The 53953-nt window shown below is 57.9% G+C and overlaps 6 protein-coding genes across 6 annotated transcripts in view; 4 read left to right on the forward strand and 2 right to left on the reverse strand.

The window, feature by feature from the left end:
- Positions 1–972, forward strand: part of VOLCADRAFT_92031 (uncharacterized protein) — a gene marked incomplete at both ends in the record, with an annotated part of 3799 nt that extends 2827 nt beyond the window's left edge. Inside the window, 2 exons of the mRNA XM_002951435.1 lie at positions 380–608; positions 933–972. Of these exons, the coding sequence (XP_002951481.1) occupies positions 380–608; positions 933–972 (269 nt within the window). The remainder of the gene's footprint in view (positions 1–379; positions 609–932) is intronic.
- Positions 973–3591: 2619 nt separating this feature from the next.
- On the forward strand, positions 3592–14926 carry VOLCADRAFT_92032 (uncharacterized protein; the record flags this gene model as incomplete). Its single annotated transcript, XM_002951436.1, has 10 exons — positions 3592–3729; positions 4133–4320; positions 4651–4726; positions 5414–6079; positions 6754–8877; positions 9216–10000; positions 10415–10599; positions 12321–12358; positions 12862–12915; positions 14897–14926. The coding sequence occupies 10 exons, from the start codon at positions 3592–3594 to the stop codon at positions 14924–14926; spliced, it is 4284 nt and encodes a 1427-aa protein (XP_002951482.1).
- A 983-nt stretch (positions 14927–15909) lies between these two features.
- Positions 15910–20231, reverse strand: dal1 (allantoinase; the record flags this gene model as incomplete). Its single annotated transcript, XM_002951534.1, has 8 exons — positions 15910–16101; positions 16513–16794; positions 17144–17317; positions 17873–18049; positions 18331–18585; positions 18828–18955; positions 19524–19682; positions 20114–20231. 8 exons carry the CDS (start codon positions 20229–20231, stop codon positions 15910–15912), a joined length of 1485 nt encoding a protein of 494 aa, XP_002951580.1.
- A 4221-nt stretch (positions 20232–24452) lies between these two features.
- On the forward strand, positions 24453–27166 carry VOLCADRAFT_31717 (uncharacterized protein; the record flags this gene model as incomplete). The annotated part of the gene is made up of 6 exons (XM_002951437.1): positions 24453–24599; positions 24854–25093; positions 25687–25802; positions 26269–26284; positions 26327–26446; positions 27029–27166. Coding segments are annotated over 6 exons (777 nt in total), but the record flags the coding sequence as incomplete, so codon positions are not given.
- A 7539-nt stretch (positions 27167–34705) lies between these two features.
- On the forward strand, positions 34706–46167 carry cyc9 (guanylyl and adenylyl cyclase family member; the record flags this gene model as incomplete). Its single annotated transcript, XM_002951438.1, has 17 exons — positions 34706–35009; positions 35141–35289; positions 35960–36078; positions 36312–36386; positions 36679–36792; positions 37247–37429; positions 38162–38335; positions 38914–39115; positions 39586–39732; positions 40373–40813; positions 41147–41276; positions 41944–42056; positions 42462–42477; positions 42756–43072; positions 43869–43949; positions 45661–45735; positions 46000–46167. 17 exons carry the CDS (start codon positions 34706–34708, stop codon positions 46165–46167), a joined length of 2808 nt encoding a protein of 935 aa, XP_002951484.1.
- Positions 46168–50605: 4438 nt separating this feature from the next.
- Positions 50606–53953, reverse strand: part of VOLCADRAFT_61514 (uncharacterized protein) — a gene marked incomplete at both ends in the record, with an annotated part of 12915 nt that continues 9567 nt past the window's right edge. Inside the window, 5 exons of the mRNA XM_002951535.1 lie at positions 50606–50818; positions 51268–51339; positions 51499–51552; positions 52262–52567; positions 52709–52940. Of these exons, the coding sequence (XP_002951581.1) occupies positions 50606–50818; positions 51268–51339; positions 51499–51552; positions 52262–52567; positions 52709–52940 (877 nt within the window). The remainder of the gene's footprint in view (positions 50819–51267; positions 51340–51498; positions 51553–52261; positions 52568–52708; positions 52941–53953) is intronic.

Below are 53953 nucleotides of genomic sequence, written 5' to 3' on the forward strand. Positions count from 1 at the left end.
TGGGAGGTGTCAGGTGGGGGGTGGCAGGTTGTGGGGGTGAGTTGGGGGGTGGGCCGGCGCAGTAGGCAATGGGACGGACGGGGGGGCGGGCGCGGGTTGTCTGAGCATACTAAGCTAAAGCTTAGGCTTGTGCCGGTGGCATGTGTACGCGGCGGTGTAGAGGCCCAGTAGTGCAACATACCCTTAGTTGGGTTCCGTCTGCTGCAAGGATACAAGGGAAAATGGGGGAGAGGAAATGCCAACGGGGGAGGGGGGGTAAAAGGTAGCTCTGTAGAGAGCACCCTACGTTTTACCTTCATCATTGGTTTTACCATGGCATTGGTCAATGCCAATGCCGCCACTGGTCGCCATCGCTAAGACCGTAAAATCGTCCTTGCAGGCTCCATTAAAGCCATCGGCATGTGTGTGGCACTGGCGGAACGGTACTCCAACGCCTTCTTGGAGTATCGGAAGTTGGAGGAGCTGGAGATTGCGGGGGGAACTGCGGCGCTGAGGGCACTGGTGCACGTGCCCCTGGAGCAACCGCAGCCGGCCAGCGTTGCGAGCTTGGCGGAGGTGGAGGCGGAGGCGGAGGCGGCTTCCAAGCGGCTTGTGCAGTACGTGTGGGAGTGAGCGGTGAAGTGAATCAGTGGCGCAGTTTGCTCGCTGTCGGCCAGTCGGTCAGCGCGCCTTTAAGTATGTATATATGTATGCATGTATGTATGTATGTACTTCATTCTGTTCTGCTCTGTACGATGCTGTACGATCTCTCGTGTCCTGCTCTGACACCGTCACCGTCGTCATAACGAAGCCTGACCTGCGCCGCGTGGCGCTTGGACACCGAGGGACTCGGTTATGGTGGTTATGGTGGTTATGGTAGTTATGGTGGTTATGGTGGTGGCGGCTAGAAAGCGGCGCACACGCAGGCTTCGGCGCCGGAACCCCACTTGCAGCGTAAGCGTGTCGTACAACACCAAGTACGAGAGGCCCTAAAAAGGATGACAAGCGACTGTCATGTTTCGCATCACTTTCTCATCAGTCTCTCTCTGTGTGCCCTTGCTTGGCGGCTTTTGTTCGTGGGTATTATGTTTATATGTCGGCATCTTAGCATAGTGTCAGGAGGGAAGTAAGTTTGGGAAATTAAAAACGGATGGAAAGAGAGAGCCGACACCGCCTGCATTCTTCTTCTTCCACTTCTTTTTCTTCAGGGCCACCGAATTTTTTGCTGACGACATAAATCCTGTGCGTGGCCTTGCATGCACACGAGTTGAGATGGGACGCTCAGAGTGGTGTGGGGGTGGGGGTGGGGGGCCTTCGGAAAGGGGAAAGCTGGGGTCGAACTGGGGTTAGAGCGCGGCTTTCTGATGGTGTGGTTCTTTCAACAATAGAGAAGGGGAGAAGAAGACGAATTTTTCTACTTTCGAGTCGGAGCTGTTTAGGGACATGACAGGGCCGTGGCCCTGCTGCTGCTGCTGCTACTACTACTGCTGCTACTGCCCCCTGTCCTCTTTGCATGGCACCAGCACAAGGACCCCACATCGCGTCCTTGGTCATGTCCGTGCCCACTCTGGGTAGAAGGAAAGGGGAGTGAGCTGTCTCTCTGTCTGTCAGTCGACGTGTATATGTATATATGTATGTGTGTATGTATGTATGTTGTTACAGGGTGGTTAACTTCGCCAGCGGCCCCCTTTCCCGGGGCAGTCCCTGCTCTCCCCTGCTAGAGGGGCACCCTAATCCGTCACCCCATCCGACTTCAGAATGTATTCGTTGGGTTCGGCAACTCACCACCAGCATCCAACCAAATCTAGCGGATCAACGGCGCATCAACTTAGTTCCTGGTCAGCTCGCAAGTTGATATTATCACGTCCTACACCGTCCATAAGATGGGGGGCCACCTCCCATTTCATCACTCCTCAAACACCCGAGGAGCCGGCAGGCGGATTTGAACCCGGGTCGACTGGGTCGACTGGGAGCAGAAGTCAGGCCTTAACCTCTGCCAGCCGCCTGCCTGTATGTATGTATGTAGATAAGGTACGTAACCGAGGTAAGCGAAGGTACGCAATCGATGCAGATGGTTGAAGGGAGGCGGATTCGAGGAGAGCCTTTTACACGGCGGGGAGGAGGGTATCGTGTATGGGGCGTGGCTTTGGGGGGTTGTTTGGCTCTGAATGGTCCTTAGGATCTGGGCCTGGCAGCTCGTTAGCTGGGCTTAAATGTCCAGAAGGGGGCATTAGGCCGAAGGAAAGGGTCTTGCGATGGGAAAATGGCGGATGGCCATTGCTGTGTTTCCCGTTACGGCCTCGTGGTGCCCTCGGATGTCGCGATAATGGCGGGACGTGTTGGCAGCGGTGTTGTCATCTTTGCATCTTGGGAAATGTATGGTGTTACTCTGGTTCCATTTATCTGCTTCGGAAAGATGCTATGCGAGTGATTTTGCCAGTCAGCGAGGGTGATATTTTTTGAAAGGGATAGGTCACTATACGGTGTGAACCTCGGGGAACGCGGAAAAGCTGTAACAACAGCACGGCCACACTGATGCCGTTGAAAACAAAATGATCAATTAATGACTCTGTGCCCCCTAAAGCCCATGCCGGCAACTTCAGGCGGACAGATGCAAGAAGCAAAGAGGAGGCAACGCGTCGACATCATTTCCCCCAGGTATCGGATTTAGATAGATAGGATTTCATCACCTTTAACATAGTTTGCTGAGACCTGTCCGTCCCAGTAAGTTGTACCGAGTCGATGTTGGCAATTTTTGTTAGGACCTGGGCTGTTCGCCGTACTATAACCGTACGCAGCAGACGCAATAACATTATGCAAATGTTTTGTTCGGTAACTCACCACCCACGTCTGTTTACGAAACCTGGCATTGGTGCCCGCTAGTAATATGTCAAGGAGTTAAGGGTAACTGCAAAGGCGCGCGCAGCTATCTTGCGAGCATATAGACGTCGACGCAACCTATATACGCGTTACCATGCAAAGCTGCTATAAGAGCGTGTTAAGGTCTTAGGGATGGCTCCCGGTAACCATCTATGGCCTTCTCGGGGGACACCATCTCACACCGATGTACAAGTGGTCACTTATGGCGACCACAAAGCAACTTTGTCATTCCATGTGAGCACGCTGTGAATTTTGTGTACGTCGAGGCGGGTGTTGATGCGTTGAGTAGCGACCTCGTAGGATCGTTGAGGGCTTTGGTGTTTGTATCTGCCTAGGAGCACGCCTGGTTCCATAGAAAATGCATCAACAAGATTCCTATGTTTGGGCATCGCAGCGGACCACGTCAATATAAATCATTGTGCCGTGGACTGACGGTTCCCCTCCTCGCACGTACGCGGGAGATGGTTGACGTGCAAGGATAACAGTTTCACATGTCACAATACAGTATACCATCATGCAGGCAAATAACACCATTATTGAGTACGTCGGTTCCCCGTATATGTCACGAGAAACCGCCTGCGATGCGTTGACGGAGCTGGCAAAAGCTGTCCCATCGACGGCAACTCGCATTCATATCTTCGGAGTGCCATGCATGCAACAGGTGTGCTTAATGATAGGACGCATCCTAACGCTGCTGCCAACGTACGTGGTTTCAATGTGCGCACCAACACAATGTGCGCACTAATTCCCCTCACCCTCGCGAACCTTTTCCTCATCACCTCCCTCCTCGCCACCTTCAATCCTAAGAACTACATCATTGTCCGATCCCCTTCACCCGCCGGCGACATTGTGTGGCCTCCGTGCCCCTCCGTGTGCATCCATGCATCCAACCCATCACCTCATATCCTCATTGCCTTACCCCAACACACCCCGCGCCATGGATTCTCCCCCTCCCCTCATTCCGATTCTCGGCCTCTCCATTTCCCCTTTTGACCCTCCCGCTGGCCCCGGGATACGACACCCCCACCCCGAATCCGTCTATCTCTTGCATCTGCTTCATTCATCAATGGCTCCTTTTACACCACCACCCCCGAATTCCCTAACCCTCGAAATCAGACCGTCATCTTGGACGTCAGTCGGCGGTTGACTTGTTGTTGATCTTTTTTTGCATCCTCATCCTCTTCCCTCTTCCCATTGTTATCATCATTATCATCATCAGCAGCAGCATCGTATGTTCCCCCCCTTCCTCTGAAATGCGCCACGTCGCGTCCAGGCCGCCCTCCAGCAGCTCCTTGAGCGCTGTACCCGTCTGGAGGCGCTGGAGATGCCGGCCGCCGAGCAGAGCAGCGCCCCGGAGCCGCTGCTGAGCGCCGCGGAGCAGGGGCTCAGCCGACCGGCGGGGGCCTGGGTGCTACAGCAGCTGCCGGTGTCGCTCACGCATCTGAGCCTGACGGAGTGCGGGTGAGTGTGCGCGGTGTGAGGTGTTCACTCTCCACAAGATCGTGCAAACAAAAATTAAAAAAAAATACTGTTACTCCTTTGCCCTCCTGGCATATAGAGGACGGCCCTTGTGAGTGGAGGGCCCATGCTGGCCCCCACACGGAGGTGCCGCCCGGACAGGCATCCACTGTGTGCAGCCGCGTCCTCCCTTCCGCTCCCCTCCACTCCCCTCCACTCCCCTCCCTCGTCTACTGGTCAGTTCTGCTTCTGGTACACTCTTTCCTTTGCAGCAACTTCACTCGTTCACGTGGTTCGTCTTCCCCCCTTTCCCCCTCCCCCCACTCCCTACAGGTCGCTGCAGCCAACATCCCTCATGCACCTGGGGCCACTCACAGCACTCACGAAGCTAAGCATCCGGGGCCTGAGAGTACCGCAGCAGCAGCAGCAGCAGCAGCCACAGCTGCAGCCGGAGCCGTCAGAGTCACCGTCACTGTCACTGTCACCGTCAGCACCCTTGCCGGCCGGCGTCCCCGATGCCGACGGAGCAGCCGCCGCAGGACCGCCGCCGTTGCCGCCGCCGCCGCCGCCGCGGCTGGGGTTGGTGGCGGCGTCCCTGCCATCAGCTCCGGCAGCCGGCTACAGCCACGGCAGTGCTCTGGGGGAGGAGGCGGGTGCGGGTTGGTGCGTCGGTGCGGCTGGCGACGGCGCAGCGTCGGCGTCGGGGAAGGGGAGGGCTGCGGAGGTGGCTTGCTGTCCCGTCGTTGCGTCGCTGCAGCACTGGGTCCGATTGACGAGGCTGCGGGTGTGTGTGAGGGGGGGGTGGGGGCCGGTGGGTGCGGGGGGCGGAGGGGGGACTGGCTGGAACAGGGAGAGCGGGGAGGAGGTTCTCTCTGTGTGGTGGTTCGGGTTGCAGTCGTGAATGAGTTTGAGAAAAGAGAGGAGAGGGAGAGAGATTGAGAAAGAGAAGAAAGCACAGTACTACTGTGGCTGGAATCCTTCCAGCTTCCAGTCCTTCTTACTTTTACTGCGACTCACGTGTTAACGCCGGACCGTGGTCTGTGGTGTGGTGTGGTGTGATGTGGTGTGATGACGTGGGGGCTGTTCGATCCCACAGGAGGTGGAGCTCGTGGGCCAGGCGGGAGCTGACCCAGGTGACCCATGGGACGGCCTGCTGCCCGCCTTCCTGCCCTCCCTCACTGGCCTCACGCGCCTGGCCTTCCACCCGCCTTCGCTGAACGACGCCGCAGCCGCGCTGGCGCCCCTCGCAGCCGTGCCCTCCCTGGCGCGTCTGGAGCTCGGTGGATGCGGCGGCGGCGGCGGCGGCGATTGCGCGGCGGCGCCGCTGCGGCTACACGAGGGGGCATGGCGCGTCCTGGCGGCGATGCCTTCCCTGGAGCAGCTGCTGTTGGGATATTGCAATGCGGCTGTGGGCGGGGCGGTGACGTCGTCCTCGTCGTTTTCTTCTTCTACGCCGCCTTGGGTGTCGGGGCCTAGAGCAGGGCACACGTATCCGTCTGCGGCGGCGGCGGCGGCGGGCGTGGGACTGGCGGCGGCGGCAGCCGCCGCAGCCAGTTTGTCCTCGTGGGGAGTTCGGAGCAGCGGCGGTGGCGGGTGTGGATGGATTATGGGTCTAGGCAGCAGACGCAGCGGCGGCGGCGGCGACGGCGGCTGGGGATCGGGTTGCGCCGCCCTTGGCAGCGGACTGTACGGGCGGAACCAGTACGGCAATCATACGACCCCTGAGGACAGTCCCGTACGCTTTGGTGCTGTTGGTGCCTCGGTGAGTGCGGCGGGCCGCACAGCTCTGTGGGGGGGCCCCAGGTCGCCGTGTTTCAAGAGTGTGTGTATGGTGGGGGGGGGAGGGGGCCGCACAGGCGTTGCAGAGTGTGTCGGGCCACGCGCATTCTGGAAAAGAGGGCCTCCGTATTGCCATACGCGCCAGAAATAAGCCCCCTTGGAATGGTTGGACGTCGTTAGTGTTGAAATGTTTGCTTGCTTGTTTGTCTGTTGCACATCCATATGAGTATTCCACCACTTACTTCGCCTTGGGCGTTACTCCTCTGCGCCGCCGCCGCCACCGCCGCCGCCGCCGCCGCCACCACCGTCATCTCACCGCCGTCGTCGTCGCCGTCTCACCGTCACCGACGGTCACCGACGTCGCTCGCACAACACCACCAGGAGTGCCGGCAAGGCAATGTTGGAGGCGGAGGTGGAGGCAGTGGGGATGTGGGAGTGTTTGGAGCATCAAACGACGGAGGGCGCATGGAGGGCGGCTTCAGTGATCTGCAACCCATCCACGAGTGGGGCTGGAAGGGGGAAGGCGCCGCCGCCCCCGGAGGCGATGGTGGTGCTGCTGCCGTCGCTTCTTCTCCGGCGGCAGCGGCCGGATGGATCAGCCCCGCTACAGCCGCAACCGCAGGCCATGAGCCGGGGGCCTTGTGGATGTGTGCGGAGGGTGGTGGGGGTGAGGGTGGGGATGGCTGGGAGATGGGTAGTCGGGCGCTTGGCGGGAGCGCGGCGGTGCTGTCCCCCGCTTCGGCATGGGGGAGTACTGGGGGTACGCCTGGGGTAGGTGACGCTGCTCGCGAGCAGTACGAATGCAGAGAGGGCGGGGACCCGCTGGCGAGGCCCGAACCCGGCGGCGGCGGCGACGGCGGCGGCGCCGACGGCGATTGTGTAACGCATGCGGAGATCCGTAAGGCTGCCGTACTCTTGGCTGGCGGCGCTGGGGCGTGCTGGAATGCGGCCGGGGCTGTGTCGCAGGATGGTGAGGCCGGCGGGCAGGAGTTCTGTGGGGCAGGAGGAAAAGCTCCTTTGCCGTCGGCGCCGCCGGCGGCGTCGGCGGTGGCGGCGGTGGAAGCAACCGAAGTGGATCGCATCCCAGCGACGGGACTGTCCACCGCCGTCGCGGGCTCTGCGGCGTCACCGACGGAGTCCCTGCCACGGGAGCTAAGCATGTCGTACAGCCGTACCGTCGCGGGTTCTCCGCCGGCAGTGGTGCTAGGTACGGAGGGCATTCCAAGGTCTCATCAGACCCCGGCAACTACTGCTGCCGCTACGGGTGTAGCAACCCCCTCTGATCACACCGCCGCCGCCGTCAGCGTGGAGCCCAGCTGCGTCGGCAGTAGCAGCGCACCTAGCAGCCGTAGCAGCTACTGCGCAAATGCATCACGCTGGCGCGTCCCGAACAGCGCCACTAGCGCGAGACCTGCATCCGAAGGCGGCTACAGCTGGTGCAGTAGCTGCGCTAATAACGATGATGCAGTGGTGACTGCCGCCGGCGCCGCCGCCGCCGCTGCCGCCGCCGCCGCCAGATGCCGCGATGGGGAGAGGACCCGGCAACTGCCGTTGCTCGGTACAACTGCTGGTATCGATTTCGCTGCTGACGGCGGCGGCGGCGGCGGCGTTCAAGAACCGGCCGTCACTGATGCCATGGATGGCGGCGACAGCAGCGCCGTTGGACAGCCGTTGGTTAGATCAGGCAGCAGTGGCGGCGGCGGCGCTGATGCCGCCGGCGCTGCCTCGGCCATTGGAGCCGGCAGCGGCGTCACCGCGGCACTAGAAGGACCGCCGCCGCGGCTACTGCCGCCGCAAAGGGCTCCGCCGCTCACAGGCACAGACCTAGTGGACAATGGCGGTGGCGCAGCGTCGATTACGGATGTGGGTACATGGAGTCGTACGTCAGCAGGGCAGGCGGAAGCCGCGATCGTGACGGCGGCTTTGACGGCGGCGGCGGCGTATCGTGCGGCGACGTTGGAAGCGGCTGCAGCCCGCCAGGGCAGCCCCATGGGTGGCGCAGATGACGGAATGTTGCGGCAGTCGACGGCAGCGGCTGTCGCGGCGGCGTGGGACGTGGCCGCCGCTACTGCGACTACCGCCGCTACCGCCGCTACTACAGCTCATTTCGTCCCTGCAGCCGCAACCGGCGGCGGCGGCGGCGACGGAAGCTCCGCCGCGCCCGGGGAACACAGCGGTCTTGACGCTGCAGCCCCAGCGGACCCTGACGCAGACGTCGCGGACTTGTACGGCACAAGCTTGCTGAAGAGCACGACGCAACAACCTTGTGGTGGTGGCGGCGCCGACGTCAGCAGCCCCAAAATTTTCGCGCCGGTTTTCGTCGCGCCTTCTTCCGCGTCCACTGTACCGTCTCAGGGAGGGGGCGGTGTTACTTGCGAGGATCTACCGCCAGCGGCGGCGACGGCAACGGCGACGGCGGCAGTGGCGGTTGTCGCCGCCGTCACCCTCGCCTCCTCTGGCTCGGTCCAAAACAGTGCCGCCACCTCTCTTAAAAGAGCGGGCAGTGCGGCGGCGGATCTCGGCGGGTACGACAACCGCGGCAGCGGCGGTAGCGGTTTTTCCCTCGCCGGCGGCGGGGGCGGCGGGGCCGGCAGTGTCCTGAACAAGCTCCATGCGCAAGCTAATGGAGGCGTTATCTCTTTTTCCTTCTTACGACGCCTGTCACTACTGCGCATCGGCGACGTTGATGTCGTACAGCTAGCAAGCTGCGCATCGCTCCAGGCAGGGTTGCTAAGCCTATCCATGTCAGACTGTACGGACCTGGGTGAAGGCGGCATGAAGGTAATGAGGGAATGTACGGCAGGTGTTTCTTAGGATGATGGTACGGCAGTAGCATGGGACGTTTCTGCCACCGCTTATATCTCGAGTACGTGTATGTGCGTGTGAAGTGCCACCTTGCGGTGGATTGCCGTGATGTCATGTGACGTCATGTGTGTGTGGTTGTTACAGTGGGCTCCAGACTCCCGAATGTGATGTCATGTGTCGCAATCCTCGTGTACAATCCCAATGTAAACCTCCCTCCCCCCCCCTCGCAGCTGTGTCCCAGTCCTAGGACTTTACATACCTCTCTCCCTCCCCCGCCCCACCCCCCTTCCTTCCCCAACCCGCCTTCCTACGAGGGGGCCCCTCCACAGTCCATTTCCAAGCTCCGGCGCTTAGAGCACCTCAGTCTGAGAGGCCTGAAGACGACCTTCGACGTCATCATCGGCGGCTGGACGACGCTGAGGGAGCTGCGGGCGCTGGAGCTGGGACTCAGCCCGGCAGCGGCGGCGGCGGCCCTGGCGGCGGGGGTAAATGCAGGTATGGCGGCTTCCGCCGCCGCCATCGGTACGGTAACAGTAGCAGCGTCAGCGCCGCCGCCGCCACCGCTTGTGCATGTGGGCCCTACGGGCGACGGCACGTTGCGGCGGTTTAGTACGGGCTGCGGGGACGAGGTGGGGCTTCAGCAGGGGGGGAAGGGCAGCAGCGGCGGCGGCGGCGACGGCGACGGCGACGGCGACGGCGGGAATGATGGCACTGTTGGCGGCGATATGGTGGAGCCGGGTCAACGTGGGGGGCCACCGGGGGTCGGCGATGACGGCGGCTACGGCGGCGGCGGCGATGGCGGTACTGGTACGACTGACCGTACTTGTGGCAAGTGGCCGCCAACACCCGCCGTCGGTGCGGCGACTGAGTTAATGGAGCTTCAGGCCGCACTGTGCGAGTCCGCAGGTGCCGCTGCCGCTAGCGGCGGTAGCGGCGGCGGCAACCAGTTGCCGTCGTACCAGGCGTACGATGACGACCTGGACGCCACGGTCGCCATGGTGGCGGCGGCGGGCGGCTTTAATAGCGACGTCGACTACGATGATGACGCTGGGGGGAGCACGTACGCGGAGGCTATGTACGGCAGTGGGTCGTCTCGCAGGTAGGTCACGATAGGACGTGGCGTGGGGCGGCTGTCTGAGAACATATGCCATATAGTGTTCATATTGGATATTGTTGTCCGCTGTGCACAGCACAGCGCATCTGACGGACAACAATATCCAATATGTGTGTGGGTATGTGTGTGTATGTGTGCGTGTGTGTGTGTGAGAGTGAGAGGGGGGTAGGAGAGGGAAGGGGATGGCGGCGGGGCCTTATTGGCGATATATGAAAATGAGTTCGCCTGGCTGATGGTATATCTAGGCCTTTTCGGGTTTCCTGAACCTACACGCTCCACACACACCCCTTCGAACTGCGGCACCATCGCTACCGCGCGATTAGTCTCGTCTCGATCTCGACTCGTGCTGCTGCTGCTGCTGCTGCTGCGGCACCCGTGCTACTGCGACCGCCTGCTCAGGTCCAGCGATACCGGCGCCGCCATATGCTCCGTTGACTTCGTCAGTGGTGGCGAGGAGGATGAAGAAGAGGATGAGCTTTGTACGAGTATTTGTTTAATGGGCAGTGATGGCGGATTTGACATCCCCACCGCCACCGCCGCCGGCGGTGGTGGCGGCAGCAGCGGCGGCGGTCCGGGGCTGGCGGGTGCTGTACGGAGCCACCCCCTCTTGCTCTCGCCTTCCTGGAGCCGACATGAGGCGGATGACTCAGCTGATGGCGGCAGTGGCAGCCCTGTCGCCAACCAAACGGCCGAACCTTACGTTGCGACCGCCGCCGCCGCCGCTGCCGGGGCCGCCGCTGACTGCCCGACGACCCGGCGGCCTTCTGGCCCGTTCAGCGAAATGGGTGATGGATCTGGTGTTGGTCACCACGTCAAGCAGCTGCACGAAGGGGGAGCACAGCAGCAGCAGCAGCACCAACAGCACCAGCAACAACAACAGCAACAACAACAGCAGCAGCAACAGCAGCAGCAGCAGCAGCAGGACTTCGTGCCCGTCTTCTCGGTGCATTCCATGCGGTACCATGGGTACGGCACCAGCGGCGGCGGAGCCGGCGGCGACTTGGTCAGCGGCGGACTGGATGGCTTCGTCACGGACGTTGGCACCGACGGCTGCAGCGCAAGGCAGGAGAGCCCCTGGCCGACGTCGTACGGGTGTGGCGCTGGCGGAGGATTCAGAAGCGATGCCGCCGCCGCCAGGGAGGGATGGGATGTCAGCGGCCGGGCGGCGGTACGCTGGGCGGCGCCCATGGCCGTACAAAACGGTGCTGTTGATGGCGGCGGCGGCAGCTGTGGCGGCGGCAGCTGTGGCGGCGGCGACAATGGGGATGGGCGAGTGCATGGGCCGCGGAACGGCATGGCGGCGCTGTTAGCCGCAACGGCGACAGCAGCAGCAACAACAGCGGAAGTTCGCGATGGCGCCGGCGGCGCCTCCGCGCCCGCCGACAGGAATGGTGCGGCATCCACATTCGAGTGCAGCCTCACAGATAACGGTGGGTGGGTGTTGTGTCTGTCTGTCTGTCTGTCTGTCTGTCTGTGTGGACAGTGGCGAACCATCCCATCGGTGAAGTGTGAAATGCCATCAGTGGCAGGGGAGGGGAGGGGGGCCCCGGGGGCTTCAGACGCCTCGAGCGCCCTCGGACTGTCTTTTTGCTGCTTCTCAGCAAGCTTGACTGCCAGCCACTTTGACTGCCAACCAGCACCCTACTTACTCACACTCTATAGCGGGCTCTATAGCGGCTCCGGGGCTTGGGGTGGTGTGGGATATAGCTCGCAATGATAATACGTTTTTAGGTGTAAGCGTGAAGTCTGTTTCCCTGGGTGTTGGGGCCGAGGCCGAGGCGGGGAGACGCGCATTAAGTCCGCGGAGCGCCACCTCACAGAGGTGGCGCGATCTCCAGGAGGGACACGGAGGGGACAGGAGGACGCGGTTTCCAGCGGGGGGGGGGACACGGCGGTGCCTGTATGTGCGCCTGCAGACGTATGTTATAGATGTAGATGCTCATGTGTGTGTGGATGGGAGTATATGTCTGTATGTGTATTATATGTAGCACTGGGAAAATGTCTGCACGTGTAAGGGAGAGGAGGCGTGAGGAGGCAACATGGCCCGCTGCCTCAGCTCCCGCCGCTTCCCTCCTGGCCCTGGCTGACAGACAGATAGACAAACAGATAGACAAACAGATAGACAGACAGATAGACAGACTGCAACCCCGACTGCAACCCCAACCGCTTCCTCTCCATCTCCTCTTCTCTCCGCTGTCTTAGTGGGTGGGTGCATGAGTGGCTGCTGGCCACCGCGGGGGGCGGGGCGGCCACTGAACAAATATGGCCCTCACTGACTGATATGGCTCCTTCCCTGCCCCGACAGGTCTCCAGGTGTTGCTGCAGCTGCTGCCAAAGGTTAAGGTGAGCGCTGGCGCTGGCAGCGGTGGGGTCACAAATGAACAAATGAATGAGCGGGGACGGTGGAGAGACCTCTGTTAGGATGGCGGCCCTCGTGTAGAAACCAGGCTGGCTGGCAAAGGGCTTCATTCATTCAGGCAGGCGGTCAGAAAGGCAGAAGGCAGGGGCGGGCAGGTCGATGTGACTTGATAGGGCACAGGTAGAGGGAAGGCAGGCGTTGCGGCCAGAAGCCGACCCGCCCTGCGCGGCCAGTGCGGGTGCACGACGGACCGGACCTCCCCCCCCACACACACCTCTTTTGTGGAAATGTCCCCACCACTAATTAAAAACCCCATACAGCGATGCGGCATATTACCTTGGGTGACATGTATGTGGCTTGGAGTTTGGAGTTGTGTTTTGGAGTTTTTGATGGTGATGATGATGATGATGGTGGCGATAACGATGATGGTGGCGATGACGTCAAAAAAGATATTGCGGCAAACTCCCCCCATTCGGCCCCCCCTCAGGAGCTCTACCTTCACAACCTGCCAAATCTTACTCCTGGAACTGTAGAGCAAGTGGTAGGTTCCTGGGGCGGCCTGTCTGTCCGTCTATCTGTCTGTCTCGGGGCTGGGGTCGATTCACCGTAGGGGGGTCTTCTCCGCCCCGTGGATGGAGCCGCTGCGCAAAGGGTCCGTTGGCCAATAGCCCGTCTTCTGGGTCACGCATGCGTTCATTCTGCGTCCTATCTCCCTCCCTCTAACAAACATGCCTCCGATGCATGTATTTATGCATGTATGTATTTATGCATGTATTTATGCATGTATGTGTGTAAACGCCGGCAGCTCTCCCGGCCTGGTCTACGAGCTCTGGTGGTGGACGGATGCCCTCAGCTGACACCGGAGTTCTGCGAGCTGCTGTCCATTAGCGCCTTGGACCTCACCACAGCAGGGCTCGGGGACGGGGAGGGGGAGGGGCGGGAGGAGGGGGCTACGGGGGGGTTGCTGCTCCGACTCCTCCCCGCCTAGGTTCAGCCAGAGATGGCTGATGGGTTCACACAGCCGCACAGGCGTGCAGGGGTACAGGGCAATGGTGGCGCGGGTCGTCTGACATGTCCTGTACAGCTCCTAGTCGCCAGTCAGGCACCTGCAGTGGCCTACTAGGCTGTGGTCTGGAAAGGGCGGGGGAGGCCGTTTGCAGGTAATAACTAATATCTCATGGATTGACATGAGACATGCTCACATGTTTACATCAAAACTAAGTAGTTATTTACAGTCACGTGCTCGGGCAATTCATGATGATTACACGGCTACGCTGACCTAAAATAGCACTCGAAGTCAACGACCCAACGATCGAGTTTGGATATGCAGGCGGGGTTTTTGTTATTCCATTGTTCGCAGCTTGAATGGGCGCATTTGAATAGAGGGAGCGAGTCCAGTCCAGTCTGGCTATTAAGCACCAATGAACAGCATCCGGGGAAGGGTTTGCTCGGGTCAGACTCGGCATCGGACTGACTACTGACATGGCCGTCAGCGGACGAGACTCCGCGGTGCAGTGCAGTGCGGATGCGCCCCCGCGGTGCAGTTATCGTTTCCTGCCTCTGTGCGGGTGCGCATGGTGGCTGTTCTCTTGTTTGTCAAGGAATGCTGAAGGGAGTTTGTCGCCTTCAAGCTGTGAGTCCATTGGTAACCTGGTAACCTTTTGCTTTCAGCTTTAATCCCTCCTCATGCAAACTGTTTGTGCCTGCAGCAAAGTTAGCCAGTCAGCTCGCTTTCTTCGGGCCATGACGCACATCGTACACACATACACACACACCATCATTGATCGTGCAAACCCTCTATCAGGTGGCTTTCATCAGGTCAGAGAGGACTGGACAAAGTGTGGAATGGATAAAGTGTGTGTCTCTGGACAAAGTGTGTGTCTCTGGACAAAGTGTGTGTCTCTGCGTGACTGTGAGCGGGGTTGCGAACAACCCCATTGTTGCTGCCTGCGAAATGCAAACATATGCAAACACATGCAAGAACCTAACGGTTTCGAGATGTGATAGGATACCAGAAGAAAGCTCTATATGCCGTAGCTGCAAGATAAAATACATACACGACGAATACAAGAACATACACCCATACGCCATAGCTTGGCGCGGCAGGTCTCTAGAGATCTTTGCGTGTGAGCCCAGCATCCTCAATCACGTGGAGCAGGTTTTGGATTTGCCTTTCCGTGTTTCTGTACCGGAGGGACCCTTCTTGCGCCTCGGTGATAGCTATTAGACAGCTAGTGGACACGCCGTCGTCGTCTTCCATGTCGTCAGCTTGAAGTCGGTTACATCCGGCTATGAGATGTACGCAGGGAGGGTCAAAAGCCCCCAAACAATTCAGATTGGTGGTTGATGGCCCACGCTGGCTGGGACGGACGTACCTAGGCTGGCCGCTCCAACACCACCACCCACTGGTGAGTGCTGCATCGGGTTGGTTCAATCGCACGTCTCTGTCCCATCGACTGTTGAAGCAGAGGCCACCGGGCAGCTGTCCGCCAGTCTCCTCCCAGCCTGGGGCCCCCCCACAGGCACATTACACACTTTTACACACTGCTTAGGATGGGGCCCGGCTGCTTAGGAGGGGGCAGAGACCCCTCACGCCCCTCTCCCGTTCGCACAGTCTCTCGCTAGCTCTGGCTAGCAGCCCCTGGAAAGTGTCAGGCCCGGTCAGATACTTGTAACCTCCACATTCACACATATTCTCTCTCTCTCTCACACACATACACACACACGCACCCGTACATCATCAGTCCCGGAGCTGCGAGCGAGGTGGATTGGAGCACACAAACCCCTCCACCGCCACCGCTGGCAGGGCACATTCAGATATACATACATACAGCTGTACACAACCCAGAGCTCCAATGCTGCTGCATCGCAATACCGCACTCGTGTGTATTTCCCGGACACATTCTCATTCTCAGGGGTTACGGCGATAATTTGCCCTATCAAGCAAAAAATAACTAGCCCCTTTAAGCACAATCACGCATGCCCACTTTAACTTCAACCCATAATCCTCGAAATGCCGTATCACGTATACGACCCCTATATGTGGCAATGCGCACACATACGAGCACACGCACACACACACACACACACACACGCACACACACACACACACACACACATGCAACAAGAGCACGTGCGTAGACAGGCGAGATGGTAGGCGGCATTGGGCGCCAACGTCTGTACGACGTTTCGGAACCGCCACACGGATGATGCGCGCACATGATGCCACCCAAGGAATACCACCCAATGTACGACGATGTACGAATGAACAATCGGACATCCGGAAACTCCTGGAACAGCATCCGGAAAAACCTGGAACCGATTCAGAGAGCCGCTGCCAGGGCTCCCCGCCATGACTATCCTCTTCCGCAAAAACCCTAAGCTTACGGTTTTTGCCCATAACCTACCCCCCCCTACATCCCGCACATACGCGTCTCTCACAACCCATCATTACCCATTTTGTTGATCCGTAGCCCCTAATTCCCCCCTTTCCCCTACACCCACCCACCCACCCCTGCACGCGCACTTGAAGCTTCTACGTGTTCCTGCTCAGGACCAGCTTGCCGCAGGACCTCCTGTTTATGTTACCGAACAAGGCCGTTAGCTCGCCGCCCACAATCGTGCCCAGGACCTTGCCGTACAAAGGCACGTCAGTGTACGGCGACAGCTTGTGGGTGTGCAGGTTGAGTGAGACGGAGGTGTTGGCTCGTGTCTCGGGCTCCCAAATCTACGTGCCCGAGCGGGTGGGTGGGCGCGTGTAGATGGACCACACAGGCAGGCAGCAGTCAGATGAACAGAAGAACAGGAACAATACAGAGTTGGATCCAAAGTTTGAATAAAAAGGCAGGACCCAAGACGGGACGACGGGATGTGGATTAGGGCCAGGCAGGTAGCCAAGCAGTTGGGCAGGAAGGGGAGAGCGCCATGGGGGCGAAAGAAGCGAGCCAAGACAACATACTCCCACCTACTCCAACCAGCTTACAGGCGCACAAGAACGTAAATGACGTTTGCAAACAGACAGGATCGACATAAGGGTTGTGCAGACAGACGCGCCTACATAGCTTGGTGACGGTCAGTTCTCTTCCCTGCCATCCACCCTCCCCTGTCCACGTCCCCTCCCCTCCCCCCTCCCTCTCACCACCAAATCCGCATCGTAGCCCGGCGCCAGTCGGCCCTTGCTCTCCGCCACCCCCGCCAGCTTGGCTGGGCCCTCACTCAGTACGCGAGCCAACAACAGCAGATCCCCCTCCTTAGCGGCGCCCTCCCCCTGCCCCTCCCCCCCCGCGGCAGCCCCCCACAGAGCCGTCCACGTGGCCGGCAGCAGGTACTGCACTCCGCTGATGCCACCCCAGGCCCGCAGGAAGTTGCCGCTCTCCGTCTCCTTGAGCGCTGGGGGGGCGGGGGAGTGGTCCGAAGATACCTGCCGGGGGCCAGGGAGGGAGGTAGGGGGAAGGGAGGGGGAGGGAGGGAGGGGGGGAGGGAGGGAGGGAAGGGGCCAGGGACGGACGGGCGAGGGTGAGGTAGGTAGAGAGGAGAGGGAGAGGGAGGGAGGGAGGAAAGGGGGAGAGGGAGAGGGAGGGGGGCAGTATTCCAGGGGTTTGGAAGACGGGCAGGGACAAGAGGGTTTGGAAGGGGGAGCTCCGACGAGGCAGAGCGCGGCCCTTAAGGGGAGGAAGGGAGAGATATGACGGGATGAGGGGACCCCTCCTCTCCGCACGGGGCCAGCCCATCCCACCCACCCCCCCTCCCAGCCAGCCACTACCACCCACCAGGCTAATGGCCCCCGACCTGACCGCGCTGATCAGTCGGTTCCTGTGCGAGGCCTCCCGCAGCGGCGGCGCGCACTTGTATTGCGTGTGACCCGCCGGGACGTCCTCCGCAGAGAATGTGAGGTAGTGGGCGCATGTCTCCACCGTGAGGGGGTGACCCCGGGACTGGGCGTCCTGGTGGTGTGTGTGTATGTATGTATGTATGTATGGGGTGGAGGAGTGGGGGGTTTTGAGAGGGGAGAGTTGGGGGCGAATGGAGTTGGGGGAGGACGGGGTTGCCTTGAGGAAATCATAACACAATGGTCATAGTCATGGTGATGGTGATGGTGATGGTGATGGTGATGATGATGATGATGGTGATGATGGTGATGATGATGATGATGATGATGATGATGATGATGATGATGATGATGATGATGAAGCAGCAAAGGGTTTCAACTAACTGCCGACACGTCCAAGAAGCGGGGTTAGGGAAAAGAATAAATGCCGAAAGGTACGTAGACCAGGAAGAATGCCAGAAGCACAGAAAAAAATTGAAAAGGGGAAAAGACGACAGATCTAAAAAGGCGAAGAAGAAATGAAGACTAAACGAAGGCTCCCAACTCCCAATCCTCCTTCTCTCCCTTCCTCCTCCCCATCCTCCTATCCCTCACACTTTTCTCCCTAGCACCCCAAACTCCCCATCCCAACCCCTTATCCTCCCCTCTTTTCTCCCATCCTCCTCCCTACCCGAATAACTTCCAGCGCCTCCTCCCCATCCGCGAGGTGGGCCACGTGCACAGAGAAGCCGGGGGCCGCCGGGGTGGAGTCCTCGTCCAACAACTTAACCAACAACCGAACGGCATCTCGCTCGAACTTGGGCGGGCGAGTGGCCAGGTAGGTGGTGTAGTGGGTGGGGTCGGCGGACTACCGAGGTGCGGAGGGGGCCCGGGCGGGGTGAGAGAGGAAAAGGGAACGGGAACGGGTACGGGTACGGGAACGTCAGGGTGGGTTGTAGTGACAGCAGCAAAACAAGAATCCGGGACGCAAAGGCACACATACAGAGACACACACACGCAGTGTATCATCCATGACCCGCTCAACACCCCTTCCCCACCCGCTCTACAACCTTTCCCCCAATACACATACATACAGACACACACACACGCCACCGGACCCCCCCCCCACCTCCTCCCTCCCACCCGCACCCCCACCGCATCCATCTCCACGGGCGTCACCACCTCCGCATGCACAAAGAACGGCACCCCCCGGCTCTTGAGGAAGGGCAGTGCCGCCGCGATGTGTTCCGCCTCCACCGCGGGGAAGTCGTTGATGCCGCTGTTGCACATGAAGCTCTTGAAGCCCAGAGCCCCGCCCGCCAGCAGCTCTGACAGGAGGGTGTGGTTGGCTGCGTTGCCGGGGACCAAACCCGCCCAGAACCCGATGTTTGTGAAGGCCTTGGCCTGGAGTGGGAGAGGAGGGAGTGCCGAGTTGTATTTTATAAACTATACAAAGCGTGGTAATACTTATTTATCACACGCCCCATCTGGTTCGGTCACTCTTCAATCTGCTGCTTAATAAAGCCGTGCTGTGTGCCTTGTGAACCCCGTCCTCACCGGGCGGCCGCCCTTCAGCCCACAGTCAGTCTGTCAGTCAGTCTGTCAGGGGCCTTCCTGGCCAGCCAACCCATTCCCTGTCTTCTCACCTTGGCCAGCTTTTTCTTGGCTTCCAGCTGCCGTACATCGGTTGTGACGGGGTCGCTGTTGAGCGGCATGTCGATGACGGTGGTCACACCGCCCACCGCGGCGGCCATCGTGCCGTTGGTGATGCCTGCTTGGGGATGGGACCACGGGGGGGAGCGGGCGTGGTGGCGGTTCTGGGGGGTAAGACGAACAACTGACAATTGAAGCACCTTAGACTTTAGACGGACGCTGGGGCTTGAGGAGAGAAATCATGTGAGAGATCAAGCAAGGTGGGGCAGCAAAGGGGGGTTTTCAGCTGTGCCGATACACACACGATCGTCCTGAAGAGAGCACCACCAGCTGCCGCAGGAATTGGATACAATGAGGCTCAACCGCCTGAATCTTCTTCGCTAATCACTTTGTCGATCAGGTCGTGCGGAAGGAAACAAACATGGTGACGACCTGCTAGCTATAGCACACGTGCGGGCGCCTAGCAGGCACGGATGACCCATGTCCGGCCAAAGTTTAGAACCTGACTTGCGAGCAAAAGGCGGCGCCCTCTCTCCGCTCCTTCATGCCCGGCACCCTCCTCCTCACCCTCCTCCTCACCCTGCTCAACTCCCTCCGTGAATCCCCAGTTTTCTGTTTCCCCACTTCCCTCTCTTTCCTCTTCCCGCTTCCTTCCCAGCCCTGTCATCTAAAGCCGGCGCAAAGCTCACCCTCCCACTCTACACGGCCTGGCTCGTTGAGGTGGATGTGCACGTCGATGACACCGGGGGAGATGACCGCGTGCTTGAAGTTCATGACGTGCGGGTGGGCGGTGCTGTCCACCGTCACCTCCTCAGAGACATCCACAATGCGGGATCCCTCGATGAACACTGTGCAGGAAAACGGGCAGAATAAACCCAAATCGTAAAGAGGAGGGAAAGAGCGCTTTTTGCCTTTGTGTAAATGTCTTATTTGTGGCAAGAGGAGCAAACAGAGTGATACAGGGAGAGTATCAGGAAGGGAGAACCGCGACACTGGGGAAGCAAGGCCGAAAGCCCAGGCGGTGATGGCGTGGTAGTCGGAGGGCCTGGGAGCGAGCTGCAATGCATCGTGCCAGCGAATAGCACAACCGAGGCGAGCTGCCGGACAAAGTAGCTTAGGCACCGCCTGGTGACAGATGTCAAGGCTTCTAACCATGGAAGACCGCTGCTCGCATGGGGGTTGACTGTGGTGGCTTGCATTGCCCGAAGATTCCTACTTGGAAGTTGGCTAGCGAACGCGGTAGGGCGATATTACCAGGGGGAATAGGGGATCGTCGCACCTGCCCCGGGGCGAACGCCGTCTGGGAAAACTACACGGTCGCTGACCAGCACGTAAGACGGCCACTTGAGCGCCCCGCAGCGGTCGGGTGTTTTGGGCGGCAGGAACTTGTGGTACATCTCCAGGACACGTGACTCCAGGATCTGGAGCTGTGGGTGGTCATGGAAGCGTTGGTACCTACGGCGCGATGGAGAAACTGAGGACGGGTCCGAGCGTGCGAGCGCCAGCACATTTCGGCCATGTGGTGTGGGGGAGCGACTTACAAGACGCCAGCTGCGATAGCGTTTACGAGAATAACCAAGCCTATCATGGATTTGTCAACCATCTTTGGGTGTGCGAGATTGTTTATACCGGCTCAAGGCTTAACAGCCCGCAAGCTGCCTCTGCACAATTGTGTCGGCTGCCTGATCAGGCGGCGGTATTGTGGTATTCTCTTTGACGATTGCTTACCAGCAACGAGCAATCCTGAGAAATTGACAGTCAAACGAGAGATAATAGCGACTCACAGGGCTAATCACATGGGGAAACTGTTGTACGAGTCTTCTTGCGGAGTCCTAAGATTGACCCGCAAAACCAATCTAACATTTGTTGACAACTAAGCTTGCGAAGTAACGTACAAAGCTGCGCGGCAGAAGGTTTCCTCTTGAGTTGCTTCTGTTAGAACCACTTGAGATCGCCTTACGTTTCGGGCTCAAAGCTGTAATGATGAAAATCATCGAGAATTTGTATCCTTACATGGTCTTCATGGGTGCATGATTTTTGTGCTTAGCCCTTAATGTAGTCCTGCCTGCGCTTGTTGCTCCGTTAAAGCGACAAATTGACAAACGTCCGATAGCATGCCGAGCCATGCAAAAGCTGAGGAGGGTGGAGCTGTGCAGTCGCTGCTGAACCTATTCCGGTGGGAATATTGGAAAGACTTTCGCAAGTTTCTGAGTTAAAAAACCTGGTAAAGTTGAGCTTCCTTCCGCATGCATATAACAGGTTTGGTAGGAAGAAGAAGGATAAGGGGAAAAAGGATGCCTTTAAAACGGGTCCGACTGAACATTCCTCCAAGCCAGAGGTCACCTCTGCTGGCTCCTCGTCGAACCCACCAGCTGCACCGGAGGTCGTCCTCAATAGTCAGGCAATGGCCAATCCAAAGGATGTCGAACCAGCTTCCGATGTCCATAAAGGCGATGTGCAGGTGGAGACACAAGCTTGCGACGTTCCGCTAGCAGCCGTGCAACACGAAAAGCTGCTTGCAGCCCTTGAGTCAACCCATAATGCCGCGGTAAGTGAACACTCAGGAACAATCCATGCGTCGCTGCACGCTTTCCGCCTCGCTTCCTCTTCTTCCCGTCCAAACCAACTGAGCACTCTCCTCCCCGGGCCCACTTTTTTGACAGGACCCACTTCCCAGCAGCGCTCGCATGAGCTTCAACGCGGCCGATCTCTCAGGCGCCCTCTTCGCCCAGCGGACAAACACCCAATCGGGCACGGGCATGGTGCTTCCTCTCCGCATGGCCGATGGAGCCGTTTCCGGAATGCAACTGCCCGGATCCGGCATCAACTCCAGCGAAGTCCCCCTACAAAGAATCCTAGAGGACGGGACGCCGGGCTCCTACGCACCATACACCACCACCACCGTCGGCCCCCTACACAGCGTTGCAAACAACACTATCCCAATCGACAGCGGGAGCAACCCACTCTACAGCGTCGTAAATAACCTGCAGGACATGCTGTACGTCGACTACGACACTTTGGAGCGGATGCACTCCCGGCAGGTGGACCGGCCCGCGGGGATTGCGGCAATAGGCTCCGCGCCAGGGGGATTCCGCCGGGAAGCACCAAAGGCACCGCACATCCAATCAACCCTGCGTTCCCAGCAGGAGGTTGCTCGTGCTGTAGCCACAGCATCATCAGCAGCACCTCAGCCCAAAACTACTCCGCAGCTTGAGTTAAGCGATCTCCAGCAGCCGCTGGTTCCGGAGCCAGGGATGGCTGCCGTCACAGCCACCGCTGTGGATGGAGCAACAGCCGCATCGCCGCAGCTGGCGGCCGCAGCAGGGGCGGCAGGTCGGGGGCAGCAGGACGCCGGTGTAGCGGAGCCGGCGGTCGCGGTGCTCTTGGCTGCCGGTGATGAAGCCCATGCTGCTCACATGTTCCGCTCAGCCCCATTAGTGCAGTTGCAACAACGGCAGCAGCAGCAGCAGCGATTACAACAGCAGACTGCTGCTCAAGGGGCCGGAGCAGACGGACCAGCCAGCAGGCTCGGCCAGCAGCAACAGCAGGTATTGGCGCCACAGCCGGTACCAAGCTCGCCTCTGCATTTAGAGCAGCAGCAGCAACAGCAACAGCGGCAGGGCGAGCAGCAGCAGCAGCACTCCGCCAACTGCGTCGTTGCAACGCAGGGTCACGTTGAGCAAGACGATCACCCGCGTGTCAATGTGCCAGCGGACCGCCAAGCTGCTCCCATGCCGCCCGTGGCCATAGCAACAGCCGCACCGCCTCCAGCGGACGCAACTTCATCCCTCGCACCTCCTGTTGCTGCTGCTGCTGCTGCCGCTACTTTCCTGCCAGCTGCTACAACGCCAGCAGCCGTGGTGGCAACTAACCGTCCTAAAGCGGCTCCGGAGGCCGTGAAGGAGCTTAACTTAAAGCGTGTGCCGGCCCCTAAGCCAGCCGGGGCAGGAGCGACAACCAGCGGCGGCGGAGGCACCGGTGGCGGCGCCAGTGGACGGTCGGTAGTGGCCGGCCTCGAGCTCCCTGCCGTGACCTTTCCCTCTTCCGCGTCCCACGCCCAGGACTTTGCCAGAGTGGTCGCGGGCCCGGCGTTGCCTTCCTATACGCAACGCGTCGCCCCTCCGGCCGAACAGACTGTGCCCATGAGTCGACCCATGAAGCTTACCACGGCCTGCCTGTCGGCGTATACGACACTTTACGACAACGGCGCAGACCAGAGCTTTCAAAAGGCTCTGCAGCGCAAGATGCAGTTGGTGTACAAGTGGTTGCAAGCGTCGGACCTGACGGCGGCGCCGGATCCGAGGTTGGAGGTGCCTCTGGATCCTGCGGCTATTGACAGCGGGGAAGGTGCCGACGGCGCCGGTGTGGGTCACGGCGGCGGGGGCGGCGGCGGCGGCAGCGTGGTCCCCATGGCGGATGGGGAGGGCATTACGGGAACGACAATGCCGTCGCACGGCAGGGACGCAATGGCCACGGCAGCGTTGGAGGCGCGGATTGAGAGACCAGGTGGTACGGGCGGTACGGATCCCGGGGGCGGTCCTGTCGCTGTGGCGGGACCGGTTCCGGAGCCAGCGGCAGTCGGCGCCGCAACTGCCAGCTCGACCTGGGCCACCCCAAACACGCACACTGCACAGACGCAGAAGCAACCGGCGTCGGCAGCGGCGCCGTCAGCTGCTGATAAGGGCGGCCTGGTCCACCATCACGACCATCAGCTCCTCCTGTCGGGGCAAGCCACCCAGCAACAGCAGAACCATAACCAGCAACAGGTGCTCCACGTCCACAGACAACAACAACAGCAACAACAACAATTGCAGCAGCAGCAGCAAGCCGCACAGCTTGCACACAGCAGGATGATGATGCCGCCAGTCATGTCCGAGGCAGGTGAGGCTGGCGAATCTGCTGCTGCAAAAGCCGCCGCCGCCGCCGCCACGTCTATCGTGCAGACCCGGTCTATGTACGGCACCGCCGCCGCTCTCGACATGCAGGGGCAGCAGCGAGGCCCGTCGCCACTTCCGACACCGGGTGTAGCCGCTGCGGCTGCCGTTACTGACGGCATCACGATGGCGGCGGGGTCGACGGCGATCGGGCAGCAGCTTCCGCTGCAGCATAGCCTGTCGGACCTGTACGACAACCCGCAGACCCTGTCTGGCGGCAACCTACCACCCAGGATGTTAGCGGGCAGTGAGGTGGATCCCGCCTCCGCCACCATCATTGCCGCCGCCGTCGCCGCCGCCGCCAATGCGGACCCGACCGGCGGCGCCGCGACGGTGGCCGACCGCGCCGCGTCTTCCTCCCGTGCGCATTGCCACCACCGAAACCCAATGTCGGCAACGGCGGCGACGACGATCATGGCATCAACCGCAACCATGACAACAGTCGCGCAGGTAGAGGTTCAGGGATCGATCCCGGTGGCGGGCGAGGGGGGTTCTGTTTCAATCGCCTGCGCCCCTCTGCCGCTGCCGCCGGACGCGCTACAGCCACACCAAGGGGCTTCCTCAAGCAGTGGCGGCGCCGCCATCACAGCGTCGGGCCCCGGTCCTGGCCCCGGCCGTACTAAGACCATTGCGGTGGCTAGCCACTGCCCCCCAGAGCTACAGCCGCAGCCGCCGTCGGCTCCCTGGAGCCTTGACGACTTTTCGCTGCTCAAGAAGTTGTACGAGGGCAGTCTGTCGGTGGTGTGTCAGGCGCAGCACAAGCGGTCGGGGCGGCACGTGGCGCTCAAGATCTACAAGCGCTCGCGGCTGCATGAGATGGAGCGGTTCCAGGTGGGTGTTGTTTGGCGGCCGGCCGGGACATTCCCCTACCCCTTCCCTCCATGTTTTAGGGGGGGGAAGGCACTGCTTGAACATGGTCGGCAGATGTCTTTTTGCTTTGGGCATCATCATCATCATCGTCGTCGTCATCATCATCATCATCATCATTATTATAGATGTCATTAATCCCCCCCTTTCTTCCCCCGCTTCATCCCGCCAACACGCGGGGCGTCGGCATCGATATCGGTATCGGTACGAACCTGCAGCTGGCTCGGGAGATCTGTCTCCACATCCGCATCGTACACCCCCACGTCGTGTCACTGTTCGCGGCGTGGAAGGACGCCAAGTACGTCTACCTTGCTCTGGACTGGGCGCCTCTGGGCAACATGTTTGACTTCCTGGTGGCTCGGGGGGGCCGGCTGGGGGAGGAGGAGGCGGCGCGGTTGGTCATGAAGCCGCTCATGGCGGCGCTGGCCTTCCTGCACAGCCAGCACTTCATACATAGGGTACGGTAGGGGAGGGTGGAGGGCGGGGGTGGGAAAGGCCCTAGAGAGTATAGGGTGGAGGGCGGGGAAGAGGGGCGCCATACGCTGGTACACAAGGTAATAATGGATTCAAGTGCCGACACGTCCAAAGCGCCGTAGGAGCATTCCCATTGGAGTTCAAAAGCAATGTCGTGGCTGGCCGTAGTGTGGGGAGGAGAGGAAAGAAAGGGGTGAAGAGGTAGGGCCGGGGGGGGGTGAAGGGTTGTGTGTGTGTGTGTGTGTGTGTCTCCGTCGGGTCGATGCCGGTGATGATGCCGGTGATGGCGATGATGAGGCCAGAGTGAGTGCTAAACGCGGCTGACGGCGCAGTCTGAGCGTAGTACGGGTTTCTGTTGGTGCTTGCATGTGAATGTGCGTCTGTGTGTCTGTGTGTGTCGTTGTGTTCATGTTGGGTCGCACCTCCTGTCTTCTAAAGGGGAACTTTAGTTCCCCTTTAGAATTCCTGATTTCCAGCTTCCTTACCGTGACTTTTTCCTTCTCCTTGCCGCGCTCGACCTTGCCGTGATGCACTGTGCTGTGCTGTGCTGTGCTGTGCTGTTCTCCTGGCTGCTCAGGACGTCAAGCTGGAGAACCTGCTTCTGGACGGTAGCAGCTGCCTAAAACTGGCTGACTTCGGACTGGCCATCGACCAGAAGTTCGAGCAGGCCAACACACGGCTGGGAACGTTTGGGTGAGGGAAGGGGGGGGGGAGGGGAGGGGGGAGGGGGGAGGGAGCAACCTGTAATGTTGCATAGGGTGTTTTTTGAGAAAGACAGCCAGTCCAGAGGTCTGAAGGTCCAGAGAACTGAACCTGGGCATCTACATGGCAGGGATTGTTAGAGAGTGTGTGTGTGGGGTGGGTGGGGGGGTTGAGTTGGTGGGGGTGAGTTGATGGCTAGGTGGGGACGAAGGGGCCTCATTAATTAAAAGGGGACTCTTGTTCGCTGTTCATTGCGCACAGGGTTGTCCAGGGATGGCCCTAAGCACGATCGCCAACACAGCCCAGGCCCAGGCCCAGACAAACAGTCTCACTCCTCCTCCTCCTCCTCCCCCTACCTTTACTTTTCCCCTCCTCCTCCTCCCCCTACCTTTACTTTTCCCCTCCTCCTCCTCCCCCTACCTTTACTTTTCCCCTCCTCCTCCTCCTCCCCCTGCAGTTACTTTGCTCCCGAGGTGTTGGACTGCCCGTTGAAGAAGGGCCCCTTCGACATGAAGGACGCGTCCGTACGGGGGTACGACAGCCAAGTGGACGTGTGGAGTGCAGGAGTGGTGGGATACGAAGTGCTCACGGGCAGAGCGCCCTTCAGCGCCGCATCACCAGCCAAGATCATTCAGGTATAACCGCCCGGCATAGAACAGCTTAGGCTGGGTTACGTGGTCCGGATGTGCGTCTTTTCGTTCGGGGACGGTGCGGTTAGTTAGTTGTGATTCGGGGGTTGTGGGCACACGCGGGTCATTGGGGGCTCGTTAAGGGCGACGACGCGCGGGTGCTGCTGCTGGGCGGATTTGAGGCCGCCGCACAACCGCCTCTGCGGAAAGGTGGCAGGGGGGTGAAAGGTGGGGACCCCCGCGCGGAAACCCTCCCACCCCACCCACCCACCCACCTTCTCCTTCATCCCCGCTCCCTCCGCATCAACCAAAATCAAACTCCTCTGCTCACAACGGGCCTTCCACCTTCTCCGCCACCCCCTCCTCCTCCTTCTCCTTCTCTTCCCATGACCCTTCTAAACTACCTCTTAACCAACTTTTTACGAACCTTCGCGATTGGACTAAAGTTGCCTAGTTTTGGGTTCCGAGTGAGCCGAGAGAACAAACAACATGTTTAATACCGCAACACCACAACACCACATAAAACGCATCTGTCACCGCAGCTTCACAAAAACACGAACCGATCTACACACCCACCGTTCTAAGCAGGCCATTCGCACCCGGGTGCTGGAGTTCACGGGCATCAGCGAGGAGGCCAAGGACTTTCTACGCAGCGCACTTACCAGGGATCCTGCCGTCAGGCCCACAGCAAAACAGCTGCTGAGCCATCCCTGGATCGTACGACACTGCGGTGGCAGCCCAGCTGCCACCTTGTCGCTGCAGCAGCCGCAGTCGGCCCCGCAACCCCCCGTCGCGAATCACCACAATTACCAGCAACAGCAGCAGCAACAGCAGCAACAGCAGCAACAGCAGCAACAGCAGCAGCAACAACAGCAACAGCAGCAGCAACAGCAGCAACAGCAGCAGCAACAGCAGCAGCAACAGCAGCAGCAACAGCAGCAGCAGCAGCAGCAACCCTAAGACCAGCAGCCGCCGTACCCACAACGTGTCAGATGTGCCGGAAGCTGCGCCGTTGCTACACAGGTTGCCGTCGTCTGCGTCCGCAGCGGCCGCCGCTGCCCCGGCGGTGGCAGCAGCAGCGCTGGGTGACGCTGGCCAGCATGCGGTGCCGCTGGTGACGGCGGATAGCCCTGCGGCGGGCTGGGATGGGGAGTCCAGCCCCGGCGGGTAGGGTGACGGCGGTGCCGTCGTCGGCGCTGGGGACAGGGTGGGCCCCCCCTCTCCCGGGGGGATAACGTGCAAGTAGGACAGAAGAGGGCAGCGGGGCGGGAGATGCGAATGGGGCGGGGGTTGTTGCCCGCCGGCCACAGCCACGCAGGGGACATTCGAAACCGCAACGGCACCCGGGACAAGGTTGGCGAACAACCAACACCCCCTCCCCTTATCGCGATCTCATCACACGATGTCACAGCCCACGATATCAGCGTGTGACTAGTAGATGCGGAGTGATAGGTGGTGTTCGCTGTTAGTAATATGGCAGGGAGACTGAGTAGTACAGTACGATACAGTACAGTGCAGTACGGTAGGCGGTAGGCGAGGCCACCGTTAGTGTTTTTGGCGGCCTGTGGCAGGAAGGCAGCGGTCATACCCAATAGCTTATCATGCATGGCCCACCTCCCGATGGGACGGCTCAACTCCCGATGCTTCTACGTGTGGATGGGTGTGAGACGCCAGCTCCCTCCTCTGTTACCCGATCACTCACCTCCATTTGTATTTGCAGGTGTGGACGACAGTAGGATGTCGGGTTGGGGCGGGTGGAGATTGATAGGGGTCAGGCGCCCAAGGGGGGGGGGCCTACTCGGGGACCGGTTCCACGAGAATGTGTAGGTCGGGCAGCATGGACGGTTGCATGGACGGGCAGGGCGTAGGAGGTATTAGGAGGAGGGGTTAGGAGGAGTAACGGAAAGGAATGAAGGAATTCGACACGGAATGGCGCTTTAGATGCATGTGGGGTAGGATAGGATGGGTTGGCTTGGGTTGGGCTGTGCGTACTGTGGCGCATGTTGGGAGGGGGAGGAGGAGGGAGAGGTGGAAGAAGTGATGTGCTGCGCAGCGACGCTGGCGTGGAGGGGCGTGAGGGCGGTTTATTGTTGTTGTTGTTGTCGCTGTTGTTACCACACACACACACACACACACACATCTATTGGTTGCACTCTGTGAATGGATTCCCCCCCCCCAGCTAAGGATTTGAAATTGTGTAAGGAATGGTTTACTGTGGGTTGGTGTTTTGTGGCGGTGATGGCCGATAGGACGACCGATTGGACGATGTTGGCGCGATGCGATGCGATGACGGCGGGCGGCGGTGGTGTCCAGCGGTGGGGGGAAGAGGAGGAAGAAGACGAGGTGAAAGGTGAGTTGGGTTGGCCCCATCGTCGAGGAGCGGCGCGTTATCGAAATGAAGTGCTGCTGGTAGGACCGAAAACGAAACCCCGCTGTGGGGTCTTCTGTGCGCTTGTGTGTAGGCTTAGAAAGGGGGGAAAGAGGTTACGGCTGGTGAGGTTGTGTGTGTTGTGTGAGGAGGCTGTTGACCTGTTGATGAAGGAAGGGTGTGCTTGGGTGCCGGTCCGTGCGGATTGATTGGCTGTCTGACTGTCTTGACAGCTGCCTGAAGGACACGTTGCTAGGCGGCGTGGAGAGAGCGGGGGAGGGCTAGGCGGCTTCCTGGAGTTGGACAGATGGCTGTGTGCATGACGACGGACCAAGGCAGTTTGGGTTCGGTTGCGTGTCGTGGTATGCTTTTGTCCTGGACTGTGAGACTTGTGTGAGGACTGCGAGGGGCAGAAAATACAGCCCAGCTAGCCGGTGAAATGAGGCCGTCCGTCCGTCCGTCCGTCCGTCCGTTCGTTCGTTCGTTCGTCCTGCTCACCTGCCGGTGCTGGTACTGCCCCCGGGTGCTGTGATCGTCAAAGCGTAACGTAACGTCATCCGGCCATGTGCACACACACACACACACACACACACAGCTACACATATACACACACCTACCTCCTATCATTTGTGACGACTTTATGCTGACTTCGCCGTCTGCATTTACGGAATAGTGGGGGTCGTGGGGGAAATCTGTGATATACCGCCTCTGCAGGATCCATTTTGGCGCTGCCTGTCTGTCTGTCTGTCTGTCTGTTTGACTGTCATCGGTGCGGTACAGTGAGACGAGACGCACATCCTACCTACCTACAACACATGGATCATAAAAAACACAGCATGTGTGCACAAGTCGTACGGCTCACGGAAACGGGACGAACCGTACAGGCCGCGGAAAGGGGGAAGTGGCTTGCACAGCGGCTTGTAGGCGCGCTGGGCATTAGCAACCTCGTGTGTTCGGAGCGTGATTACAGGGGCGGGACCTCAGACGGCGCCCGACGTGGATATGGATGTGCTACTTAACGTAGAGGCGGCGGCTCTCTACGGCTGCTGCCTGCTGGCTGCCCGGGCAGACAAGGGAGGGCAGGGTAGGGATGGGCGGCGGGGGGATGGCTTCCTCCATCCGTTGTGGGTCTAATAGATTGAAGACATCCTCATTTGGAAGCATCTCGTTAACCGCTAACCGCGAACCGCTGACCTCAAGGCTTGGGATGTGCCTCGACTCGTTGTTGCTGCTGCTGCTGCTCTCCGCTGCTCTCGCGCGGTGTGTATATATGTATGTATGTATGTATGTATGTGTTATGGAGGTAAGCACTTGAGGGTAACCGAGCGGTTACTTGACACCGTTTTCTGTACCGGTGATATGGGATCCGTGTTTTGGAGATATATCGCGGTCTGCGTGCAACTCACGATGTGTCCGTGTGAGGTTCTTGGCGTTGCGTGGTTAGGGATTTGCCGTGGTGCCGGTCCTCGTCGTCGTCGCCTTCGACGAATCCGGCACCACGACGACCTGCTGCTGCGTTTCGCAATCGAGTTGTCGAGTTTATTTGCAGTGTCGAATGGGTGAGTGTTTGGCTGTGTGTGGTGGTGGTGGGGGGGGGAGGAGGGGAGCACTGAACTTGTTGACTAATGCGGTCCTTCAGCCCGAGGGGTGATGTCAGATGAAAATTGATTTTGCTATATGTCTTGGGAGGCCATCATCTTGGCGGTCCACTGGCGTTTGCGAAAACAAGACCTCCTTCGCCTTTTCGGGGCGTTGCTTACACAGCACAGCAAAGCACAAGACAGCATATTATTATATATCCGTCCTGCTGGTCATCGGCGAGTGTGTTAAATTGAACTGACTGCGCTGCGATAGGGCAATCAATGTATGGGCCGCGCGTCCACACAAGCGTGTGTTGGGGCTTTTTGCAAACCCTGGCTATGAACAGCATGTACATGGTTTTGCGTGTTTTTGTGCGTATGGTGGCTCCACAACTGCGGTGACGGACGATACATAAAACCATCGATTTCCTGCCGCCGCGCATTCGCTCATTGCGACCAGCCCCAGTGGCCTAGTTGCCGGTTGCCCTCGGGGCTGTGCTGGTGGCGTTGTTTTCCGTTGCTGACGTGCGGACGACTGCGAGAAGTATTTGGTTGGGGTTTGGTTGGTTGGTTGGTTGGGCGGGTCGGTCGGTCGGGCGGCGACAAGAAGTCACATGATGAAAACGATGTTGTTTGGTGATCCAGTCTGGTCGCTTGGGAGATGCGGGCAGAAGGTAAGTCCTCCCCGGGTAGCGCCGTCCTCTACCTATATCGTGCTGTGCTATGTTATGCTGTGCTATGCGCCATGCTGTGCTATGCGCCATGCTGTGCTATGCGCCATGCTGTGCTGTGCTGCCTCTGCGCATGTCTGCATTTTAAGGACAGCTCACCGCCTTCAGCAATATTGTTCTAAATACCAAAACCGCATCATCATCATCATCATCATCATTAGACCAGCAGTTGGGAGCTTACATTCTAAACATGCCGCGTTAGTAGTAGTCATCACAGGACTGGGGGCCGTACACTCGGAAAATGAGCGAGTGCAAGTTAGGAGCAAATGGTATACGGTTGAATGGCTCATTTTTCGTTTGTAATGCACCTTTGTTTACCTCCTTCACGCGCCCTCGCGCGCGCGCGCGGGGGAACTAACTCGGCGCCTAACTAAGGTCGGTAGGGGGCGAAAGGCGCGCGGCAGGGCCAGAGACAGTCACGGGCGCGGCGTAACAGAGTTAACCCCTGTGATCCCCCCGAACCTATCACAGCTGGCCACCGCTATATGCTCACCAGATTTGCTCACCATCTCTGTTCGGCGGGTGCTGGGGTCCAACAACCGTCGATTGTCGGGATAGGTGAGACGGCACGTCGACAAAGGCGTTTGTGCCTACAGCTCGCCAAAACGGCTCGTATCTACCTTTGCTCCTGCTGTGCCTTGCCGGCGGGAGGTAGACACGGGTGCGAGTTATACGAGGCTAGGTTTCGGAGCTGATGCGGCCGCGGCTGGTTTGCTGTCGGCGGGCTGGTTCGCGCGCCTGTGGGTGGCTATGGCGGCGTGTCGGAAGGCGAAATGTTTTATTGGCGGGCGGCTTTGTTTTGTTATGGTTGCCTGAATGTATGTGTGTAGAAAGCCGGGTGTGCCTGTATGTATGTATGTATGTATGTATGTATGTATGTATGTATGTATGTATGTATGTATGTATGTATGTATGTATGTATGTATGACGTTGATTACACATGTATGTATGTATGTTATTACAGGGTGGTTAACTTCGCCAGCGGCCCCCTTTCCCGGGGCAGTCCCTGCTCTCCCCTGCTAGAGGGGCACCCTAATCCGTCACCCCATCCGACTTCAGAATGTATTCGTTGGGTTCGGCAACTCACCACAAGCATCCAACCAAATCTAGCGGATCAACGGCGCATCAACTTAGTTCCTGGTCAGCTCGCAAGTTGATATTATCACGTCCTACACCGTCCATATGATGGGGGGCCACCTCCCATTTCATCACTCCTCAAATACCCGAGGAGCTGGCAGGCGGATTTGAACCCGGGTCGACTGGATCGACTGGGAGCAGAAGTCAGGCCTTAACTTCTGCCAGCCGCCTGCATGTATGTATGTATGTATGTATGTATGTATGTATGTATGTATGTATGTATGTCCGACCCCCACGGAGAAGGCAGCAGTGGTAAAGCAGGAAATTGACGGGATATACATACGGGGATGCAGATGGATGTTTTTGGTGGTAGTTAGGCAGTTTCAGATAAACACTGCACAGTGTTGTGAAGGATTGTTTTCTTGTCTTGTCGGGCCCCCTCCCCCTCGCGGTTCGCAATTGTTTTAATTCAGTTGACGGAGTTCACGGCTCACTCGCGCGGGTGAACCGGAAGCAAATTTAGAGCGAAGCCCCCAGGTTCCAACGACAAGTCGTCGTATTCCAGTAACGCCCTATTATTAAGCACGCAATAATGGTTTGCCAGCCTGGCGATGCTTCGTGCACTCGAAGCATTGTTTTAAACTTATTTCAAAGTGATGGGGAAGCGGAAGGTCGGGTGATGTAGCAGCAGGGCAGGGCAGGATGCATTTCTCATGGCGGATTGAGGTGTCTTTTCACCGCAGAAAGAAGCCCGGAGCACGGCGCGTACTGCGGGCGATACACGGGAGTCGATGCATGTAGTCGCGCTACTTGGCCTCACATCAGTCGCAGTAATGCCTTGTAAAGCCTTGTTAATTGGGAGCATTCCTTAAGACATAAGGCACCATGACATGGAAGCGATAAAGTACTATTAGCTAGATTTACAGCTAGAAGCTTCATTGTTCATGCATCTTTGTATTTTGGTTTCACGCATCCATTTTTTTTGTAAGTAACAAAGCGAAGTAGCCAACAACCCGACATCGCGAGGTCGCGGACAACTATTGTATGTTCGAAAGAGTTATAAGAAAGAATTGCTACAGGCGAAACAGTGGAATACGGATGGCATGATCGGGCATAACCACACGCTCGCCCACATGCATGTATGATATACGCAACGCGCTCACATAGATGCCATCTTCGTCATCAGCTGCAGTTCCTGCCCGGCAGCGGATCAGACACCATTTAGGCACAGCGCACCCTTATTGCGCTCGGCGGTACGTGTACACTGCGACAATTCACTCCGGAATGCAACCACGCACGCACGCAGCTTGTGCACACGCGCTGTATGCTCTGGGGTTTAAGAATATGGAAACAAGAATTATTATAATTATTACTATTATTATTACATAGGAGAGACTTTTAAGGGTCGCATAACTGTCATCGACAAGGGGGAAAGGAAGGGGAGGGGAGGGAAGGGAAGGGAGGCCTAAATTTGAACTGCTTTATTGCGCTCCCTGTTGGGTTCCCTATCGGGGTTTGAGGCGCTGCGCGTTGGGTCCATGACCTCTGCATTGTGCAGCCGGCCGCTAAGAAAGCATGTGTGCCACAACAACAATTCATTCTGCAGGGTTGATGGCAGCATTGATTTGAGGTTCAATTTTTACGGCGGTTGCCGATGCGCGCTTTGGTTGATTTGGGCACTTTGGGGCTCCGTACCCCCCTGACCCTGGTACAGTGCATACCCAGTGGGTTGGTAGTGAAACACAGGTATGTTCTGCGGCGCTTGTGATGGGCTTTGCGTGCCGCCAGCGCACAGCCCAATGCCAAACCTTTCGCAAACCTTCTAAAGATGCTTAGCGTACGCACTCTCACTATAAAACCTGCGTGGAAACATGAAAGTAGGCCAAAACATGGTACCTAAATTTGATATACGTTATAAGGAAAGAAGGTTCGGAGCCGCCCCCGTCGTCCGCGTGGCTGCCAGTTAGCATCATTTCAAAATCGTTTTTGGATATTATTGCCCCATTTACGGCCTGATTTATAGAAATTATTAATCGGGTTCGCGATGGCACCCAACCGTGTTTGACAAACGAAAAAAACGCTAAGCAGACGCTGATTACTTACCCGTTATCACGACCCAGCCCCGGGGTTCGATAGATTGATAGGTAGGATTATAATAAAATATGTACTCCCTTTTAAGTTTTCTATTTGCAAGCTGGTGGTACAAAGAGTATGCAGCATGCCACTCATCTTTCACTAAACCTGTCGTATTTTCTACGCTCTGACTTTTTACGCAGCAGGGTACAGCCTGAAATGCAATTCATTATAGATATTGGCTCTATATACTCTGATTCTGGGACGCGGTTCGTGCAGGGCTCCCGGTTGTCGGGACCTCTGCCTCTTTGCCCAAGTGCCGATTTCGTTGCGCTTGGAGGATAATATTCAAAGGTTTAGTAATTTACTATCACATATTAAGCTTGCACACTCCATCTTCATTATCTTGTTGAAGGAGCCGTAGTGCACGTTGGCGATGTCCAATAGCGACGTCTTTTCCGCTCTCGAGGATAAGATAAACAAACTTAAAGCCGACAATGCTTTGCTTACTGCTGACAACGAACGGCTCAACACAACTAACAATGCCCTGCGGGCTGACCGAGAAGCTGTGGAAGAAGCCCATCAAGCAGATGTTCGCAGCCTGCGCGCACAGCTTGACAAAGCACAAAAAGCACAGCGAGAGTTAGAACTGCGGCTGCTGGAATTTACGCGTGCTTCAAATGACGAACCTGAACCGTTCGTTTGCCTCATGCCGAAGCCTCCGCTTGACTTGGACCAAGGTGAGCGCTCAAGCAGCAACAGCACAATGCATAAGTACCGTTCTAAGTATCCTGTATGTTATAGCCCTACCTTTGTATGGCCCTGAGTTGGTATGTTCACTCGCTTCCTTGCATTATCCCCTTTGGCGTAGTTTGTTTGAGTAACGAGCAGGAGGAGTGGTTGGGCGGCCGTCGCGGCTTCGTTCCCCCCGTCACTCCCGCATCTCCCGAATGCTGGTCTCGCATTCGGGGGGTAACACTTAGCAGCATTCGGCGAGGCGCTGAGTCCGGGGACCTCATGGTGGGGTTGGGGTGGCCGGGCTAGGTGCTGCGTGCAGGGGATGTACGCTAATGTACGGCAAACACGTGTGGCAAGGAGTTAGTGGGGTCGGGCAGTGGGCGGCTGTGGGTTGGGAGTAGGGCAACAAAGGAAATTTGGGAAGGGTCTGGATGAGATGGTCTGGAGTGGAAGGAAGGCCGAAGGAAAGGGGCTGATACTTGTGAAAGGGGGGAAAGACGGGCAGGAGGAGCGTGGAGAGGGTGGTGGATGTGATGTGAAATTGAGGGGACTAGGAAAGGGGGAAATAGAGAGTGCGCAATGCGGAGCTGCGTCCGGCCCGGTTTGGCTGCACGCGAATCCACCTACTCGTACTGACCTGGCGTTTGGTTTTACAGTTGCCTATTAAACCGTTCAGATTAACAAAGTATAGTCGAAGCTGTACATTCTCGCTGCTGCGTGAAGGAGCAGCATGTGACTGCGGTGTACAGGGGCTGCGTTGATCTCACAGAAGGGATGTGCGGACACACCAAGTCAAAATACGGGTGTGAATAGCGACAGTGGATTCGATCCGATTGCTGGTAGTAAGTGCTGCTCCGCCTGCACAACCCCCAAACTCTTGGTATCAAAGCGCTGATGACGCTGATGACGCTGATGACGATGCTCCGTACACACGTCCTTTCGCCGCATGCAGATGACCTTGTCCGTCATTGAGCAGCTCGGGGAGGGCTGTGTGCTGACTGCCTCCCATGAACACGCGCTGTGGGGTAATTGGGGTCGACAGGTGCTCTACGTTTCGCCAGCGCATTGCAGGTGTGGCCGGTGGAATCCATTCTGGGGTTTCACGAGGGGCGGTGTGGTGAGGAATTGAATAATTGCTCCACATCTGAACAACATCCATCCGCGACCACCCCCACCTTCGCCTCTCCCTCACCTTCACCCACAGGCTTTTGACTCTCCGCAACCCTTTTTTATTACAATCTTCTTGGTTTTCCTTACCTGCCTGTCTGTTTGTCTGTCTGTGTATCCGGCGCCCTGTCCCGTAGGCTTGTAGACGCCCCCAGCCAGGAAGCAGCAATACGCGGAATGATAGCGGCCGTCGGTGCAAACCTGGCCATAAGGTATGTACGGCAACGTACTGCTGTCCAAGAGCCGTTTTCATGAACGACAGCACTTATTCCTAGAAGTACGTGCTGCCGTACTATCCATGCAAGAGGGTGCACACAGTGCCACGGTAGGGGTAGGGGTAACAGCGGTGCGATCGTGAGTAAGCGGGAAGACCGACCTGCATCCCACCTGCCTGACTCCAAGCTGGCTTGGTTCATCAACCTGTGGCCTGGTTTGATCGTGTGACCTGGCTTCGTTCCCCGTTCCCACTTTTCCGACAACTCCGCGCCCTGCCCCTGCCCCCAGGTCGAGCCTGATTGGCTTTCTGAAGCTGATGCTGGTGGGCGCGGAGCCTGCACCCACGATGTTCCGCAGCGTCATCTACCACCCTGACCGCCGATCTGACCTAGTGTGCATCTGGTGAGGAAGTGGTCAATGGTGGTTGGTGGTTGGCGGTTGGTTTCAGCGCGCTTACGGGAGATCAAAGGGCTGAGGGGAAGCGGGGAACGAGGGGGCGTATGGAATGTGGTCAGGTGTGTGTGTGTGTGTGTAAATGTGTGTGTCTTTGTGGTCGGGCGTGGGTAAGACGAACCACTGACGGTGGCACGGGGGGTGGAGAGGACCTGGATGCAAGGGGGGCCGAGTGGGGAGAGACCGAGTGCCGCTGCTAGGAGCGCCTACTCACCTACCTACCGTCAGTTAGCGCTTGGCTCCTTTTCTTCCGTCACATAACCCCACCCCACCCAATCTTCAGCCTTCACCTGAAACCTCCCGTAACTTTCAAGTAAATGCAACCCATCGGTCAGCCGGCCCGCCATTCACCCGCCATTCCCGCCGTCGCCTTCTCCTCCTCCTCCATTTCTTCCATCTGCAGGTTCTATCCAGTGCTGGTGTACGACGAGCCCTCGGGTCCCGGAGACGAATCCGATTACTGCGCGGGTCACCCAGTAACATGGAGCCGACCCGTACCACCGTCGGCCTCCACTCCGGGGCCCCCGGCAACAGCTGCGTCGCCCTTCCCTCCGCCGAGCAGCAGCACTAGCTCACGGCCGCCGAGGTAGAGGCAGATGACGGGACAGGCTGGTGCTGCTTTTGGGCGACTGGACTGCACTGCTGTGTAAATCCTGATCTTTAGGGTTGATTGGCTGACTGAATCGTGTTGGGCCCTAGCTTGCTTGCTTGCTTGCTAGTTTGCCGCTGCTGGTTAGTTGCCACCTCTCTCCTCAAGTATTTATCCAAAAGACAGTAGCTGGACCCCAAGGACGACCACCCCATCGTTTGGTACCCTCTTCAACACCCGCCGGGAACGTTTGTTTTCGTTTTCATTTTCTTGTCTTGGCACATCATAGAGCGGAACTGCCTGTTGACAGCTCTGGGCTCGCTTCCCCCTTCCCTCACCTTTCCCCCCTTAGCCTGCGGCCCATCTGTCAGCCGGGCCCCGCCAGCTCGCTCCTTTTGGACGTCCCTTTTCCTCTTTCCACCCCCTTCCCCACATCCGACGAACCTTCAGCAGGCTTTTAGATGTAAGCCAGGGTCCATGCCGCCTAATGTCGCATCCCAACCCCGCGCCCTTTCTCCTCCTTCCCTCCTTCCCTCCTTCCCTCCTTCCCACCTTCCTTTCTTCCCTCCGCTTCGACGCATCGTCGGTCACATCGAGTTGGCGGTCATCAATTCTATCTACCCTCTCTTCCTTCCCACCTTACCCTGGATTGCCCCCTCCGCTGCTGCCGCCTTCTCTTCCTCCTCCTCCTCCTCACCTCCTCTTCCTCCTCCTCTTCACCTCCTGCAGACTTGGCTTCCTGACCTTCACAGATCTAGCCTACTCTGCCGCCCGGCAACACGAGGGCATGCTCCGAGACCACATGGCCCTAAAATACACCCCCAATCCGGTGACCATGGTGGATGAGGAGGGCGTCATCGTGGTGCAGAACGCGGCAAGCGCTTCTGCCCTTGGAATACATGGGTAAGTAGCAGGACGGGGAGTGAGGGGAAGAGGGATGTGGGTGGGGGGGAGGGGGAGGGTGGTTAAGGCAGGCACGGATAGCTGAACATGGTTTGTGAGGTGGTGGGGTTCTGGGCGATGATATGACGAGGTGCATTGTCGGGGTTGGGGCACAGAAGCATCTCTGATATGATCTGATATGATCTGAGCTAGTTTCGTGGCGGCTAGTGCTCGTCTTGCTCGTCCGGATCGTACCGAACCGAAAGATCTCCATTCGACGGCATTAACTAGCAGATCCCCCAACGGGCAGGTCGCCTGTCTGTCTGCCTGTCTGTCTGTCTGCCTGTCTGTCTGCCTGTCTGTCTGTCTGCCTGTCTGCCTGTCTGCCTGTCTGCCTGTCTGCTAGCTATCGCCTTCGTGTCCTTTTTCTTTCCTTCGTAAAGGAAGCTTTCCTAACCCCCAACATATCCCCTTTTATACCCTTCGTTCATTGCTACCTACCCTTACTCCATTCATCCTCGCTCCTCCTCAATCCCTTGCATGTCGCTCCCGTCTTTACGTCCATCCCACGCTGTTCTCCTGTATATATGTCGTCCCAGCATCGAGGCCCGCCTTCCCGGCAGCCCCCGCTTCAACTACCTCGCGGAGTTGTTTCTGAGCGATCCTGGCGCGGAAGAAGACATGCGGCAGGTGACCGCCACAGGGCGGACCTGGTCTCGGAGACTGCGTATCAGTAACAGCGCGGTGCTGAGGAAGTGGTTGGAGCTTAGGCCGGGGGAGGAGAGGTGGCATGACGTGCAGGTAGGTGTGAAGGAGAGGGGGAGGGAGAGGGGAAGGGATACGAGAGGGTAGCGAGCGATGCGACGGGGAAGAAATGGGGCGGGTGGGTGTGTGGTGCCCGGGCCCGGGCCCGGGGCCGGGGTTGGGAGTAGGGGTCAACTGTTGCCCTAGGGTGCCCGGGGGTACGAGCAAGGTGACAAAAGGAGGAGGTGGTGCAAACCGGGGGGCCCCAGAACAGAGAGCCAGGTACGGCCCCCACTGAATATTTCCCTCTCTCCCCCCTCCACCCTCTCCACACATCAAACGCCACACACCGATTTCCATCCGCAGCAGGCGTACCGCGCGCCCCCTTTCCCCAATTCCCGCCTATTCATTCCTTTTTATGTCATTCATTTGAAAGTGTTTTTTCGAACTCCTCTTCTCGACCGAAACCCCCTACACTCCGCCTACACTGTACTCCGTACATCGGGGGGGCCCCCTCCGCCACGCAGATCTCCCGGCTCCGTGATCCCCTCCGCTTGGGGCCCTCCTTCATAGTGGCCGAGGTGGATGTCACCGCGACCGTACGGGCTCAGATGCAAGTGGACCGACTGCACCGCCAGCAGCAGGCGCTACTGAGACAGATACTGCCCCAGCAGGTACAACACATGATGACTTATGTGAATTAAATAAAAAGCAGTACCGATTGAAGAAGTCACGGGTAAAAGAGGTTGTGTTTGTGTGTTTGTGTGTTTGTGTGTGTGTTTGACACCATCTTGAGTTGCGCCTAACCCCTTCACGGCGTCTCCCCCTCGTCTCGCATGAGTGACGAGAGCCCATAGGTATATGTACGATGGGACCCCTTCAGGGACCCTAAGGTGCCGTACAGCCCCGAGGGCTGAGCGTTACGTAGTAGGAGTGGAGGAGGCACTGAGGGCAGTTTTGCGAGGTTCCTGCTGTCCACTCTCCCGGGGGGGGTGCTATTTGGCTCCTGCTAGCGGTGGGCTATAGTGCATTAGTGATGCTGGATGGCTGCTTGGACCTGATGATTATACAGGGATACCGCGTCTTACTTAGGAATTTTTGTTTCCAGGAGGGTTTGATTTGCTGACTGACTTACTGACTGACTGACTGACTGATAGACTTCAAATTGACTCTAGTCAAGGAGTTTGACTGACGCACTGACTGACCGACTGACGAAATGGATGGATGGAGGGAATGACCAAAAGCAACAAAGGGGTGTGATGGTGGGGCTGTTAAAAAGTGTTTTAAAGACATGCTCGTCTGAACCGCCCGCAGGTGATCGATGTGATGTTGGCCGAGGAATCGGAGGAATCGGAAGAGGAGTCCCACCTCATCTTACAGCCGAACCACCACCTGCCGTACTACCCGTACGCGGACGACCCCGAGTACGACGAACCGGCAAAGGCCTTAGTAATACAACGGTCAACGTCCCTGCGTGACGTCAGCCGGGAGTCGATCCCCCGCGTGGGCAGCGACAGCAACGTGAACGTCAGCAGCTCTCCATTACCATGTACGAGTAATAATGCCGTTCAACCATTGCCGGCAGCGGCGGGAGGCAGCACGAACGCCGCCGCCGCCGCCGCCAGCATCAGCATCAGCAGCAGCGTCGTCGTCGTCCGGGGGCCTTCAACTGGCGAATACTACGAGTCGCCCACTGCGATGTCTACGCCGGGCACTACACCCACCTCTTCTTCTACGACAGGCCTCGCGGCGACTGTGAGTGCCGCCGCTGCTGCTGCCGCTGCCGCGGCGACGGCGACGGCGTCATCATCAGCAGCAGCGTCAGCTTGGCATCCACTTTCCCCTCCACGGGGGGTGCCATCGTCCTTCTGCCCCCAGCATCTGCCCCATCGGCTATCCATGTCCAACCTGCGCATCGCCAGCGGCAGCTGCTGCGGCGCACCTTCCACTACTGCTGCTGCTGCTGCTGCTGCTACTGCCGCCTCTGCTACAAGTATCGGCCCCGGTTGCGGCCCACAGCCATCAGCATCTTCGGACCCTTCTGGCCACGGCTCCATTTACCTCGTCATGCCCGACGGCTCCACTCAGCCGCTGGATCTACACACTGACGACGATGACGATGAGGGGCGCAGCAGCAGCACGGCCATCCAGCTGACGCGGCGCCAGGTCATGTCTCTCGCCACATGGCACGACCAGGTCACGGTACTCTTCGCGGACAGTGAGTGCCCAACCTGCGTGCAGGGGCTCGTGCGAAGGGAAAGTGAAGCAAGGGACGGGGCGGTGGGAGGCTAGGCGCGTACAGGGGCAGGATAGGGGCGTGTTAATAGCAGGACATTGGGGTTAGGGGTTAAAATTGGGGTTAAAATTGGGGTTAAAATTGGGGTTAAAATTGGGGTTAAAATTGGGGTTAAAATTGGGGTTAAAATTGGGGTTAAAATTGGGGTTAAAATTGGGGTTAAAATTGGGGTTAAAATTGGGGTTAAAATTGGGGTTAAAATTGGGGTTAAAATTGGGGTTGCGGCGCGTCAAGAGGGGCACCGCGGGAGGGTGCTGAGAGGCGAGGCAAAGGAGGGGACAGCAGTAGGGGTGTAGTGGGCATTAGCAGTAAGACCCTGACGTCAGCAGCGTACCAAGCGGGGCCAAGAAGATGGCAGGGCAGCCTATGAGTGTCTGAGCAGAGCGCGTCTTGGAATGAAGACGTACACCACCTTCATTCTCAGCAGGCCTCTACCTCATCACCCAATTTACCTCACCCTCCGAAAACACCTACCTTGCCATCTAGAAGCAGACAATAGCAGACAGCGCAACCCCAGCCGGGACCTCACCCCGTCTGACTTTGATTGTGCCGTACCTTGTGCCGTACCTTGACGTGCCTTGGCGTGCAGTTAAGGGTTTCACGGTCATGTCGCAGCAGCTGCACCCCGCACGGGTCATGCTCTTCCTAGACACCCTTTACAACGCGTTTGATCTGCTGCTGGACGAGTGCGGCTGCTACAAGGTGGGACATGTATGGGAGTGGGCGGGTGGGTGGGTTGGCGAGCGGGAGAGGGCGTTGATAGTGAGAGAGATGCCGCCGCCGCGGGTGGCAGGAATACTGCTGCAGGATGGAGGCATCGAACCCACCTCCTCATTGCGGCTTTTAACAAGGGCCAAAAAGGCTATCACGTTTGACGCTGTATATGTTCTTTCAACCCTTCTTGCTCTCTGTTGGTTTTGCTGCTCCATGTCCGGTCCATGTCCTATGAGCATGCCCGCTCCTTTAAAGCTATTACCCATATACATAATATCTAATTCCCTATATCGCTATGCGGTCCTATGGCGCGGCCGGATACGACTACCGTCCTCCTGCCCCTCCCTACTCCTCCTCCCTCTCCCTACTCCTTATCATCCTCATCGACTTCAGGTGGAAACCATCGGAGGTGCGTGAGATTGGGCGGTTGGGCGGTTGAGCGGTTGAGCGATTAGGGGCAGGTTGGACAAGACCTGGCAGAACCTACTGGGTGCCGATATGAACGTGGGCGGGTCGGGGTATTACTGGCTCCCCGCCCTGAGCCCTTTCCCCTCAATCTCATACACATACACACACACACACACAAACACACACTCTCTCTCCCGGGGGCACGTATCTCCATCCCGCTGGCTGCCTCACGTAAAAATACCTACCTACCTACCTATCTACCTACTTGCCTACCTACAGACTGCTACATGGTATGCGGTGGGCTGTTTGCTCGTCCCTGCGGTGGCCCGGAGGGCGGCGAGATGTTGCTGGGGGGCCTGGACCCCGACCATGCCGCCAAGGTGCTCCGGTTCGCCCAGCAGATGGCGAGTGTGGCTTCCCGCTTGCGCACCCCGCTAGGGGAACCCGTGGAGATGCGCATTGGGCTGCACAGCGGCCCGTGCATGAGCGGGGTGGTAGGGCGGCGCATGCCCAGGTTCTGTCTGTTTGGTGACACCATCAACACGGCCAGCAGGATGGAGAGCACGGGGGTGCCCGGACGGATACATGTCAGCGAGGTGTGTGAGGGGTTGGGGCAGGCGGGAGGGAGGGAGGGAGGGAGGGAGGGAGGGCGGCAGGGAGCCTGAGGCTGCCTGAGGTTCGGGGTTGGGGGCTGGCGTGGTGTGTGCCAGTGTGTGAGTTGCGTGCGTGTATGTATGTATGTATGTATGTATGTATGTATGTATGTATGTATGTATGTATGTATGTATGTATGTATGTATGTATGTATGTATGTATGTATGTATGTATGTATGTATGTATGTATGTATGTATGTATGTATGTATGTATGTATGTATGTATGTATGTATGTATGTATGTATGTATGTATGTATGTATGTATGTATGTATGTATGTATGTATGTATGTATGGGTGTATGTATGGCTGGAGGCGCTACGGGCTGCCCGCGTCTTTCTAGCCGTCAACGTTTCCGTCGCCGCTATCGTTGGCCAGACATATTTTTGTGATCCGAAGTTGCCCCTCTTAGTGTCTGCGGCAGTCGTTGGCCTTGGGTTATCACTGTACTAACATGTCGTACACTGGCCTTTCCGACAGCTAGGTGATTAGTTTACTGTTTGCCATGCTCCATGTTATCCGTATCATTATTTGGTTAATTCACCCTAAGCTAAGTTAAGCACCCAGGTAAACATGATGCTGGCAATTATTATTGTCCCAGTCTGCCACCGCAATGCATGCTGTCGTGCATGCTATGTGCGTGAACCCTTCCTCCCCTCCCCTCCCCTCCCCTCCCCTCCCCTCCCCTCCCCTCCCCTCCCCTCCCCTCCCCTCCCCTCTTGAACCCACACGCTCTCAGGCCACGAGAAACTTGTTGCCGCATGAGCCGTGGGAGCCGCGGGGCGAGGGCATCGAAGTCAAGGGAAAGGGGATTATGAAGGTACGATGTTACCGTGGAGATAATGACGGGTATTGGAAGAGAGCGGAAAGAATGACGTATAGAGAATGGATTCAGGATTCAGCAGCGAAGTAATGAAAGAGTACGAGGGAGAAGCTAGAGTAGTGTTATGTCTGCTGGTGTCAAGGCAATCGTGCTTCAGTTTTTGATGGTGACGTGCACGTGCATACATGCAGACAAGCAGACAAGCAGACAAGCAGACAAGCAGACAAGCAGGCAAGCAGACAAGCATACATACATGCATACAAGCATACAAGCGACTCCAGCTCCGCTGTGATGCTGTGCGGGTTGCGGGTCGGCGGGGACTGCCCCGCCAGTAGTTCTATCCGTACAGACTACAACTACATACATACATATGCACAGGTCAGGCATTACTGGTAAGGCACGTATTATGTCCCCGGAGGTTCCGGGATCGAGACCTGTCAGGGTCGGAAAAATTCTTTCCACTGGTGAAAAACCTAATCGATGGACGGCGGTGACCTGGTATAAAGTTGACCTGCGAGCCTACCAGGAATGGAGTTGAGCCGCCGTCGACCCGGCAGATTCCGTTGGATGCTAGTGGTGGGTGCGGAACTTGAGCAATCCGCTGAGAAGTCGGCTAGGTTGACTGGATGAAGGTGCCCCGAAATACCGGGGAAGGCAGGGTCTGCCGGGTAGCGGCCACAGTGCGAAGATATGACCCCTCTGTCCCACACATCATACATACGTGAAACGTGCTGCTGATAACCCGTTAAAGGCTCTTCCTGCTAAATGACACCCGGCCCCTGCGGCTGCCTGACTGCGGGTGATGATACAGATGCATTGTAGCAATTGATTGACGGCATTAATCATCATCATGCAACGTGGGACATATAGCGAGGCAGCCTATATGTAGGTAGGCTATCCCTCGACTTGCTTGGCGGCCTTCCCTCTTCCCTCTTCCCTCTTCCCTCTTCCCTCTTCCCTCTTCCCTCTTCCCTCTTCCCTCTTCCCTCTTCCCTCTTCCCTCTTCCCTCTTCCCTCTTCCCTCTTCCCTCTTCCCTCTTCCCTCTTCCCTCTTCCCTCTTCCCTCTTCCCTCTTCCCTCTTCCCTCTTCCCTCTTCCCTCTTCCCTCTTCCCTCTTCCCTCTTCCCTCTTCCCTCTTCCCTCTTCCCTCTTCCCTCTTCCCTCTTCCCTCTTCCCTCTTCCCTCTTCCCTCTTCCAACATATCCTCTTCGCTTCTTGGCTTCTGGAGTTAATTAATGTCGTGGTTCCGGGAGCACCCCCTCCTCTTTTTCCTCACCGCTGCTGTACACCTGTTTGTTAGTTGGTTGGTTGGTTGGTTGGTTGGCTGGACTGGACGGGATCCGTCGCTAAGCTACGGTGATGTCTGATGCTCGCTGTCACCGGGTCGCGTTGTCGTCTACCTATCCCCAACTAAACTAATAACTAATAACCAATGGCGGGTCCAAGCCTGCAGACCTGCCCTGCCCTGTTTCTGTCGTCCTCTCCTGACCGCCATTTCCGCATTACGGCCGCAGCCTATCCACTTATTAAATCCCGTCACCCCCTGGAGTTCGTTGACTTGCCCGTTGTGCTCCACAAGGGCCCCCTTGCTCCTGCTCCCTAACGGCATTTGACTCCCCTGTCGCCCCTCTTTATCTCGCCATGCTGATTGCCCTTCACCCTCTGTGTTTGCCCCCCTGCTGCTGGGACCCCATATGTATACATACAGACGTACCTCTGGGCTGGCGATGTGGGGTGTCTATGCCCCAAGATGCGGGACCGGATCATCAACACTATCGCGGGGGTGCGACCTCATCAGGAACAGCAGCAGCAGCAGCAGCAGCAGCAGGGGCAGCAGGGGCAGCCAACACCATCAATGCCATCACCGTCACAAACACCACCAACACCAAGACCAACACGGCCACAACTACTGACACCGCCATCTGAGGCCCCGTCATCAGAGCCACCACCGCCACTCCCGCTGCCGTTGCCGCACGCGGCGGCAGCTGTTGGCTCTCCGCGGCCCTTCTCCGCCTCTGCCTCGCCGTCTTCGTCCTTCACCAGACAGGGCCCACCAGTCCTTAGCGGCTTCAGGTGCAGCAGCTTTAGAGGGGCAGCCGCCGACGCCGACGCGCCCGGAGACGGCAGTGGCGGCGGCGCTGGATCGCCTTCCAGGCACAGTCTTCTGGGAGCGGGAGAAACGTTACTGCCCATAGGAGCAGGTGTACTGAACTAGCTGGCTGGACGGCGACCTGCACGTGTGTGTGTATGGTGGGCCAACCGACCACAACCGACATCCATGCGTTGTAGCATGGCCAAACAAGTGTCCATATGATGCTATTTATGCAGCCATGCAGCATCAGGTGTCGGGTCCGACTCGATGACCTGATGACTTAATGAGTTGAATTTGTCTATCTATCCCGCCGACCACCTACCTATTTGATCTGATGGTTGGCTGATTAGTCTTGATTGAGTTTAAGCCTTTTGCTTGAGGGCGGTTGTGTTAGTGGGTAGTTAGTTACTAGGAGGTGGATCCGGTTATTTATGTGTTTTTGTTGTCCCGGGGAGGAAGCGCCTTACTGGCATCACGCGGCGCTGTCCGCTTGCTTGGCGGGCGGGGCAGGGCTCCGGGTTTGGGACCAAATTTGTTGAGCCCTTGCTTGATCGGCCCCGCCTCTCTAAGCCTCCAACCCTTGGCCCTGCCGGTCCACATTGGAAATGTATTTGTGGCCAAGCTGCCCGGCGGATATGTAGTGCTGCTGTTGCAGCTGCTGCAGCTGCTGCTGCTGCAGCTGCTGCTGCTGCAGCTGCTGCTGCTGCTGCAGCTGCTGCTGCTGCTGATGGTGGTGATGATGATGATGATGATGATGTGTTATAGATTTTGAAGAAGATATCTATTCGTTCCTTCCATTGCGGCTGGTTTTCGCCACCTGTGCAATCACAACCATCCATCCCTAGAACCAAACGTGAGCACTACCGTTTATTAGTAAAATGATGGTGACTTGTTGCTGCAATCGCAGTGACTGTTCACGCCGACTGCATGGTAGCCGCCTCCTGCTGCTGCTGCTGCTGTTGCTGTTGCTGCTGTTGCTGTTGCTGCTGCTGCTATTGCTGGCCGACCGGCCGGAAGAATATGTTGCTTGCAATCTGAATTACGTCTATTGTTGTGTGTGTGGGGGGGAGGCGAACCAGCTCAGCATGTTCACAAATTGAATGGGGTTGGGTCTTTAAGTAACATTATTACATACATACATACCGCCGGCTGTCGCCGCTGTCAAGTACTTTACTGGCGCTTTGAGACAGGAAGGGTAAATGGCTGAAGTACTGTCGTATCACTGTCGTATCACGACTTCAGAAAAGTACCGATCGGCGGATGCAGATCCCGTGATACTGGTGCCCGCCCATGATGCCACACCCACCATACATGGCTAGCTGTTGATGAGGCTGCTGACGTTGCAGGTCGCAGATAACTATAGTATTGACGGCAAGGGAAACTGCAGGCAGGGTTAGATGGACATACACATACGCATACACGCATACATACATACGTACATGCATACACACACATACAAGGTACGGTAGCTGCTGATGAGGGCCAGTTCTGGGAGGTGGCGAGGCATCCGGGCTGCGGGTATTATTGCTGCTTAGGCTGCTCGGGCGAGCTACCTATAGGCCGTAGCCTGGGGAAGTGTATGGCGAATAGGTGGGATGGAGGCTCGGCCTGACCGCCAGCCAGCCAGCCCGACCAGGAACGAGGAGGTATAGGTAGGATTCGCTGGAGGGTAGCTGGAGGTGCATCGAGTGAGGCTCATTGGCACGCACTCGCTCACGCTCTGGATGGGTGATATACATACATATATATATGTATGTATACATATATATACATATATATGTATGTATACATGTATATATATATATATATATATATATGTATATATATATGGATGGAACGTGCACACGGTTAAATGGATGTTACCGGATACGGTGGAGCATGATGCATGAATGCATGCGATGCTAATCGAGTTTCTTAAGCAGGTGCATCCGTGCGTGGATATGTACATGTACATGTATATGTATTATTATATGTGCGATTAGATGCCAGACGGTAACAACAAGCAGTGTGTTTTTAAAAACAAAGCACCACGACGTGATGTGGTGTCGCCACCTGTTTGTTTCGCCTAGCTGCTCCTGCAATGTATTAATGTGATATGATATGTGTGTTGGAGTGGAGTGGAGTGGAGTGCTGTTGGGGCTGGCGGCGGCGGCGGCGGAGAAGCTTTACTTGAGGGGTTTGCACTCCAGCTGCCATCCACATCCAATATATTCACCATTTTAGTCATACACAATACACGCACATACGCACACACATAGACACATGGGTCAGGCACTACTTGTAACGCACACAACGATGTCCCCGGAGGTTCCGGGATCGAGACCTGTCAGAGTCGAAAATCCTTCCGATGGTGGAAGGTAGGCGTGTCCCTAGTCGATGGACGGTGGTGACCTGGGATAAAGTTGACTCGCGAGCTGACCAGGAATGGAGTTGGGCCGCTGTCGATCCGGCAGATTACGTTGGATAATGGTGGTGGGTGCGGAGCCTGAGCAATCCACTGCGAAGTTGACTAGGGTGACTGGATAAGGATGCCCCGAAATACCGGGGAAGGCAGTGTTTCGCCGGGTAGCGGCCACGTGTGAAGATATCCACACCCCACTGTCCCACACATCATACAGGCACACATACACACGCACATACACACACGCACATACAGGCGACACATATGAATGCGCTTTGGGGACCCTAATTCATTGTATCCCTTCCTTCCGGACTCATCATCACATTCGGTTGCCGTACGTACGTATGTACGAGCAGTCGGACCATGCAGTCATCGCAATCTTCGCCTCACTCGCCGTATACATCAAGCAGTAGCTGACCTTATTCCGTTACAGGCGTAACTGCCCGGGGCGCTTTGATTGCCGTACCACGTACCGGGGGCTTTCGATTGCGACCCACCATCATGCGCACGTATGCTCGATGTGGTTTCAATCCTCAATCCGCCCTGCCACCCGAGTCCCCCCGGCACCTTCTTCCGATATCTGCTCAAGAAACTGCTAAAGCTGAAGCTGCTGCTGCTGTCGTCACCCAGCCCAGCCCAGCCCAGCCCAGCACACTTCACTCCACAGGCGCTCCCGAACATCTCGCGTCAAAAAAGCGCTGCCCGCTTGTCCAGCAGCAGCAGCAGCAGCAGCAGCAGCAGTCGCGGCAGTAGCAGCACCACCACCACCTCCACTACCACCAGTAGCAGCAGTAGCACAAGCTGATGATAATAATGATGTCTGCTTCTCCGACTTACCATGTGCCCGGGTCACGTGCCGTACACATGCACACCTCCGTCCGTACACCGTACACTGCACCCTCAATCACACACACACACACACCGCGCCAAGTAACAAGGTCCGAGGAACAACACTTGAGCTGTACCTACCTACCAACAAGCAACTAACCGTGTGGTGTACGACAACTAACATTTAAGACTTCCCTGCAGAGCCTGCCCCCTTGCCTCTCCCCCTCTTTTAAAAACCGGATCCCCCCTTTATCCAACGGCCATTGTAATATCCATCGACATGTCCATCGCAACCTGCCCGGTTGCTGGCACCTCACCTCGCCCTCTGCGGGCCTCAATCCCAACCGCCCCCAACCACCCCCAACCAACCTCTACCCCTCTTCTGCGGTGGCTTACCTGACAGCCCTTGTCGGGAGCAGCCACCCCTTCTCTCCTTCGCGCTCTCTCGCTCACACACACAGACACACACACACACAGACACACAGACACACACACAGACACACACACACACACAGACACACACACACACACCTCCTAGCCCACAAGTACATGCAACCCTCACCCCCCCCCCATCACCCCTACCATCCCCCAACCTCTCCCCACCGGCAACACGCACGAGCCTCAGCCCCCCTTATTTTCTCTAGGAGGGCGGGCGATGTCCTAGGTCTGCAGGATCACCGGGTAATGACCCGCTGCTTCCAACACACCTTCCTACACCACCACCTTAACCCTCCCCCTCCCGCCACTACTCCTGAACACCCCTTGAAGTCATCATTCCCCCCTATTTTTTTCCATGGAAGCACACACACCTACATACAGACATACTCACATAAATACATACATACGTACATACACACACACACTCTCGCTGAGTCCAGCGGAGGGAGCCACCGGGGGGTGAGGGGACAGAGCTATACATACAGACACTTGCGGCTGCTGCTGCTGCAATCCCCCCTCCCCCCTTCCACACTATTGTACAGTACGGCAGATGCCGTACAAAGGTACGAAAGCGCCAGGGCAGTACCGCATACGAATGCCGTCACAACCTACGATAACACGATTCCGAAGCTGTTCCCCCAGGGCTGTGTGTGTAAACGGGGTGATGTCTCGCGGGCCGCAGCAGCAGGGCTCCCGAAGGGCCTCTTGCTGACTGCTACCCTTTCTATCCCAGCGCCTCACAACCCCAACCCCTCACCCACCCAACCCCCATACATACCGTACGGCACTCGTTCCTCTTCACCCCCTTCCACTCCATCCACGGCACGTTCGGTTTACGGTGATGTTCTTTCGTACACATTCCGTACAGATAATTCCGTCACACATCAGTCCCTCTCAGCTCCCTTCTTCCTCGTCCGCATCGTTGACTTTGACCTGGTCAAATATGCAGACACAGTCGTACAGAGCTCCGTTGAAAAGCTTCTTGGCCAACCTCTCCGTCTTGATCATGGCCAGTTTGAGAACGTCACATGTGAACTTGGCGTTGAGGTTGGTGTGGATGGCACGGCCCATGCCCTCAATGACGAGCAAGTCCACTCCCACACACGCCTACAGCACGACAACCGCGAGGACGCAAAACACACGTGTGGGGGCGACACGCGGGTCCCCGAAGGGGGGAAGGGAGAGGTTTGTCGAGGGGCCGTGAGGGCATTAGCGAGGGTGATGATAAGGGCACGGTGATGATAAGGGCACGATACATTGAGCTTCAAGGGCGACGGCAAAGGCGGCTGCTCCAAGGGCAGCTTCTGCAGTATCTGTCGTATAGTACGGCACACGCGCATAATACATCATATAACTCAACACAGGATGGCCAATAAAGGGAAAAAGAGAAAATAGCTGTACGGCAGTCCCAAGCTGCCTTATGATGCCACGTGGGTGTGTACGGCACTTGCGACACACTGGACAAAGCCTACAGTCCCCGGGGGGCCCCCACTCATACACACATACAGACATACATACACACACATACCGCACCCCTTCCGTCCCCCCTTCCTCACCTCGCCCAGGCGGTCGGGCACCCGTCTTAGATCCAGACACGGACTCCCCTGTCCATTAGCCACCACGTACAGCTTGGGGCACACGTGGTTGACCCGTGGGTCAGTGGCCACCGCATGCCAGGCAGGGGCGGGGCAGGCGGGGGAAGGGGAGCGACCGACAGCGCCGCCGCCACCCGACCCACCCGGCCCAGATTGGGCGGGGGAAGGAGCGCGAGGAGAAGGGGTTGCAACAGCCCCCTGCTGCTGCTGCTGCTGGCGGTGTCCCAGGGGACCAGCTACCGCCGGCTCTTGTCGACCTCCGACAAATGTGGAGGTGGTGGAGGTGGGAGTCGTATCCCACCCCGCAGGATTGCGGGACCCCCCCGTCGCCCTCATCCCCTGTCGAGATGTGTCGCTGCCACCTTCCACCACCGCCCCCGCCCCCGTCCCCGCCTCCACCTCCACTTCCTGGTGGTGGGGAGGGAGGAGGGGCGAGGCACTAGCGGGTAGCTCGGAAAGCGCAGACGCCGCCTGCTGCTGCTGCTGTTCCTGATGCTGTTCGTGTTGTTGTTGCTGCTGTTGTTGTAGTTCTTGTTGCTGTTGCTGACTCAGCAGCGTCTGCAGGTTGGAGCAGGATCTGCGCGCGGGTCGGAGGCCGGGATAGGGGGGTACGTGGCCTCCAGTGGCCAGCTCCACCTAGCGGAGGGCGGGGGGCGGGGGGCGGGGGGGGGGAGGGGGAAGGGGGGTTCGAATGTAAGCAAGTAAAGCAGTAAGTGTAGCAAGGCTTTACCCCGCCAAGGTTTCCCTCCCCGTCTCCCGCCTCCCCTCGTCAACGCCCGCACACACATACACACACACATACACATCTCCCCTTCTCTTCCCAAACCCCACTCCCCTTCCTCCCCAAATCCTCCCCCCAATACCATTTCCTCTCCCCCCTCCCCCTCCCTTCCCCCCTCCCTTTCCCCCCCTCCCCCTCCCCCCCTCCCTTTCCCTCCCTCCCCCCCTCCCCCACCTTAATTGCCGCCTCCCGAGCCGCCTTAATGACGGGGCACACCGCCGCCGCCGTACTGAGTAACGCCCGCAGCTCCGGAGCCGTTATGTCGTTAATGGCGGGAAGCGAGTTCGCCACCAGCACCACCTCACACCCAAGCTTCAACATCTCCCGGGCAAAGGGCAACATGCCCAGTACAATATCGGCACCACTGTTATCCACAAACATCATCACACGACGGTAAGGCGGCGGCGGCGGCGGCGGCGGCGGCTTCGCCACTGCTGCCGCCCCGTCCTTCCTTTCCCCCTTCTCCTCCTCCTCCTCCTGCTGCTCCCCGACCTCCTCTTCCTCCTCCGCCTGCTGCTGCTGCGGCTGCTCTAGTCCTCCTTCTCCTTCCCCGAGTCCTCCCTCCCGCCCTTTGCCGCGTCCGCGAGTAATTGTCGCTGCAAAAGTATCAAAGTGGTCCACCGCCCAGGGACGTTTAGAGAGCCGCAGTCGGGCTGAGCGGTAGATGTCGAGGATGGTGCCGTTGCGGTAGAGCGCCACACACGCCTGGCTGCCCCAGTCAAAGATGTTGGCCGCCAACACCCCCTCGACCAGACTGAGCAGGCGGCTGGAGAGGGGCTCCTCGGCGTCCAACTCCCGGAGCAAGTCGGGGAGTACGGCAAGGGCGGCGGCGTTCTCACGCTGCTTGTCCAGGCTGTGTGGCGGAGGGGCCGCAGGGGAAGAGGGGAGAGGGGAGGGGGAGGAATCATACGATGATGCAAGGTGAAGCAAATGGTCAGCTGTCGAGGCAGGAACGGAGGGACGGAGGGAGAAAGGGAGGGAGGGAGAGGGAGAGGGAGAGAGAGAGAGAAAGACGTACGAGCAAAACAAACCAGGAAAGGCTCAACTGTCGATTTCCAAAGCCGACATTCGCAAGAGAAAGCAAAGGGACAAAAAGAGAGGATGGCAGGAGGGGAACACGGCAAGGAGAGGCGAAAAGAGCGACGGCTGGGGAGGTTATGTGTGTGAGATGGTAAGCGGGGAAAGCCCCTTCCCACAACAACCTCCTACGGCCTCCAAAACAAAAACTGACCAAAAACCGAAATAAAACCCCAAACAAAAACCCAGAATAAGTAAAACCCCGCCCTTTCCCCAGTGTGTTTTTTTGGTTATAGATTACTTTTTCGGAATAGATGGGGGGTCTGAGCCTGGAAGAAATGGAATCGTTGGGTCAGTTGGCCGTACTGGTTCATTACTTCGGCCATAAGTCGCCCCAAATGCCTTCTGCACATATAAAGCTGAACATTTGGAGCTTATACAATATTTATATATATAAGATATTTGATGATATCACCATGAGACGGCCCGCTGTTGCATTCAACTTAGGTCAACGGGGCATTCGTTCATTCTTGACCAAAGCAAACGGCTCAGAAACTCCGCAGACGCAATGCCCCAAACACTTGGAAGAAGAATTAGATAATACAGAAGACAAGGATAGGCATGCCACAGTTCCTGAAGACACCGTAGTCGGGCCTCCTTGCGCTCTTGAAGTCAGTGAAGCCAGCGATTTGAGCGAAGTTGAGGATCCAGTGCTGCGAAGCACCCGCCCTTGAAGGTGGCGGTGGAGCCGTGGCGACATCTTGGGGCGGTGGCCCTTCCTCGTCAGAATCAAGCTGGTCAGCATCTGAGTCGCTGATTGCTGCAGTTGTGCGTGGCCGCTTCGCCGGG

This window comes from Volvox carteri, assembly GCF_000143455.1.
Source record: "Volvox carteri f. nagariensis unplaced genomic scaffold VOLCAscaffold_24, whole genome shotgun sequence".
Classification (NCBI taxonomy): domain Eukaryota; kingdom Viridiplantae; phylum Chlorophyta; class Chlorophyceae; order Chlamydomonadales; family Volvocaceae; genus Volvox; species Volvox carteri.